Raw genomic sequence first — 72,089 nt, 5'->3', positions numbered from 1 at the left:
TATTTAGAACACTGCCTAGACTATAGTAGCACTTAATGTTTATTTGTTGAATGAATAAGTGTTACTACCCCCAATGAGTTGTGGTGTTAGAAAAAACAATTAAGAGCAATGTTACTTGTATTGGTTTCTGGTTTTTTTTTCATTCCCATCAAAAATTGGACTTAGTAAAGTGTAGATTTTCAGAATTTTTTTCACCAATTGAATAGACTCATTAAATATTCCTTATAATTTTGAGCTATCTGTGGGCATGCACAGTTTAAATGTTTTCTCAATTAAGCCTTTTTTTTCCTGTTACTAAAGTATATGAGCATTCTCTGAGAGAATTAGACTCCTTTATCAAATAAATGTGGGAATTGCTCTATAGCTGGAAGCATTAACTTACGTGTGTTGTTTTTCCTATTTTTCTCCCTTCCTCTGTTTCTTCAAAAAAATACTCAACTTTGTAAACACTTTACTAGCTTGGGTGAGGGGTAGGGCATGTTGTAGGACATAAAATAGAATTGGTCTACAAATCCTTACGTGTTTTTCCAGAAAGTGAAAGGAGGCTGGAGAGAGAGGAAGAGTGCGGTGGGATGCAGACAAACGTTTAACAACCAGACCTCCACTGAGGGAGAGGCAGGAAACCCTGACTTGTGGCATTTGTTAACTCCCATAGTGTAAATACTTGCAGCATGGTGCAAACAACTTAACCAATACCAACTTCCAACATAACCAATACCAAGCTATCAAGATGAAGTCTGAGTGTTTGCAAAGGTCCTGAATATTTAACGATTCACTCTGGAGAAATGGTCTGATTCCAGGGTACAACTGAGAGTAGGTATTCCATTCTTCTCATCCTCACCTGTTTCCCTCTAGCCCAGTTAAGAGAGGGATTTGTCTAAACTGGGCAAAAGAAATCGAAAGTGAGTAGAAAGACCTGAGAAATCATTCTTGGCATATCTAGATAGAAAGAACCCTAGGCAGCTTTATGAAATATTCTTGGGTCTCAACTGGGCCTTGCAAGCATTCCCTAAGGAGCAAGAGAGAAGAGCGATTTACAATTCAATATCAACTGGTGTGTATGAGTGACCCGGGCCTAGGGCTCTGGATTTGCATCATGCACTATCCCTCTGTCCCCATCCCCCAACACCCCATCCCCATAGGACTTAACATTGCCTGATATTCCAAAACCATACCCCAGCTCCAGGGAGTAGGGGCGAATTCCAGAAAAAACTGAGGGTATGTTTCCCCTTTATTTAAATTGTTGGATTGCAAGGAAACTTCGTGTCATACCTTAAGTTGTTTTCTAGAGAATTCTTTTTGTAATGTGAGTTATCCCATTATAGTTACATGTTTTATTATATGTTTCACAATCATTATATTACAGACTGAGGTAGCTTTGCAGGAATGAAGTATGCTTACTTCTTTTATGTGAGCATTTCACAATCTTAAAATGACATTTTTTAAAAATAGCACCATTTTGAAAGAATATAACCACTCCTATGTTCATTTCTATGTTATTTACAATCACCAAGCTATGGAAGCAGCTTAAGTCCATCAGTAGATGAGTAGATAAAACAATTGTGGGACATTTACACAATGGAATACTACTTGGCCATAAATAAGAAGAGAATTTTACCCTTTGCATCAGTATGGATGGACTTGGAGAAAATTACACTAAGTGAAATAAACCAGTCAGAGAAAGACAAATACCATATGGTTTCACTCATATGTGGAATCTAATGAACAAGCTGAGCTAACAAGGAAAATGGGGACAGATTCACAGATGCAGAGCAGGAGGACAGCTGGAGCGGGGAGACTGGCTGTGGAGAGATTAAGCAAAAAGGAGTAAGGACTCATGGACATGGACGACAGTGTGGTGATTTCTGGGAGAAGTGGGTAAAAGGGGCTAAATGGTAATGGAAAAATACAATAAAGATCAAATTAAAAGTAGCACCATTTAGTATCTTAAACAATTGGTTTTCCATTGAACAAAGTTTGTTTTGAATATGTATATGTGTAGAAATATGAATAATATAAAATAGGGATTGTAATGTTGACACTATTTCAAAATTTTCTTTTTCATTTCACATACTATGACTACATCCTTTTGACTTTTTTGATGAATGTGGTTTTTTTGGCTTCAAACATTTTCGTGATGTTCTCTCTCTCTGTCCCCCCTCTAAAAATCAATAAATAAAAATTAAAATAATTAAAACATTTCTGGGAATAATTTGGAGGCAAACGGAAGAATTAAGGACATGATGAATACTCTCTTTCCATGAATCATCTCACAGATTTGGAAATGGCCCCTCAGCTACCCCAATAGGACATCAAAACAATAACTCAACAAGTGCTCAGCTAAACAGAAGAAGCTGCTTCTTACTGGAAAAGCCCCAAGAAAGAAGTTTCTAATTAGTAGATTAGGATTTACTGGTAGATTTTAAAGATTTTCTTAAAAATGTCTCTAAGCTAGCCACATCTTCTATTTCCTCCTGTTTGTTGAGGTTTCAGAAAAGAGGGAGCATGGCTGGCCATGATCTCCCCCTCACCAACACCGGCCTGTCAGTGCTCTGTGCGCTTGCACTCTCTCATACACACACCTTTTCTTGTCTTTGTGGAAAGAATCATATCATTTGAACTTTGTATTATAAAGGATGGCTCTGGCTGGCGTAGCTCTGTGGATTGAGCGCTGGCCTGCAAACCAAAGGGTTTCTGGTTCAATTCCCAAGCAGGCACATGCCTGGGTTGCAGGCCAGGTCCCCGGTAGGAGGCGGGTGAGAGGCAACCACACATTGATGTTTTTCTCCCTCTCTTTCTCCCTCCCTTCCCCTCTCTCTAAAAATAAATAAATAAAATCTTTTTAAAAAGCTGCCAGTCATATCAACTCCTTCAGTCTATCAACTTAAAAACTCTGTTAACTTTTCTACAATCGTACCAACAACTATAGATTAAGAAAGTCTCTGTCATCTACTGTTGTTATTTACCTCATTCAATACACCTTAAACTCAAATTACCCAATAATGTTATAAAAATAAAGCAGCACAAGTAATAAATATCTTAAAAGGAAACTGGCTTCTCTATCTTTGGAATTTCCTCTATATTCCAATTTAAACTATATGCCAGGGTATATTTTTAAGGCATCTTGACAGAGTAAAAAAATAATTTTCGTTTTATCTAAATGCAGGTAAAGAAAAATTTAGTTGGGGTGGGAGTTTTATGGTAACAGAAGGAAAGACAATCTAAGGCTATGCATATGAATTAGTGCCTTTTAAAGCTCTCTGCATGCCCCTGACTTAGCCTGTGTAGTTCTTGCTTCATCACAGCTCAGTGGCTACTGCCAGTCACATCAACTTCTACAGTCTATCAACTTAAAAAAAAAACTCTATCAACTTTTCTACAATTCCTTGCTGACACTCTGGTGACTCTGATAACTATTCCTTTCACCTGATGAGATTTGTACTGCTGGTTTAATAAAAAAATAGAGGAAAAAAATGTTTATTACTTTCTTTCCTTTTTTTAAATTTTATTTTAATCATTGTTCAAGTATAGTTTTCTGTCCTTTACTCCCATCCCAGTCCACCCACCCATCCCTCCCCACCTCCCTTCCATTTCCACCCTTCTTAGTTTTTGCCCATGTGTCCTTTATACTTGTTCCTGTAAACCCTTCCCATTCTCCCCTGAATTCCCCTGAAATTCCCTCCCCTCTCCCCTCTGGTCACGGTCACTGACTGTGACCAGAGAAAAAAGTGTTTAAAGTAGGCATTCAAACTGAGGGCATCGTAGAGGGTTATTCCAAATTTTTCAGGGTTTGTGATTATCAGTAATGTAAAATCACCTCAAGAGGAATGGGATCACCTCCATCTCAGTCTGCATTGAAATAATTGTATTACATCCTGAGAGTCAGGACCCGTGAGAAAGTTGATATTTTATTAAATCCAGAGGTGTTAAACCACTTTAACATGACCAGGTAAAAATAAATTTCATCTAGGGGGTTATACATTCAACCCATAAGGTGCAAAAAACATGTCTTACTTGCTTTTCTTTATAAAGTGCTAAACATAGTGCCAAACACTCGCTGGCACTCTATTTATAGCTGAGTAAATTGTAGACATAGGTTTACTTTTTAAATATGATTATAAAATCATAGTTTTGAGAACAATATAGCAAAGACAAACAAATAAACAAGCAAAACCAACTAAAGATAGAACTAATTCATCTTCTTGGGTTTACTTGAAGGCAAAAGATTTATGAAGTTTTCCAAAGAGAATAAATTCCAGAATCTTCCTTAGTCACTGCTGAGCTGTGATGAATTGAGAACTACAGGGCCTAAGTCAGGGGCGTGCAGAGAGCTTTAAAAAGCACTAATTCATGTGGATAGCCTTAGATGTGTCTCTTTCCTTCTGTTACCATAAAACTCCTACCCCAATTAAAATTTTCTTTACCTGCATTTTGATAAAAATGAAAATTATTATTATTTTTTTTACTTTGTCAAGACGCCTTGAAAATATACCCTGGAATACAGCTTAAAATGAATAGTTTTCTCCTCTTTTAAATTTTTCTTAACTATCATGGATTCTGTGATATTCAGTTACTCCTTCATTTATTCTTCCATCTAGTCATTCACTTACTTACTCATTTACAGACAAACATTTATTAATAACCCTTCATGTGCCAGGCAGGGCCCTGAAACAGGCATGGGAAAATACAAAGAGACCACAATACCTGGTGTCAAGCACAGTGATATATATGTCAATATACTGTGAGGATACAGAAAAAAGAAACAATAATGAATCATAGGGTGCATAGGACTTAAGACCTGGACAAGGAATTAGAGGCCATCGAGTCCAATTCCCATGTTTTATAGATCTGGAAACCAAAGCCCAGGAATGCTAAACACCATGCACCTCGTTAGTGTAGTCTTGGTGTCCATGCCAATCATTAATCACGTACTTAATTAATTTTAAAAACAATACCCACAGGCAGTTAATATTATCCCACTTTACAAATAATGAAACTAAATTCAGGAAGATGAAATAATGCATCCAAATATACTTCTAGTCAATGGCAGATCTCTGGTTTAAACCTATCCCTGAATATAACACTGAGCTCAGAAACATCACTGTGTTATTAGCACTGGAGTAATGTCTCTTCACATCTAGTCCAGTGATTTTTCTATGTGGGATTTTTTCTGTATATTCCATAATATAGATGATCTAAATTTAATGTAAATTTATGCCCCTCAAATATGAACATAGCAGTGATTCACATTATACCCTGTAAGCCAAATTTAAAAAAGCTCCAATATTCCTTGTCAGAATTATTCTAAAACTAGTGCAATGGTTTACAAATTCAAATTTCTAGTAGTTATTTAAGGTTGGGTATAATTTTCTTTGAAAACAAAATACCCACGGACATGTGAGGATTTTCAAATATGTTAACTTCCTCCCCCGGTTTTTGGGTGTGCTATTTCTGTTCTAGATAATGGTGGAAGAAAAATTTCTCATTTCTCCGTGTTGGACAAGCTGTTCTCAGGAGCAGCTGGCTTGGTTTTACCTTATGAACATTGTGGATCTTGTAACTGAGCAACTCTCTTCCAGGAAGCTTTGAATGTGATGTCCACCTCTGCCAGCCCTACAAGATGGCACAACATGTCTTCTCAAGGGTGAGCCTACCCCTGGCCGTATTTTATTTATGAAATGATTTCCCCATCATTAACAGCATTCCTTTGGTGATATATGAATTTGACTGAGCAGCCATGAGTTCCCAAGAGAATCAAATACGTATGAATAAAACATATCTTACTTTTTCCTGAACTGCACTTTGTAGATTTACAAGCTTTTTAAAAATGTTCATATAAAAGGAAACTGTCACAGTGACTTGTCACATAAGCAAGTTGTTTAATTCCTGGAAGGCAAACCTATAAATCTTTTTGTGCTGATTCAATCAACATAGAAATTGGAATAGACTCGTGGGTGGTTCGCTGATAGAAAGACCATGTTCTTTCAAAAATAGAGGCTATATTGCATAGTAGGTAAGAGTGTGAACTCAGTGTAAAGCTGACCTGCATTTCATTCCTGGCTATACCACTGATTAACCATGACACTCCAGGAGAGTTCTTCATTATTCTTAATTCTCATTTTTTAAAATCAGCCAAATAGGCTAACAGTAGTTCCTACTTTATGTGGTTGCTGAGAGAATTAAGTGAATTAATGCATTTAAGATGCTTAACCTGTGGTGAATTTAAGTACAAGTTAGTATTACTGCTATCACTTCTATGATATACCAGTCTAGTAAATACCATGGCATTTATGAGGAAAGTTATTGGCTGTACCACATACGCTGTTTGGGATGGAAACCAGGATCATATCATTGTCAGCACAAGATTTCTTAGGGGCAAAATGAGGGCAGAGAATAGTAGTACAACTGTCAAAGGTGATACAAAACATGCTGTATTTATTTCACAATTTTGTCTATCTCACACACTATGTTTGATAATATATACACAGTCATGTTTCTAGGTAATTCTATATCAATGTCAATGATGCTAAAAATTATTTTCTTAAAAAAAAAGATTTGACCATTAGTGATATAATGACAGATGTTCCAGTTGGGACAGCTTCAGGCACAAGTGCAAATGACTTATGAATAGTGAGTAAAAGACCTGAGTGGGTAGCTGCTTAAATAAAAGAGAAAAGGTTTATTTTTCTTACATCACATGATGCCCAGAGGTAGGCAGCTCCAGCGATGGTTGAAGAGCCCAGGTGCTTTAGACCCGGGCTCCTACACTCACTTGTCCAAGTTGGGAAGCAGGAGACAACACAGGGAGAGAGCTCTTGCTCTTTCCTCTCCCTTGTCTTTCCCGAAAGCAACAAACTCACCCTCTATATCTCAGTGGCCAACGCCATGGGTGTGAGCCATCTTCCCTGAGACCAAGGCACTCTGCCTGACACCTGCACACACTTCATCCTGCTGCCCTGTGAAGAGGACAGATGTTCCCCCTGAATCCAGCCTTGATATAAGCCATTTGCTTAAGAAATGGAAATTGGACTTCCGGCCAAGATGGAGGCATAGGTGGATGCACCGTACCTCCACTCACAACCAAGATAGGGACAACAATTTAGAAACAGAATAACATCCAGAAATGACAGAAAATTGATCTGAATGGAAGTCAGACAACCAAGAAGTTGAATTAGAACCGTGCATCCAGACTGGTAGGAGGGGTGGAGATGAGTAGCCAGGTGTGGGTCCTGGAGCGGCACGGAGATCAGAGAGCAGTGGGACTGGCATGTAAGACATCCGAGGGTGAGTAAGGCATCTGGGGTGCATAGGACTGCAGCGAGTGGACCCTGAGTGCACAAGCAGGAGCTGGCAGACCCCAGCCCAGGAGTGGCAACCGGCAACTGGCAGACCCAGTGAGGTGGCGATAGTAAAGCAAGGCAGGGTGCGCAACCCAGGATCACAGCACTGGGAAATAGAGCCTCGGGACACTGACTGAGGACATCTGTGAGAATTGAGGCACACGGAAAGACACCCATCCTCACGGCGGAGGTCCTTGGAGGGTCCCATGGTGTGCACAAGCCCACCCACATGGGAATTGGCACCAGAGGGGTCCAGTTTGATTGGGGGAAGCAGCAGAGGGGACTGAGGTCCCACAGAGAATGCAGCAACCACCATTGTTCCCTCTTGACCTCGCCCCCACATACAGCGTCACAACCCAGCAACAGGGGTGCCCTGCCCTAGTGAACATCTAAAGCTCCACCCCTTACTGTAACAGGTGCAACCAGACCAAAAAAAAAAAAAAGGCTCAAACAGAAGAACAAATCAAAGCTCCAGAACTCATCCTTTTAAGCGACCAAAAGATAGCTAACCTATCAGAAGCATAGTTCAAAACACTGGTGATCAGAATGCTCACAGAATTGGTTGATTTTGGGCACAAATTACATGAAAAATGCAGGTTATCATAAAAAAGATGAAGGAAGATGCATGGAGAACCAATGGTGATGGGAAGGAAACTGAGACTCAAAACAATAGAGTGGACCAGAAGGAAGAAAAAAACAACCAAACAGGAAAGAATGGAGAAATAAGAATTCAAAAAAATAAGGAGAAGCTTAGGAACCTCCAGGACATCTTTAAACATTCCAACATCCGAATTACAGGGGTACCAGAAGGAGAAGAGGAAGTCAGAAATTGAAAACTTATTTGAGCAAATAATAAAGGAGAACTTCCCCATACTGGCAAAGGAAGTAGACTTCCAGGAAGTCCAGGAAGCTCAGAGAGTCCCAAAGAAGTTGGACCCAAGGAGGAACACACCAAAGCACATCATAATTACATTAGCCAAGGTAAAAATGAAGGAGAGAACCCTAGAAGCAGCAAGAGATAAGGGGACAGTAACCTACAAAGGAATTCCCATCAGACTGTCAGCTGATTTCTCAAAAGAGACCTTACAGGCAAGAAGGGGCTGGAAAGAAGTATTCCAAGCCATGAAAGGCAAGGACCTACATCCAAGATTGCTCTATCCAGCAAAGCTTTCATTTAGAATGGAAGGGCAGATAAAGTGCTTCTCAGAGCCCTGGCTTGTGTAGCTCAGTGGATTGAGTGCGGGCTGGGAACCAAAGTGTCCCAGGTTCGATTCCCAGCCAGGGTACATTCCTGGGTTGCAGGCCATAACCCCCAGCAACCGCACATTGATGTTCCCTCCCTAAAAATAAATAAATAAAATCTTTAAAAAAATAAATAAAAAATAAAGTGCTTCTTAGATAAGGTCAAGTTAAAGGAGTTCATCATCACCAAGCCCTTGTTTTATGAAATGTTAAAGGGACTTATCTAAGAAAAGAAGATTAAAAATCATGTATAGTAAAATGACAGCAAACTCACAATTATTAACAACCACACCTAAAGCAAAACCAAAAGAAACTAAGCAAACAACTAGAACAGGAACAGAACCACAGAAAGGGAGATCACATGGAGGGTTAGCCACAGGGGAGTGGGAGGAGGAGAGAGGGGGAAAAGGTACAAAGAATAAGTAGCATAGATTGTAGGTAGAAAATGGATAGGGGGAGGGCAAGAATAGTATGGGAAATGTAGAAGCTAAAGAACTTATGACACACGGACATGAACTAAAGCGGGGGGGAGTGGGTGGGAGAGGGTGTACTGGGTGGAGGGGAGTGAAGGGGGGAAATGGGACAACTGTAATAGCATAATCAATAAAATATATTAAAAAAAAAGAAATGGAAATTGGATTTTTTGAGTAGGGTCTTTGTGTATGTAATTCCTTCTGTCAATGTATAGCTAGTGCGAGCCCATAACTGCAGGGATTAAAAAATGGATTCCCACATACTCCCTGATTTATAATTAGACTGACTTATGTTATTTTATATAATCTTTATTAAGTAATAGCTTTCTTTAGGTCCAGAGTTCCCTGACCCCGAACTATAGGACTACCTAATGAGTTAGTAAAGGGAACTCCAGCCAGGGAAGGTGAGAAGAAGAGAAAGCTGGTGCAAGTGGGGGTTGCTCTGAACAGTAAAACCATTTGTTTTTATTTCAAGAATAAAGTCCTGTGCTTTGTTAGCCAATAATTAAAGTTTCCTTACAAGGTCATCTATGAAACAAAACTTTTGGAAATATGCAAACTTCTAACATGTAAGGTTATCTCATGTGGAATGTAACTTATAATTCCAAAACATTGCATGCTAATTGGTTGTTGTGGGTAACAGTATTCAAATTGTTGTTTATAATTTTCAAAGTTATATGAAGTTTTCAGCTTTTTTTGCATAAGAACCTCAAAAACTTTATATATGTGTTTTTTCCATGTGATCAAAAGAACATTTAATGTTAGAACATTAAATCAATGACAAACGAAAACAATACATAAAAGAAACTTTTGTTTTAATAATGTGAAACAACTGGAAAGTTAGTCTGTGACCATATACAGGCAAGCCTAAGACCACATGCGTGCCCCCGTCCCTCAGGACTGATGGCTCTCAGATAAAGGAAAGGGCAGGGCAAGGAAGGTTTTGCCTGGGAAAACTATAGTGAGGTGCTTCTTCGGCTTTGATGAGTAAATATGGACTTTAAATAGGAAACAACATTGGAATGTTTTAGAAACATAGAATATAATCAGTGCATGTTTTCTCATTGAAAACTATAAGTTTGAATACACTGTGAGTAGTTGAATGTCCTCTTCACCTGCTTATGCATCAAACTCAGTTCAGTCCTATGGCCTCCAGAATGCTTTCTCTGACCACCAGTGTTTGACTTCACACCCACTCTTTGGGCTTCCTAGGCTCTCTCTATATTCTTCGGTCTTATAGTTTACCAGATTAAATATATATCACAGTGCCTGCTTGTATGCCCATGCAGTCCACTATTTTTAAAGCTATAGCCTGTGTTTTATTCATCTGTGCTGATTCCAGTCCACTGGCTTGAAGGGCTTTGAATACCACAGAGATAATTTGGGCTTACTTTGAGAGTCCAAAGGAGTCTTGTAAATTCTTGAACTAAAAAGCAATACAGGAGTATTTCTGGAATATTAGATTTTGAGCAGTGGGAAGTCTGAATTAGGAAGATAAGGTAGTAGAAATAGGAACATAAAGAAATTGATACAATACACAAACAATAACACTTCATATATACATAATTATTTTGTGCAAGATGCTTTCTTTATGACTTCTTGGAAATCTAAGCATTTAGTTCTAAGTACATTAACACTGTGAACAGATATTACTAGCTTCTTTTAAGGGTGTGGGAACTTGGAGAGGACAGTGACTTGGCTAACATCATATAGAGAAAAGAGACAGGAATTAAACTCTCTTCAAGTCTGAGTTCAGGATTATTTGTGTTCTTAAGTGAGGAGGTGATGAAAGCTTTATCTAAGTGCTGGCAGTAATAGAGAGAGAACATAAATCACCTGCCAAACCATGAGATTGATAAACCTGCAAAATTAAATTACAGGTTGCAGATGGAGTGGAACGAAAAGGGAGAAGTCAAAGAGACTGCCCAGAGTGCAGCCCTGGGAGCAGTGTTCCCGCTTAGCAAACCTGTTCCATAAAAAATAAAGTGAGTTTGTCAGATGGTGTGCAGGCAAAGCTTTCCTAGGCATGAGTAGCAGTTTGTGATAAAGACACTGAAAGTTTGTCTGTGTCACCTGCTATAAATCTACAGGATCAGAGTCAAACATAATGATACCCATCATGCATTTCAAACAAACTCGTTTTTAAGTAGTTTTCTCCTCTGTAACAGACTTTTAAAATGGCCTCAGCAACTGTTTTTGATCCTAACTTTTGTGTCTAGGACAGAATTGCCAATATGTTTTCCTAAAGGGTAAGATGAAAAGCTTTCTTCTAAGGTTCCCCTGGACTGTCTTTAAGGTCACACAGTGTTTATTCTTCTATGCTAATTTCAGTTCTTTGAGTCCAAGCACATCTAATGCCAGGAAGATTGTTTCAGTTTAACTTAAGAGCCAGAAAAGAATTATAAATATTTGACTCAAACTGCACTTTTGAAAATGAGTTTTTGAGCAGTGGTGAGCAGGGATCAGGAAGGGAAAATGATAAAGGTAGAAATAAAAGAGGCTTTATATGAATGGGAGAGTTCGGTATCTGAGGTCAATGATGTAATAGTTTTTGAAACCAAATTGCTTCAATAAAGTTCAAGATATGTTGTTAAAAATGTGATGTCACAGACTTCCGGTAAGATGGAGGTATAGGTGAATGCACCTTACTTCCACGCACAACCAAGATTAGAACAACAACAATTTAGAGGCAGAATAACACCCAGAACTGATAGAGAATTTATCTGAATGGAAGTCGGACAGCCAAGAAGTTGAAGTAGACCCGTTCATCCAGACCTGTAGGAGGGGCGGAGACCGGCAGCCAGGCTCGGGTCGTGGCGCACGGAGAATGGGGAGAACTTGGCGCATAAGGCAACCGGGAGCTCGTAAGGCATCTGGGGTGCACAAGATCGCAGCAGGTGGACCCTGAGTATGCAAGCAGCAGCTGGCGGACCCAGTGAGTCAGCGATTGTGGACCAGGGCAGAGTGCACAACCCAGGATCTCAGAGAAGGGACTGAGGTCCCAGGAGAACAGAGCTATCGCCATTGTTCCCTCCCGTCCCCACCCCCACATACAACGCCACAATCTAGCAACTGGGGTGCCCAGCCCTGGTGAACACCTAAGGCTCCGCCCCTCACTGTAACAGGTGTGACCAGAACAAAAAAAAAAGAGAGAGAGAAAGAGAGAGAGATGTCTCAAACAGAAGAACAGATCAATGCCCCAGGACTCATCCTTTTGAGCAACCAAGAGATAGCCGATCTATCATATGCACAGTTCAAAACACTGGTGATCAGAATGCTCACAGAATTGGTTGATTTTGGGCACAAATTACATGAAAAATGCAGGTTATCATAAAAAAGATGAAGGAAGATGCATGGAGAACCAATAGTGATGGGAAGGAAACTGGGACTCAAAACAATAGAGTGGACCAGAAGGAAGAAAAAAACAACCAAACAGGAAAGAATGGAGAAATAAGAATTCAAAAAAATAAGGAGAACCTTAGGAACCTCCAGGACATCTTTAAACATTCCAACATCCGAATTATAGGGCTATCAGAGGGGGAAGAGGAAAAGCAACAGATTGAACATGTATTTGAACAAATAATAAAGGAGAACTTCCCCATTCTGGCAAAGGAAATAGACTTCCAGGAAATCCAGGAAGCTCAGAAAGCCCCAAAGAACTTGGACCCAAGAAGAAATACACCGAGGCACATCATAATTATATTAGCCAAGGTAAAAATGAAGGAGAGAACCCTAGAAGCAGCAAGAGATAAGGGGACAGTAACCTACAAAGGAATTCCTATTAGACTGTCAGCTGATTTCTCAAAAGAGACCTTACAGGCAAGAAGGGGCTGGAAAGAAGTATTCTAAGTCATGAAAAACAAGGACCTATACCCAAGATTGCTCTATCCAGCAAAGCTTTCATTTAGAATGGAAGGGCAGATAAAGTGCTTCTCAGATAAGGTCAAGTTAAAGGAGTTCATCATCACCAAGCCCTTGTTTTATGAAATGTTAAAGGGACTTATCTAAGAAAAGAAGATAAAGAAAAAACATGTATTGTAAAAGGACAGCAAACTCACAATTATTAACAACCACACCTAAAGCAAAACCAAAAGAAACTAAGCAAACAACTAGAACAGGAACAGAACCACAGAAAGGGAGATCACATGGAGGGTTAGCCACAGGGGAGTGGGAGGAGGAGAGAGGGGGAAAAGGTACAGAGAATAAGTAGCATAGATTGTAGGTTGAAAATGGATAGGGGGAGGGTAAGAATAGTATGGGAAATGTAGAAGCTAAAGAACTTATAAGTATGACACATGGACATGACTAAAATGGGGGATGTGGGTGGGAGAGGGTGTACTGGGTGGAGGGGAGTGAAGGGGGAAATGCAACAACTGTAATAGCATAATCAATAAAATATATTTAAAAAAGAAAGACAAAATAATAATTCATATCCATATCAATAATAATAAAAATAATAATAAAAATAAAATAAAAATCTGATGCAAAGGAAAGAACAGAAATCTAGTTTCAGTGCTTAGATCCAACCCAGGGGAGAGAGCTATTTCCTCTGTGTTGACCTTGTCAAATCTTAGGCGTGATAAAATGCAGATGCCCTGAGAGAGTGGGGCTCATCTTCACACTCCTTTTACAGAGTCTCATCTGGAACGCATTTGGTGTGTGAAAGAGAACAAGTCAGAAATACAGTTGGTTTGGGGAATTAAATTGCATTAATTGTGTATTTCCTCCCGGGGTTCTCTCTGGTCCAACATCTGCTCTTCTTTGCCGCTGCCCCTGAGGTGGTCTCCTGCCCCAGCATTGCTGCAACAGCTGGTGGTAGTTTCCACTACACTTGCAAAATTGTCCTCAGTGGACATGTTGGGTCAGGGCTGAATAGAGGGAATGAAGTGTTTGACCAGATGTTTATCTCTTGTCCATTTATAATTATTTATAATTGTATCACTGATGTCTTCATCTTCATTCTGCGTTAAACGAAAAGATTGGAGGTGGAGTTCAGCTAGAGGTTAAGAATATTGCTACATTATTAACATTTTCTACCCTATCTCTATGATATGTAACCCCCACCATTTCATGCCAAAAGTAGGGATTGGAGTTAGTTTGGTTGTCAAGAAAATGAATAGGACTTGATAAAATTCAATCTATATGCCTACTACAAGTCAAATAGTTGGTCTAGGAAATTATCTGCCATGTAATTGATTTCATGCCCATTTTTTGTGTTTCCTAGGCTTCCTCTATATTCTTCTCTCTTATAATTTACCATATTACATGGATATCCCTGTTCCTGCTTGTATGTCCATGAATTATACTATTTCTAGGGCCAGATTCAATGTTATCTATATTAATTCCAATTTACTTAATTGAACGCTTTGTGTGCCATTGAAAAACACTGGTTTACATATACTTTACATAGGTCTCAAAGGATATGACTCAGCTCTTCCTGGCCATCACTTTATCCTCTTTTCTATTCTCTGCTTGTCTCCTCAATTCTTGCTTAATGCTGATGCCTTCGTATTACTCACAGAACTCAACTTGGTATCTATCCTAGTCTATCTACTCCATGGTCTCATGCCCCTGCCCTTTTTCTCTATGTTCATTGCAGCATTGTTTACAATTGCCAAGGTATAGAAGCAGCCCAAGTGTCCATCAGTAGATGAGTGGATAAAACAACTATGGGGTATTTACACAATGGACTACTACTTGGCTGAATAAAATTTTACCCTCTGTGATAGCATGGATGAACCTGGAGATTATTATGCTAAGTGAAATAAGCCAGTCAGAGAAAGACAAATACCATGTGATTTCACTCATAAGTGGAATCTAACAAACTGAACTAGGAAGCAAAATAGAGACAGACCCACAGATGGAGAGCTGGATGACAGCAATGGGAGCGGTTAGGGGTTGGAGGGATGGAGCAAACAGGAAAAAGGACTCATGGACATGGACAACAGTGTGGTGATTATTGGTGGGGGGAGCAGAGTGTGCAGGGATAAATGATAATGGGAAAAATGCAATAAAAAAAACCTAGCTCATGCATTTAAGTGCCCATTCCATGAAGCTGGCAGTGCTTAATAAATGGGGACTCTGAAGAGCTTCAGTTCTCAGGGGTCTTGTGGCCTGGTACAGTTGTTTTTAACTCTTGTTGTATATTTGAATTTGTATATTTGAAAAAATGCTGGGAAGCATTTTTTAAGGTACCAATTCCCAGATGCCTCTTCTGAGACTAATATCATTTTGGTCAGGGTGGATTATATTACCTTTTATAAGTCCCCTGGGTGATCTAAATGTGAACACAGTGGTTGAGAATCACTGGTCTAGTGGGAGGACACATTTGTAAATTTAAAAATATCTCAAAACCACATTATAAAAATTCAAAATCAGTGTAAGCTAGATACAGATCAGATACAGTGGCATAGGACTAAGAGAAATAGCTGAGATGGAGGGGGTCTGACTCCCTGTGGGGTATGACCCCAATCACAGTGTTGGTGGGGACACATCCAATTTGTGTTTGGTCTGGAATGAGACTGAGAAATGGCCAAGGAGTCAGGTATGGCAGCTGAGGTTCGGGGGTTACGGAATATTATTTTGGAAGTTACTGAATGTCAAATGAGCTCTACAAAATTGTATTTAGATGTAATTTTTTTAGGGGGAAAAGTCCCTGTTATTCAAAGGAAAATTTCAAGTAAAATTTAAAAACATTGTATAAAAATATCTGCAATGTTGTATCCAAATACCCTCAGATTTAAAAAATTCAACTCCATTTTGAATTATTTCATACATTGCCTTCATATACACCCAAATTAGAAAATACAAAAATCAAAAAAAGAGAGAAAATACAAAAATCATAAAAATTATATTCTCAGTCTGCAGTCATGTTAAAATAAGTAGAAAGATAAAGGCTCTTTTGCCAATACAACTGTTTTTAATCAAGAAAATTAGATCTTAGTTTTAGATGAGGTCTGACTCATGTGCTCTTAATTTCATGGTTATAATCAAAATACCTTTTAGTAAAAAGCTGTCATTCAGATTACAGTTCAGCTTTATAGCCCATCAAATTTGAGAAGATGGGAATAGATAAACCCAAACAGCTAAGTACAGTTTTAGAGATGAATTTTAACAGAATATGTTTATTTTTTTAATTCTTAAAATTTGAAGAAAATCTCATACAAAAAGAGAATTTTATAGACTGCCTGCTGTTGACTGAATGCTTGTCCCCCCAAAATTCATGTGCTGAAACCTAATTCCCAATGTGATTATATTTGGAGAGTGGAAACTTTAAAAAGTGACTGATCAAGTCATGAGAATGGAACCCTCATGAATAGGATTGGTGCTCTTTAGAAAGAGGCCTGCACAGCTAAAGAAAACAACATTAAAATGAAAAGGGAACTGACTGCATGGGAAAATACATTTGCAAATGATACCTTGGACAAGGGTTTGTTCTCCAAAATATATAAAGAACTCACGTGACTCCACTTCAGAAAGAAACAATTCAATTAAAAAATGGACAACAGACCTAAACAGACACTTCTCCGTGGAGGACATACAGAGGGCCCGGAGACTTATGAAAGGATGCTCAGCATCACTAGCCATCAGAGAGATGCAAATTAAAACCACAGTGAGATACCACTTCACAGTGGTCAGAATGTCCATCATAAACAAATCAACAAATAAGTGCTGGTGAGGCTGTGGAGAAAAGGGAACTCTGGTACACTGTTGGTTGGTGGCAGGCTGGTGTAGCCACTGTGGAAAGCAGTATGGAATTTCCTCAGAAAACTAAAGATGGAAATGCCTTTTGACCCAGCAATTCCATTGCTGGGAAACACCAATTCAAAAGAACCTATGCACCCCAATGTTCATAGGAGCATGATTTACAATGGCCAAGTGCTGGAAACAGCCCAGGTGCCCAGCAGCAAATGAGTGGATCAAAAACTATGGTACATTTACACAACGGAATACTATGCAGCAGAAAGAAAGAAGGAGCTCCTACCCTTCATGACACCATGGGTGGATCTGGAGAGGATTATGCTAAGTGAAATAAGCTAGGAGGTAAAAATGGATAACATATGATCTCACTTATAAGTGGAACCTAATCAACAAAACAAACAAGCAAGCAAAATAGAACCAGAGATGCAGAAATAAAGAACAAACTGACAGTGACCAGAGGGGTGGGGTAAGGGAGATAATGGAGGAAGAAAGGGGAAGGGTCAAGTCAAGGAACATGTATAAAGGACCAATGGACAAGGACAACAGAGGGGTAGGGGGTGAGGATTGAATGTGGGAGAGGGGGTTGGGCAGGCAGGGGAGAGCAGTGGGGGGGAAAATGGGGACAACTGTGATTGAACAACAATAAAAAATTTTTTAAAGGGAAAAAATTTAACCCATATGTACTATTTAAATAAATGTAGACATTTAGAAAATCTTAATATTATTTCATAACTAATAAAATTATCATTTCCCTAAATGACAAATATAAATGATAACGATATTAAGATTTATTAATGTTTTTTAAAAAATGCTGCACTCTTTACATAAATGAATAAATAAGTAAGTAAGTAAGTAAGTAAATAAATAAATAAAATGAGAAGAGGCCCCATGCCCTGGCTGGTATGGGTCAGCAGATTGAGAGCCAGCTGAACCAAAGGGTCACTGGTTCCATTCTCAGGGTCACTGGTTCCATTCCCACATGTCTGGGTTGTGGGCTAGGTCCCCAGTGAGGGGCATGAGAGAGGCAACCACACATTAATGTTTCTCTCCCTCTATTTCCTCCTCCATGCTCTCTCTCTAAAATTAAATAAATAAAATCTTTAAAAAAAAAGAGGCCCCAAAAGAGACCACTCACTCCATCCACCATGTAAGGTTACAGGAGGAAGACAGCAGTTTATGAACCAGGAAATGGGTTATCACCACACACTGAATCTGCTGGTGCCTTGATCTAGAATTAAGAAAAAAATATTTCTGGTTTTTATAAGCCACCCAGTCTATGGAATTTTGTTAAAGGAACTCAAATAGACTAAAACACTACCTAAAAGTAAAATTTCTTTTCCATTTTGAGAAATAGCTATTTCTCCAAACACCCACGTGAATTGTATCTTTTAATATATGCCAGGTGAGGTCACACACAAAAAAAGTATTGGCTTTGCAATCAGTTCCAAGGCCAACAGAATCTTGTCAGATGTAGTTGCTGACTAAAGAGGTAGCATGGAAGCTGTTTTTATCTTTATCTGGACTGCCTGTTCTTCTCCACTTCCTTTGCAACTTAAATATAGCCTGATGGGACATTTTAAATGTCTGCAAATCTGTATATTTTTAAATGTTATATTTGTTCTGAGTAGACCCATGGGCCATATACATGATGTTCCCTATCTGTTTCTTATAAATAATCTTTGGTTTTACCTCTGTTTTCTGAGAGGGCATATTTCAGGGCTATATAGGAAAATTCCAGACATGAAAATTGATTGGAGGCTATAATATATTTAAATAATCTTATGCCTTACTTTTGCTTTTTATTTTCTCTTAAGCATGCTAAGACAAATTTTAAAGCTACTGTGGTTAAATCTATTCATCTTTTATTTTGTAGTTTTTCCCATTATAATTTTAGGCTCAGGGTACTCTCCTCACTCCAGAATTTAGGTAGGGCCTCAAATTTGTTTTCTACCTTTAAATTTTTCAGTCTTTCCACATTTAATATGTAAGCATAGAATGAAATGAGAAAATAAATTGATTTTTTGTTCTGAATTACTAAACAATTGTTTCAGTACCATTTATTAGATTAATAGTTCTCTCCTGTATTGACTTGTCAGAACTTTATCATATGAAATTCATATGAAATGTAAAATAAAACCCATTCTATTTCATCATCAATTTTTCTATTTATGTCTGTGCCATGGCCTTGAAATATGTGTTGGTATGTGAAAGGGCTGGTATTTCTTCTAAAGATCTTATTCATTTTTGCTTAATTACTCTTTAGATAAACTTATTTTATGTGTTTGTTAATTCTCAAATTATAGTGATATAGAAAATAAAATTATTGAGATAAAAATAGGAAAAACTGAAATTCTATGTTCTTCCTCACCCTCACTTTTCCACTTCCTCTGGTCCCTAGGTGTAACCCATGTTAACATTTTGGTGTGCTCAGTTCAACTCTCAAGCATTAGGTAAGGCTCAGCTATATCAGTAACTTTTTGGTTGTTGAAATCATATTAAAGCTTTGCATTAAGAAAAATCAACATCTTCTATTCAGCCTTCCTATTAAAAAACATATTATATCCATTTACTTAAGCCTCATTTTGTAGATCTCATTAAAACTTAATTTTATATACATATATAGGTTCTAACATTTTGCATTGTTTATTTCTAGACAATTAATATTGTCTAGACAAGGAATTGCTTTCTTCAATACCCAGTTGACCCTTGAACAACATGAGATTGAACTGCATGAGTCCACTTAAGCAGATTTTTTACAATAAATTTACACTTGGCTCTCCATATCCTGCATTCTGCATCCACAACTGGGAATCTGCAGATGGGGAGGGTGAAATTGGTGCATTATTCTACGTCATATGTAAGGGACGTGAGCATCTGTGTTGGGTGGGGAGGGGCAGGAAAGGAGGTGCCCTAGAACCAGCACCTAAGGACTGTACCTAGCAACTATAGTTAAGCTTTAGGGGAGTCAAAAAGTTATACATGCATTTCTGACTGCATGGGAGTCAGGGCCCCAAACCCCTGGGTGGTTCAAAGGTCAGCTGTGTGACTGTATTGTCTTCCTTATCACTGGTGATATAAACAAATGTTCCTTGTTTTTGTCTTTTATTCATTTTAATAGCTTTGCAACATGTAATATTCTGGGGGGTTATACTACATAATTACATAATGAGAAAAATAGGATAATTCCATATCCTCTACATTTGTTTCTACTTAGGTTTTTATTGCTTGTTTGAAAACTTTTAGAACAACATAAAGTAGCAATGGTAATAACAGAAATTTTTATTGGTTCTGATGATAACCAGACTGTCTCCAGCTGCAACATTTAGTATGAAACTGAAAATCTTTGAGAGGCAGAATTAGCTACAAGTCTCAGCAGCCTTATCGCTGAGTTCAAATCCTGCTGTGATCTTCCCAGAGGAATAAACTTATGCAAATTTCTTCTGCTTTTTAAGCCTAACTCTCCTAATGTCTAAGATGGGGGTAATAGTAGTTTCTACCTCATACAGGTTTTATAGGGATTAAATAAATATTTTTAAGCACTTACAGGGATTTTGACATCAGAGTATGCATTGAGTCTGGAATTGGTGCTTTTTCATTAGTACATTTTAAACACATTCAGTATGCACTCATAGTTAAAAAACAATAGCAATGTGTTGGTTTAAAAACATTCAACTACTGAAGTGTAGTATTCAGGGTTTTTCTTTTCTCTCTCTCTCTTTTTTTCCCATGATGAAGTCTATTAAATTAGTTCAATATTTTCTACTTCACCATTTACCAAGGAATATTGTTTATTATTTAGAGTCTGTATAAATTAGTAACACTGGTATTTCTGCAGATGTAAGCTGCTAGAAATGAAGTGTGGGTTTTTAGTAGTTCTAACTGCTATAAAGCCATGGTGCTTAAGCTGACTCCACTGCCTTTTTACCATTTATCCAAAAACTGGCTCCTTACTTTTTTTTTTTTAAGGAATTGGAAGTTTAAGGTGTCCCCTTTGGTAGTCTCTACCATACATACGGCTCTGCCTCATTAGCATGATATGATTGGATGTGTGCAGCACACAGCTCCAGGAAGACAAGACAACTAAATATTGGAGAGTATCAGCCTCCAGCTTCACAGGTACTCTCTTTTCTGTAGGTAGTGTTCTCATTCCCTTGAGGGTCTCACCCAATCCCTAGACTTCAGTCCCACCTGTATACTAATTGCTTCCCAATTGTTGTCTCCAGTCCTGACTACAAGCTTGCTCTCCAGAGTCATGTGTCTAACTGCCTATTTATATTTGATATTCTCATTCCTGAAGTTAACCAGAATGTTTCAACATCTGGTATGGTATCTGTTGACTTGAAATAGAGTCTTGGTTGAGAGGCAGACTAGCAAAGAGTCTCAGGTGTTTCATTTAGATATTTAATAAATCTCTCAATCTTAATATGTCCAAAACTGAACTCATGATCTCTAAACCCACCACCTCCTTGTTTTCTCCATCAGAGTAAATGGCAACTCTGTTTATTCACTTGCTTAGGTAAAAAACCTGGGTCATTCATGACTCATCTCTTCCACTCAAATCCTCATCCAATCCATTAGCAAACTAATCAATTTTATATTTAAAGCTTCTCTGGGATCCCACCACTTGGCTCTACCCACCCAGTACCATTCCTTCCTGAGCCATCATTGCCTGTTACCTGTCTTTTTTGCAAAAGTCTCCTAACTGCTCTCTCTACTGCAGTCTTTGTCTCTATGGGGTCTATTCCCAACACAACTGCCAGAATCATCTTGTAAGACACACATCAGAATTTTTTGTTCTTTTGACACAAATCTCCATGGGCCTTCCATTTTATTTTTGTAAAAACATTTTATTGTATTTTCTCCATTAACATTAGACCCCTTATACCCTCCCTCCCCCCACAATCACTACATAGTTGTCCATGCCCATGAGTCCTTTTCTTTTTTTGCTCAATCCCTACAACCCCTAACTTCCCCTCCCCACTAGCTGTCATCCTGTTCTCCATCTATAAGCCTGTCTCTATTTTACTTCTTAGTTCAGTTTGTTCATTAAATTCCACTTATGAGTGAAATAATATGGTATTTGTCTTTTCTGACTGGCTTATTTAATTTAGCACAATGTTCTGCAGGTCCATCCACACTGTCACAAAAGGCAAATTTTCTTTCTTTTAGGGTTGAGTTGTATTCCATTGCATAAATGTCCCATAGTTGTTTTATCCACTCATCTACTGATGGACACTTGAGCTGCTTCTGTATCTTGATGATTGTAAATAACACTGCAATGAACATATGGATGCTTATGTTCTTTTGAGTTAGTGTTTTAGGTTTCTTTGGATATATGGGGCCTGTCCAGAAGGTATCCAGCCATGTAATGTGAAAAATAGAGTCATTTATTAAAGAAGCTATAAGATACAAGAAACATTGTACATAGAACAATAGCACCTCAGTCCCCTTCAAAGTAGGCACCTTGGGACCTTACACAGTTCTCCCAATCGCCATCTGTTGCCATGTTCTATTTTCCTGAATCTCATTGATAGTCTGAAACCTCTTCCCTTTCAAAGGTGATTTTAGTTTTGGGAAAAGCCAGAAGTCACAGGGTGCCAAATTGGGTTGTAGGGGGCTGAATTACCTGGGTGATTTGATGTTTTGCCAAAAAACTCTGCATAAGACATGATCCATGAGTAGGCGCATTGTTGTGATGAGGCTGCCAATCACCCATTGCCCATGGCTGCGGCCTTCTGAATCATCTGGATAGTTTCCATGGAGGAATGTTTAAGCTTAAGGCAAAATTTGATACAGATTCACTGCTGTACTCATTCATTTTGAATAGTATGGCCACACAGTACACATGCTCACTCAACAGCATCTACCACCCCCACTGACTAGTACAGTGAAGTTGTTATTGTTCAAGCATGCGCAATCCAATCCACTCTCCTTGGCTGCCAGGTTACATCAATGTTGCGCAAACCATGCTTGTTATATTAACAATGTCTGGACTTGTTCTGGACAGACCTTGTATTCCCATAAGTGGGATCACTGAATCAAAAGGCAGACCCATTTTTAATTTTTTGAGATATCTCTATACTACTTTTCACAGTGGCTGCACCAGTCTGCATTCCCACCAACAGTGTACAGTGTACAAGGGTTCCCCCTTTTCCACTTTCTTTCCAGCACTTCTTGTTTGTTGATTTATTGATGATGGCCATTCTGGTAGGTGTGAATGATATCTCATTGTGGTTTTAATTTGCATTTCTCTGATAAAGAGCAATGAAACCATAAAAATCCTAGAAGAAAACATAAGCAGTAAAATCTCAGACATTGCTCTTAACAATATTTTATTTTATATATCTTCCTAGGCAAGGGAAACAGAAGGAAAAATAAACACATTGGACTACATCAAACTAAAAAGCTTCTGCACAGCAAAAGAAGCCATCAACAAAATAAAAAAACAGCCCACAGAATGGGAGAACATATTTGCTGATACATCTGATAAGGGGTAAATATCCAAAAATTTATAAAGAACTTACAAAACTCAACACTAAAACAACAAACAATCTAATTAAAAATGGGCAAATGACCTGAATAGACACATCTCCAAAGGGTACATACAAATGGGCAATAAACATATACAAATGTGTTCTCAATGGCCTTCCATTATAAATTGAATAAAACCCTAAATCCTCTTAGGTCCAGCAGACCTCCTGCCTCCACACCGCACCCCTGCCTTTGACACCACCACGTACTGCTGTGGAGTCACTCATTCTACTCCAGCCTCCTGCACCTCACTGACCACCATTCTCCTGTCTTGATGTTTTTGCACTTACCGTTTTTTTCTGCTTGCAGCATTCATTCCTTTGATGTCCACGAGACTCCCTCAGTGTTCTCAGTTCTCCCTGAAAGGTTACTTTACATAACCTTTCATCCAGGGGCTTTCTCCCATCATGCCATATAAACAGGTCCCTTTTCTTTGCTTTAATTGCTCCCTATTTATTATCTCTGTATCATTTTCCTTCAGATCAATTATTTTCACTTAACACATTTTTGTTTGTTTGCATGCCTGTCTTGTTTACTAATTCCCTAGTGCCTAGAAAACTCAACAGCATCTAGTAGGTCAGTATTTAATATGTTTCTCAAGTGAACACTGTTGTTATATGCTGAAAAATGTATTGTATTGTAATGTATTTTAAATGAACGATTTAAGGATCTGAAAAGGCATGGAAACTTATATGTGTGATGTGTCTCCTGGATGGGAGCCCTGTGCTAGCAAGTGTATATAGAGCTTCTGAGAATGGGTGAATTTATTATGTAGAATTTAGTTTTTATTTAGAGATTTAACTGTTCAAGAATTGGGTTAGTACATAGAATGATTATAGAAATGTTCTCAAAAACAAAAAGTTGGTAAAGTCCGCTAAGACCTTAAATACTTTTAATAGAGGGGAGAGCCATCCATTTGATTCATGAGGAAAATAATTAACATGTTAATACTTCATTAGAGAAGAGACATATACTGAGGTGTGATTGAGAGTATAATTGTTGAACACATTTTTGTGGGAGAGAGGGGAATGATACAGAACCAATGAACAAAATAAACTAATGACCAAAATAGAACCAGAGGCATAGAATCATAGACTAGACTGAGTGCAGTAAGAGGGGAGGAGGGAGATGGGGACCATTTGAAAGAAAGTGAGAGGACTGGTCAAGGAACATGTATGAAGGACCCATGGACACAGACAATGAGGTAGGGGCAGGCTGGGTGCAGGCTGGGGGCAAGTAGGGGCAGGCCGGGTGGAGAGGTGCAAAGGGGGAATAATTGGAACAACTGTGACAGCATAAATAGGAAAATATAAAAAAATAAAATCAATTAAAAAATTAAAAATTTAAAAGCAAAAAACTGTTAGTAAATAAAATACTTAAATAATCTTTTAATGTGAAAAAATAAATTACAAAAGAAAACTGGGGACTGCAATAGCAGATGCCTCATTCCAAACAGCACAGCCTCACTGGTAAGGGGAAATAAAAGTCACACAGGCCTGGTTTTAAATTCTTGTTCTGAATTTGGTGCCCCTATGATCTTTGGCAAACTGCTCTGAATTTCTATTTCTAAATTTAAATAATAAGCTTTTCCTAAGTATTAAGGTTAAAACTGTAAGGGTAATACTGCTTATCAGATTTAGAAAATGGGCAATAAATAGTAGCTATTTTTTCTTTTTCTCTAGGGCTGGGTTCCATTTTGTAAAGGTGTTAGACTCTTGTTAAAGAATGAGTGCTGCATATCAATAATTAGCTAAAAACATTTAAAGTTTTATTATCAATGAGATCCTTAATGTTTTACTTTCCTGGATGAGCCCTGTGACTTCCCGTGTGTTCTGCATGTTTTGCTGGACAAACACTGACGTTATTCAAGTCTGTGCTTTCAGCACCTGTTGTAAGTCTTTTTGAAGCTCATTATTTATACTTCTGGATCCAGTCTGAGGTTTGGGTGGTCTTCTTTTCCCTGCCAGAGTGATTTGGGCTCCCCCAGTCCTGGGGATCACAAGGAGGTGCTTGGAGGGGGGTCGTAGGGTCTCAGGTCGTCCTCGTGTCAGACAGGAAGCCTGTGTGCTGTGTGGGTTATGGAGCCCAGAAGTGGGGTTGTCCAGTTGCTGGCCCGTGAGCATCTGCCTTCTTCCTTCCCCAGTGAAGTTCTTCTACATAAGTACCATCTTCTTTTAAGTTCTGAGTTTGTAATCTTGCTTTCTAATCCTAATGATGTAACACTGATTATTGAAATAACTGAAATATTGATATGACTATATTTGAAAGTTTGGAGAGAAAAGGTGAAAGGGATTGTACTGAATCTCATAACAGGAAGTCAAAAATGATTTAGGTAAATCAACAAACTTAAGACTAGTATATTATTTAAAAAGTATGGTGATACTTAACCTCTGGAAAACAATAATTTTTTTCATCTTAGTACCATTTAATTTTTTAGATTATATGTATATATTACATTGTTAAAATAGGAAAATATAAAATTAAAAAGAGTAAACAATATAGACATTGTAAAGATAAAGATATACAGTTATCAGATAGAAAATTTTCAATAGATCAATGATGCTACTATGAGATGACTATGTCCAGGTGCTATGGGAATGTAGCTTAATCTTCCTGCCTGCAGGGAAAGAAACTATTATGAGAGAGACACTCAAGTGTCTGTGTTAGAAACAGGAGGTTTAAGGGGTGGGTTTATGGGATAGATGTGGTCATAGGGAAGTTGGGTAGGGAAAAGCTTCTGTACTGGAGGGCAGTGTTCCCCTTGTTTCAGCAAAAACATAGGTTCTCTTCCTAAAATAACTTTTAATTTAGCCTTTGAGTTCCCAGGTCCATTCTCTTTTTCTGTACTCTGCGTCTGGAATCTGGTAACTACAAAGGGAAGTTCTGAGGACAACATTCTGGTGCAAGAAACAGAGCAAGGAACCTCAGAGAGCACTCTCAGGAATTGACCAGCTTGGACAATTTGATTTTATCTTGCCATTTCAGAGGCTACCTATACCAGATATGGGACCAATCTGGGATGAAACCCTGAAAATGGTTAGGTGGTGCTTTTCATCACCATATAGGAAAAAAGCTCCAAGATCATCTAAGACCTTTCTCCCCAAAGTCTGGTGTACGGGATCGGGATCGGCAGTGTCATCACTAGGGAGGCTGTTGGAAACCCTTAATCTCATCATCAGCCCTAGTGAATCACAATCTGCTGAATCAGATCATTTCCTTTGAATAAAACCCCTGGGTTGTTTGTAAATTAAAGCTTGAGAAGCACTGGTCTGAGGAACTAGGATTCAGAGGCCTTCAGGTGGGCTGAAGAGAACTGTGTGAGTGAGTACTGAAAGGCCAAGCTGAAAGTTTTCTCCAGGTACAAGTGGGCTGAAGCCCCACTGGGTAGCAGAAGCTAACAGGTACAAGGCAGGGCTATATTACAGGGCTAGATCAGCCAGCATAATGTGGTGACATCAGTGTCTAATGCCACTTACTGGGAAGGAGAAAGAATTTTCAGATTAAGACATGAAATATTCTAGTTTGAAGACTTACCTTTAGCTCCAGCATCCTGCCTTCCACTCAAACCAAAGTTGAACAGGCAAATTGGAAAGGCGTGCACAAGTCGGCTAGAAATAGGGACCATTTTTAAGGTAAAAAAAAGGTACAGCTGAGGAGAAATTATTTCTCCCCTCTTCCTAAAATGCTCAGAGAAATATTTTCTGCATTTGAATAAGAGAGAAAAATAACTCCTATGAAAGCCTAAAATATTCAGAAAGAATAGGAAAATTCAGGAACCCTAACCATAGGTGTCCCTTCATCTCTCATTTAGAATGGAACTATTGAGCTGGGCACGCACTTCTCATTTCTACAGAGAAGTTTATTAGTCAAAAGATTAGAAATTTTAAAGATAAACTGTGGTAGCTCTTTATTCTGATGAAGTATGAATCATATTAGCATTTTATTTTCCAAAGATCCTGAACTTTCTGTATTTCTTCGAATGTGAGTGCAGGTCTTGAAAATCAGACTTATACTCCATAACACAAACAGAAAAAGCAGTGAATGATTCTGGAACAAATTAACTCTGACACTCTTAGCCTGTGTTTAACACCAAAACAATAACTTATTCGTCCACTCAAAACAATCATTCTCAACACTATTTACATAATGACCCATTGACATTATAGTGAAGATTTCTATATATTTTAAAGATTACTTTTTAAAGGAAAGTTTATATATTTGTTTAAGAAAATGACTAGCTTTGCTTAGGTAAGCCATTTAAAAAAATTTCTTGGAGGCTGATTTTTATAGTCACCTAAACTGTAGCCATCTTATTGAAGTTCTTCGGGATCTTTAGCAGATCGGTTGTAAATTAGAATAAAAATAGAGGGGAAAAATACATTTTTGTGTATTTACAAAAACTTCCAAATGGCAAACTTTCCCCTTCTGTCTCTGTCATTACGGTCCCTGTTTCCATCCCAAGCTGCTTAATCATTTATCTCCACTGTTTTGGATCAGGGGTTGGGCAGATTATTTGGATGCCATAGTAAATGGTGTTTTTACAAAATGCAACAGTTGAAGGATGACTACCAGTTGCAATACTTCAAACATGTTCATATTTTGTAGTTGTTGTTTTTTTGTGAAAGATTGAAGTTAGGTAAGAATCTTACCTGAGTTCTTTGTTGTCTCCAAATAGTCTTCAGGTCCTTTGGCTTTTCTGAAGGCGCTCCATATGATCACCCATAAGTGGAACCTTATCAACAAAACACACAAGCAAGCAAAACATAAGCAAAGACATTGAAATAAAGAACAAACCAGCAGTAACCAGAATGGAGGGGGAGAGGGATAATGGGGGACAATAGGGGAAGGGCCATCAAGGAACATGTATAAAGGACACATGAACAAAGCCAAAGGGGATAGGATGGAGGGTGGGGCAGAGGGGAGTGGGGGAGGGGATGGAGACACCTGTACTTGAACAACAATAAAAATAATAATAATAAAAAAACACTAGAAAAAAATGTTCTCACTGTTTATAGGGTGCTCTGCTTTCAAGAGCTCTGTAGGACTAAGTGTTTTTGGTGTGTTCTGGGCCCTGGATTTCTCACTGACAAGCTACAGGCTTGAGGGGTGAAACACATCATTCAAATCAGAATGTGAAAGGGGGCTGCTCTTTTGAAAAATTTTGTGCTGTTGCCTAAAAATTGAGCCACAGCTGGAAAGTGAAGCCTGATAAATGGAGGGTGCTTTTAAACTGGTATGAGGGGGAGGGAAAGGAGGAAGAGGAGAGGGGTATAAAAGTTTCCAGTGGAGATTTTGACAAATGTCTGGGCGCAAGTGCAAGGCTAATTGTGGTTGGAGTTTTTCCTTCATGTTTCCATGTTTGCAAATATCTTAGAGTTGTTGATGGGTCCGTTTTATATGATATTGTTTTACAATAAAGTAATAGGTAAGCTGGAGCAAAGATCTGGACCAGGCAGGGCATTAAGGACACTGTGGTTATTAAAATATAACACTCAAAACTATAGACAATAAAAAAGTAAGTGGTTTCTGGGAGTTGGGGAAAAGGAGAGTGGAACATACGATTTTTAGGCAGTGAAAATACTGTGTCTGATACTATAATGGTAGATACATGCCATTATACATTTGTCCAAAGCCATAGATTGAACAACATCAAGAGTGAGCCTAATGTAAAATATGCACTTGTGGTGATTATAATGCATCAATGTAGGTCCATAAATTATAACAAATGTATAACTCTGATAGGAAGAGAGGGTATATGGGAAATCTCTGCACCTTCCACTTAGTGTTTCTGTGAACCTAAAACAGCTCTAAAAAAAGCATATGGGGTATCTGCATCTATATCTCTGTATCTATCCCAGTAGCTTTTGCTTTTGCTTATGCGTGACTGCTATGGAAAGGAATGTTACAGAATTTCCTCTAAGAGTGTTGTGGGAAAACGTCTGGTAGAGCATTGTGAGATGGTCTTGCACAATCACTGTGCACTTAGGGGAACACAGTGCAATCCAACATGGAGAAACATCAGTTGTGTGCAAGTTACACAAGTGCATTAAAAGGGAAGACTATGAATTTTTTAGGCACCCTACATATGTTTTACAACTAGTTTAAAAGAAATGAAGAAAAAAAGAGGTGAAAAATTAAAAACCTCAATGCAGTTTGAATTCTTTGATAGAGGAAAAACGTGACTTTTAGTGTGAGAGTGGCTCTTAGAAAACACCTTTAGAGACAATGAGCTGTTTTGAAAAGCATAGTCTAAGTGAAAGTGTTTTTGATAAATAAAATCTAAATTGTTCTACAAAACAAAGTGGAAGAAATTTTAATTTCTGACAGTAGGGAAAACAAGGGTTTTGGGCCTGGGTAGTGAGAGGATGATTGAGCAAGAGAGCAGCCAGCAAGAAGGTCCTAAAAGGAAGGACAATTAGAGACTAATCCCCATTAGAAGGGACGACCTTGAACCTTTAGGGGAGCACATATGATTCACGTTCTCTTCTGAGGCATAATCTAAGCCCCCACCAGCCCCCCAACCTTCAGGGGAACCCTATCATATGGGGCAGCCATGTGTCCAGGATTGCTGGAAGAAAAGTGTCAGGGGAATGAGTGAAGAAAAAGCAATCACGAGAAGTGAACTAATGGCTGTGGATTCGGAGTTGAACAGAGGCAGGAATTCATGACCTTCAGGATTCCTCTTCAGTCTCAGGCAAGACACAGACTTTGACTCGTTTTGCCAACTGCTGCTAGTCATTTGTCTCTATCTAATACATAAATGTCATACGTGTAGCATCTACATTAATTTCATTAAGTAAGCATATATTATAGACTGCTAGCTACTACAATATGAAGATTCAAAGATGAAGAGGAAATACTTTCTATTTTTTAGATACATGATTGTTGTGGAGAAGACAGAGCAATAAATCATCATTGCAACCATTCTGATATATGTCATAGTGAAGGTATTTAGAGGGCTTTTGAAGTGAAGCAAGGAAGAAATTATTAACTCTAGAGATTATGGAGGATTAAAGATAGAAAATGAATAAATTCTGCACTAGCGCATTTATCTGAGTCTTCTGGTATACAATGGAACTATTAGTTCAATTTTACCTGATTGATAGGACCTTTTAAAAATATGTTTTGGTAGGAATCCTGTTTATTCTGAAGCATTTATAAACCTTTCAAAATAACATGAGTTTTAAAATAACAGTATTTTAAAATAGAAACTTTAAATTCCCTTTCTTCCATTCTGGGCATTCACTGTTTTCTCAAGTGTAAGCCAAAACCAAAACAAGCCTTTTAGTCCATGCCATTAGAGTTTAACTTATAAAATAAAAAAATAAATTGGAAGTTAAAGTGATTTGAATTTATTGGCCCACAGGGTAAAGAATTCCAATTTTAAAGACTGTGAAATGGGAAGAGGCTTGCTCCACCAGCCCCGAAATCAGTCCCACCACTTCTAGAGGCACATAGATGGAGTGACATTTTCGGGCTAGGATGGCACACAGGACCTCAGCTAACCCATTACTTTGGTTGTGTTAATACAGACCAAAATAGAATTAGTTAGATTTCATTTTGGTAATTTATTGAAGAGCCAGTTATGAAGTGTCTTCTGTTCTTGAGATAGAGTATAAATGTGAACTGCTGTGTGCTCAAGTAGAGAGCTGTCAATGGCATCCAGTGGTAAAACATTTCTTTGTTTTTCAAAATCAGCATAATTAAACTGAAATATATTTCCATATTAAAGTAGATGGCAGAAAAATTCTTTCAAGCAATTTGTTTGAGATTTGTTTTTATTTATGGAATCATGCCAATGTGCAGTAAAATTAAGAAATCAATTCACCAGTAATTTAAGTATAATACCACAAGCCACTTTTTCTGTAAAGGACCAAATATTAGGTACAATCACAAAACATTTCAACATCCACCAAAACAAGAATCATATAATTTCCCCAAGAAAACACATTGAAATTATTCTGTATATAACATATTAAGCTTGGGGATACAGAACATTTGAAAAACAATTCTAAAAATGGAATATTAAATATACAATATTAATTATTAATATATTTGCTATAGTAATGAGCTAATACATTATAGAATGTGTCATAAACCCTGTGATATAAATACAACTATCTTCATGTGTGGGAATGTTAATTATTTTATTCAATAATAATTATCAGTTATGTTGATATTACCATCACATTTATCCTCAGATTTTTTAACGACCCTGGGACACAAAATTATTTAATTTACTCTATGATGTTTGGTTTTATTTAGAATATAAATCAATGTAAAAATATGATGTGATATTATATTTTATAATATAAAAAAGTAATGGCATTTAATTTTTAGTTATATATTTTTAATACTGACATACTATAGGTCAAATATATTTTTTATTCATAATAATTTCCTATGCCCAACATTGAATTAGAATAACATTATTTAAATGCATATGTATGCAATGGAATCACACAATTTGTGTGACTCAACTCATCTAGGCTGCCTTGAGGACAATAACTCATAGATAGTTCTTCAATTTGCTCAAATGATCTGAGGTCAAATTGTAATGAGAATTTTCCTCTAATCTGTATTGCCCTTCATTACTGATGATTGCAACTGTTGCCAATGATACTGATGCTGCATGCACTAAAAGGGTAATAGGGAAGGAGAGAAGGGAAGGAGGAAAGTGGCTGCTTTTGCCCCTCTGGCCTAGCATCCCAGATGGCCCTGCCCTGGGCTGACTCTAAGTAGAGCTGTTGCCTCCAGTATGAAAATCCAAAAGGACTCAGTTTATGTGGACCCGAAGGAGGTTATTCACTGATATTTGGGGTGAAGGACTAGGCTCAATGTCTCCCTATATAGTTCCTAATTATGATTTGGTGGTAGAAAAAACTCTGAAGCTATAATTTAAAGCACCTGGTGTCCAATTACATTATGAAAATGTAGGTTTTAGGATCTAAAAAATAAAACTTTAAGATAATTGGATGGCTCTACTTGTGTAATAACAAATCAAAGTTGTGTTTTTTTAAATCATTAATGGTTGGTCCATTCCAGGAAATACAATAAATTTAGGAGGGTACTACATGTTACTAGGACTACTCAATATTTTTTTCTCTTCAAAAATCACACCCTTCTCTCAATTATGGCTGAAGACTGCTTGGATGATGATAGAAATTCTGCATGTAAGACAAGTATATAATTAACCATGGAATTTCACTAATTATCTTCACAGTTATGTTCTAAATGGTATTTTAGTATAAAAGCTGGGTAGTCTTACACCTTAAAAATACATGTCCAAAGATGAACATATTATGTACTTTAAAATGTTTTTTTCATCATCAATTAAGAATTATCAAATGCCCAACACACAATACCACCAATTTCTCCTTATAGGTCATTATTTATCAATCACTTTCCCATACCCACATAGACACTTAATATTGTATACTTGCAGACCTTGCCACAAATAACTGTGCAAAATAAGGTGGTACAACACACTCATTCTTAACTGCAAGCTTTCATTTGACATTGTACCTCAGGTCTTCTCTTTGGTCAAGAAAGGGAAATCTCTTCCCAAAACAGTCTTTTTCCTTAAAACCCACTATTTCCTTTCTTCCAAAATAGGCAAAACTACTTCAATTTGGAATATTGTTTCAGGACACATGAATATCATTTATGGGCATAAAATTCAGCAACTATAAAAGTTAAGCTTCTCAGCCTAAACCACAGAGAATAAGACCACATACTTGCTTAGTGCAAAACTATCACTAGATTGCCTGGTGTCTCCCCAGACCTTTTTCCCCTGTCTTGCCTTCTCATGCATTTAAAAGGAGAAAACACAGCTGGGCGGGTTGGTGTGCACCTTATTTGATAGGTGTTCCTGGAAGTAAAATCCAAACTGCATTGCTTTACATTTTGACAAGCTACAAGAACCATGAGGTTATTATTTTAGAAAAAGATAGATTTAGAAAAAAAGTGGGCTCATCTTTGTTCCAACTCAAAAAGCTTTAGTTTTTTAACGCAGTTGTCAAAAGGGCAGACAGTGTTACAGAGGGCAGGGTTACTGAGATGCTGCTGTGCCTCTGATAACAAAGAATTGATCAACTTAATTGATGGCTCATATTGGACAGTGCCCTTTAAGAAATATATTTGTTATTTTTGAAAAGCAGAATTCTAACACCTCAGGGCTTAATCTCTATAAAACATTGGCAAGCTTTTTTTAGGTATATCAATCCAGGGAGTAAAAGATCGGAGAATTTGGAAAGGCCAGAGAATGAAGAGGAGTGAAGCTGATGGTTCCAGGTTCTCACAGCGCTCTCCGGTCTTCAGTTTCTTATCCATGGAGTTCATTCCAAGAACCAACAATACTATTAAAATAGCTGTCACTTCCTTTAAGAGATGCAAAATACACATGATGTATCCTCCAATCTAAGAAGGAAAAGGAGCCAGACAAAACAGGTTGAAAAAACCCAGTCCCATTAATAAAAAATGCAGTAACAGCATCCAAATGATGTTGTAATTTACCTCTGTCTAGAAATGAAAGAAATGGATGCTCTTGGCTGGCTTTGGGTCACCTGCAGTCAAAGGGGAGCAAGTTCTATCTTTAACTTGCAAAACTGAAGTTAGGCAGAAGTCAGCCTTAGTGGTCACTGGCAGTAGTTTCCAATGAATCAGCGAAGCTATATTTAAATTTTAGGATCTTGTACCCCAGACATGAAACCAACAAATTCTGGTTAATGAAAAGTAAACAGAAAAGGGCTGAGCAATTCAGAAGGCCCCAAGACTATAACAAAAGCAACTATCATTTGTATAGCACTTGGAAGTTTATTTATGAAGGTCTTTCACACACTTGGTTTCATATAGTCCTCACAATAATCGCAGGAGGTAAGCATCATCAACTCCGTTGTACAGCCAAGGAAATAGAACTTTTTTGTATGTTTAAGTGATGTGCCTAAAGTCATGCATTTAGTAATGAAGGAAGCCAGATGAGGTTCAGAGCAGTTCTCTCTCCATGTCCATGACATCGAGGTCAGAACCCTGCCCCTCAGCTACTGACACTGTTGGATAGGTGGGAGACCAGAAGGGAAGCCCAAGCTATTTTTAATTAAATGTGAGGGGACATAGTATATCCTGAGCCACTTTTTAGCAGACTCTCTTATCTATGAATCTGGATTCCCTCAACATAAAGCAATGATCACGTTAATATCCAGCATACTCTTTTGTTAAAGGGTACCGTCCAATGGCACAGTGTTGTAATTCCACAATAGTCAAAACATATTTACGACGTTCCAGAGACAGTGTGCATAGCACCTTGGACACTCTGCTTCTACTCTTCTCATAAAACCTAGGATTCCTGATACAAATCTGACTTTAAACCAACCTTGCAGTGGGAGAAAAAAGAAAATATCAGTGAATTGACACTTTTTTTTTCTAGGCTGCAGCATCTAAGTCCACTGGCTTTTCATAACTGATAAAACATCAGGACCCTAAAGGAGGGAACTGCCAGTTCTGAAGTTCCTGTTTTGAAATCTAGGTGATTTATAGCTTCTAACAGAACTTTCCTCTTTCCACTCTGAGCCAGACACCACCTGTTCATATAGGCCTCTAGCACTCATGCCTCTCCAAGGCACCATCCCGCGTCTAGGCCACAGTTGAGGCAGCATTTTCTGATGTGTAAATTGATTGTATTGGATGAGAACAATTTCTTTCAAGTCTCTTCTAATTCCTTTCAAACACTAAGGCTGACTGAGGATGAGCTCACTTTGTTCAGCAATAAGGCCCCTACATTATATGACTTTTAAACCAATCAAAACTTAGTTATGTCAGAAATAAAAAGAAAAGAAAAGAAACCAACAACAAAATATAAAGTCAGGATGGTTATGATTTTTCCTTTAGAAACTTCTCATATTTATTTCTGGGAATTAGACCTGAAAATTTCAGTGTAATATTTTTTATTACCACTCTGTATAAAACAATTCATAGCTTTTGGTCATAGCAATGTGAAGATGCAAATAGAAAAGAAACAGAATCTTGTACCCACGAATTGATTTATGCTTATCTCATGTAGTTCATTTGTTCTCATGACTGCTAGCTGGATTCAGCCAATGGGCCCCAAAGTCTGTTACAAGAGTCAGCTGCATGATTGAGGGGCTCATGTTGAAATAGGAATGAATCTGATGAACTTGGAAGATTTAGGCGAGTCCTTCCACGTACTCATACTGTTTGTGGGGCTTCGGTTGTTAGTGTAAGAAGTCTGTCTTCTGCTCATACTGTCAGAGTCTTCTTTGTTGAATGCTTGCTTCATGTTTTGGCAGCACGGGAAGCTTCGGATGAAGTCTTGTAGGAGATGGCCACTAAAAAACATGTATATCCAGGGGTTGCAGCAACTATTCAAGGAAGCCAGTAATGCAGTGATGGTGAAGGTCGGATTTTCTGACTCTAAGGAAAACATAAGAGGAGATTATTCAAATAGTTAAATGCAAATAACTGAGCACGGTAAAAATTTATGGGTTAACAAAGAAAATGAAGTCTTTTGTTAATCATTTAGGGAAAGAGGTGGTGCATGGAAATTGCTTGGTTATAAAACATTTTCATAGGCAAAATGCCTTGAAATTCACTCAAATATTTTAAAAAACCATTAAAATATTTAAATAGAATAAGTGGAACTTTTAAGGGGTTAAGAATATTAAGTAATTTATTTAAAAAATTTCTGCGTCTTTTAAACTAGCACCAGCATGTGCTAAGGGACACAGCACTTACAGAATGGCTGCAATTTCAGCGACATTTCAAGTCTATACCCACATGCACCAAATTGTATTCATCCCAATAACTCAGGCAAAAGTATGACATCGTGGACCATGTTTAGTAGTTTCAAGGTTTTCAATATTAAAACATAATCTTGTAATAACATAACTGTATAGTTGAAATAGGTCCCTGAAGGATACAATATTTAGTTGTTTTTCTTTGGTTAGTTAGAAAATTCTTTTGATTTTAAAAGAAAACCATCTTTGTGGTTTCAACAATCAAATTATATTATTATTAAGAACAGCTGAATTAGAAAATTCTGATAGGCTTTTGAAATATTTTATGTTACTTTGCACTGGTAAACTCCATACATATTATAAACTTTCACAGTGGAACAACAGATAATATGCCTTTTCTGAAGATAACAATAATCAGCAAGGACTGACTTTCCCTTGATTATAAAATGTAAGTACAGTCTTCTCACTCATGCTATGCCAGAATACATTCATCATTCTATACTTTTAAAGGTGGTTGTAATCCATGACTAAGCCTATTTAAATAAAATGGAAAACATCAACACACCTACACATGAGTGAAGAAGTTTTTAGTACCATGTCTAAATCTCAGTAATTATTAAACTGAATTTTTATTTGGTTGGCAATAATGAAGAGGCTGCTACGACCAAACAAGACAGAAAATGGGAAACCAAAAATATAGCATTTATGTTGTATTTTTCATCTGTAATGTTATAGTCACAAAAATATTTTCATTTGTTTGAATTAAATTCACTCTCATATGTTTTATCTGCACATATAACTTCCAAAATATTTCACATATACTTCACACCCAATCCCAAATAACAAGACAGGTCTTCCCAGATACCCATTTTCCAAGTACAGCTGTTGTTGGTAACATCCTATATGCTATAATTCTTTTGAAAGTTTTTTTCTTACTAAAAGGAATTTTTTTCAAGATACAATATTAAACAATTCCCTTTGGTGTAAATTCTTGTGAAGTTAATTTCTTTAGTCTGTAAAGGAATTAAAATCAAACAAGCTGGTAGGTGTAGAGAACACTCTCGGTGAACTACTGTACTGCAAGGGTTGCACACAGAGGTGTATGGATATGTGTGAAGACATTGCTGAAAGACTAATTAATTTGTCTCACAATTTTAGAGTTTTTAAAAATAATTCCTCTGTGAAATATCAGAAAAAAGAGCGTTAAAGTAACTTTTAGAAAAAAAAACTTAAATAAGAAAAGGAAAACTAGCTAAATGCCAAATTAGAATTATTGACTTCTTAAAGAATTCTTTCTTCAGAAAAAGTCTGTCCATTTTACCCTTGCCCTTGGGGCATTTCGACAAAGTTTTTGTATTAACTGTGGTATTTTTTCACAAACTAGCAAAAGCAGTTGTGACAGTAAAATTAATCCCTTGAATCCAATAGATTGCAAAGCGGGTAATTAACACAGAGGTTAGTGATCGGCAGGAAGTCATTTTGTTTTTGTAGTTGTGTGGCTGCTCACTTTAGGGCGCAGTTTCTGCATTTGTGGTCTTCAGATCACTGCAAGCTACACATGCAGATTGCTGGGGCCCATTCCAGAGCTATTGAATCAAAACGTCTGGGGCAGGGACCCCAGGAATTTGCTTTTTTGATAATCTCAGGCAAGGTGTAATTCTCGGGCGCACAGAAGTTTAAGAAGGACTGTCCTAGAGGATGTGATAAGAAGAACCCCCACCCCTGCTCCCGCGGCTCCATCCCTGCACCTTCCTCTATGGCCCCGACACCTACCGACCCATCTGAGGTTCTCATCCCAGACAGACCACATCTGGACGACGAAGAAGGGTGCCCAGCAAACGATGTAAACCGTCACGATCACGAAAGTCATCTTCACCGTACGGATCTTGGCGCGGGAAATGGACTTCACGCTGCTGACGCAGGGCTCGAGCAGGAGCCCGTTGTGGAAGGCGCCGCCGGGGCCCTCCGCACCCTTGCCTCCGCGCAGCGCAGTCTTGCCGCGGAAGTTGCGCCAGATGTGGTGGCAGATTAAGCCGTAGCAGGTGCTGAGAATGACCACCGGCCCCACGAAGATGCCGCTCGTCATCCAGGTCACATAGGCGCGGGAACCCCAGGGCTGGATGAAATTGGCCCAGCAGTCGTAGGCCTCGGTGACGTTGTCCACCTGGACCATGGAGAAGACGAAGTACTGCGGCGTGCTCAGCACGAAGCTCAGCACCCAGGCGGCAGCGATCATGAGGCGCGCGCGGCGCGCGGGCTGCTGCAGGGTCTTCAGCGGGTGGCACACCGCGATGTAGCGGTCGGCGGTCATGACCACTAGCATGTACGCCGACACGAACATGACGAACACCTGCAGGTGCTTCACGACGCGGCACAGCCCATCGGATCCCCGGAAACGGTAGGTGATTTCCCAGCACAGCTGCGGCAGCACCTGGAAGAAAGCGACGGCCAGGTCCGCCAGGCTGAGGTGGCGAATGAAGAGGTGCATGCGGGACGTCTTGCGGGGCGTGCGGTGCAGCGCCAGCAACACAGTACTGTTCCCCAGCACACTCACCACGAAAGTCACGGCTAGCACGGCGATCTCCAGCTTGGCTAGCTCCTCGTCGCGCTCGTCTCTCGGCGGACCTCCGCCTTCCCCGAGCGCCTCCGTTTCCCCACTGCTGTTGGCCTCGCCGGTGGTCAGCGGCCACAACAGGCTGGAGTTGCTGGCGGACCCAGCAGCGGGGCGTCTGGCTAAAGGCATGCTGTCCGTGCGGCGCCCCTTCGACTTCTGCCAAGGCTCGCTCCCTTCCCTCCTCCGAGTGTGCGGGCTCCTTCCCTCGCGTCCTCCCCTTCCCGCACTTGCAGCCAGTCGGCTCAGCTATCCCTCCCGCTGGCGTCTCCCCGCGCGGCGTCCCACCCACCAACTGAGCCGCTCTCCGTCCGCCGCCCGCAGCTTTTCCTGCTCAGCCCTTTGTCTACTGGGACGAAGCTGGGGAGGTGCGTTCCGAGCCTCTAAAAAGCACTGGGCTCCAGACTCAACTCTTGAGGCGAGGTTTGTTTCCCCAGAAAGTGCTCCCTCTCGCCCCTCCGGCTGGAGACTGCTCGGTGCCTACTCTCCCCACCTCCCCACCCGCTCCCCGGCTGGTTGTTTATTTTCCCTTCCTCACGTCGGTGACTTGTCCTCTTTACATCACTACTGCTGGGGCGGGGCGGGGAGACTCGCCTATTCCTCCGAGCGATGGGCGGGATCCTGGCGCTTTCCCGCTCCTCTCTTCCAGAAGTCTTGGAGAACAGGACGTGTGATGCCCTTTGTGGGCTTGCCACGGTTTCCTTGAGCCTCCCTCAAGGGCCACCTTAATCCGGCGTTTGACTTCAACAGATGCATTCAATACTTTACCTAGAAACCCCGAGTTCACCGCCGGGCGGACGAGCTCCTGCGCCCAAATTTGGCGCAGGACTTCCCCTCCTCCAGCCCGGGTTTCTCCCGCCGCAGCGAGCCCGAATAATTTTCTTCCCAGGGGAGTTGGCTACGGGAATTCCATCTCTCCCAGCCCCGCTACTCCCCCTCCTCCTTTGCAGGGCAACAACTGGGTGACCCAGAGCGCACGTTCTCCCCTGCAACTTCTTCGCCCGCGCTGCTACCCCGCCCACGTTCGCTCTCAGCAAGGACGCACCCCCTTTCCCACTGCAGCCTCGTGGCCGTGGCCGCCGTGCGTGTATCTGCATCGAGGGGGAAGGACCTCTCAGTTTCTTCGGGGTCGGGGGTGGGAGTGAAGGAAGGCGAACGGAGTTTTCTCTAAGTTAAATCCTTGGGGTTTTCTCCGGGGAAAAGCCTGATTCTCACAGAGGCGGTAGGCGGGAATTGGGCCATAATAGTCCGTGGGGACGTCTCCTCGAGTGGACAGAAAGCAGCTGCCGGAAAACGGCCACCCAGGCAACGCTGGCCAGGGCACCGGAACGGAAAACCTGCCAGGCCCCTGCACTGGAAGGGGTCCGGGCGGTGGTGGGGGGGGGGGGGGGGGTGAGACGGAGTCAGCCGTGGCAGGAAGGAGGCGCTACGAAGGAGGAGTTCTAGAAAAGAACACCTACCTGTTCTGAATTAGTCTGGACAGCGGGAGCTCAGCTGAGGGCCCAAGCAAGACAGAACTACTCTGTGAGCTCTGCGTTTCAACTTTAGTGAAGATATGCTTTGAAGGACAGCAAGGGGGAGCTGTTTTCAGGCTATTTCACGAAAGAAGAAAAAAAAATGAAGAAGCACTATAAGGTTACCTGTACCTAGGAACACGAACATGACTTTTTTTTCATTGTTATTCAAGTATAGATTTCTGCCTTTTACCCCCATCCCAGCCCACCTCCCAGCCCTCCCCACCTCCCTCCCGTTTCCACTCCCCCTTGTTATTGTCCACGTGTCCTTTATACTTGTTCCTGCGAGCCCTTGCCCTTTTCCCCTGAAATTCTCTCCCCTCTCCCCTCTGCTCACTGTCAGACTGTTCTCTATTTCAGTGTCTTTGATTATATTTTTGCTTGTTTGTTTTGTTAATTAGCGAACATGACTTTTTGATCAGAATGTTTGTGTATTGTGGCTGTGGGATAAATTCGATAGTCTCACCAAAATATCTGTAAAATATAGAAAAGGAAACCACAGATTTTCTGAGGTGCATTTCTCAGTGAAAATTCCCTTTTGCTTCCCAGTTTGTTCATGCAGAGTCCCAAGGTTGTGATATTAAGGTTGCTGGACTTGACCTTTGGGGTCCTGCTTCACTGTGGCTGTATAAGCCTCGGTTGATACATCTTAAGAATGGGAATAAAAGTACCTGCTTGACTTACTGTAAGGTTATCATCAGGATCAAGCAAGACAACGTTCTGTGAGGGGAAATGCTTTCAAAACTACAAGCTATCTTGCCTTGGAGAAAATTCATGTTCTCCAAGATATTTAAGAAGAAAAAGATTTTTAAAGTTCAGAGATGTCAATAAGTAATGACCACCTGTCTGGAAAAATCCTTCAAGCAATAACATAGTGGTCACTGACTCAGAGAGGTGACCTTCTTTCAAATTACAAATTACACTATTACTACTTCTTATGAGAAATAACAACCGACTTTAGTGTCCCTGGGTATTGCAGAAGTGGTCCGTTGACCAGAACCCAGCAATTTTATTGCTCTTGGCCCTACCCCTTTGAGAGTTTAGATTTTTTAAGGAGAGGGAACCTGCAGTACAGTGTCACAGATATTCCTTTGGATATTCTTATTCCAGAAACATGGTGGTGGCCTCTTAGGAAACCATTCATCTGTGTTGAGCTCTCTGATCCAATAATCAACTATATCAGATTTATAAAGGTAACTCATTAGGTTATATCAGTGGGCACATTTGGAAGATATTATTTAGTGAACAACAGTACTAATTAATTAGCCATATGTATTGTATGTGTATTTGGCACAGAGATATTATATATAATATAATTCCTATATTATATATACAAGATATATAATATATTATATTATAATATATAATTTCCTGTTGAAATATATATGTATATTTCAACAAAAATGTTCAATGCAGATTCCAGATTCTACTCCCTCTTTAAATCTACATAGCTTTAAAAATGTGTCTGTTTTAATTTTAATGGTTCTATATTCAAAGGAAATTAGGACCATTGAAATACAGACTCAGAATTCAGGTACCTCACTGGAACTGCTATGAAAATTACTCTGTGGAGGTAAAGAAATTGTGGTCCTAAAATATGAAAGGAACATAGTATTTTCTGTGGCATCTTGTGCTTTTACTTAGAGCAATTTGCATTTGTTCTGTACTTCTTGTATTAAGACTTACTGCTTTCTCCCTCTTATTCACAGTGGATTTCAGTTAACATACTTTTGGGGTGTGTGTGAAGTGATGAAAAGAAAAATATGCAAGTTGTGCATACACATCGTGGAGTCATCTTTCTCCTTCATTTGCCAGTCTTTCTCCCAGTTTGCAATTCCAGATACTTTAAGAAGTATTACAATTAATGGAAGCTCCTACCTCCTTCACTTACTAGCTGTGTGACATTGTTTTAATCTCTGAGCCTTAAATTCTTCTTCAGCTGTAAGACCTTGGTGATAAAACAATGCAGTTCCTGTGTTATTTACATATTTGGTTGTTTAAGTTTCTGGCATTTTGTAGGATTCAAAATGTTAATTCTGCCTTTAAAAAAATATGTAAATATCCTCCACATTACCTTTTCTTTGCCAACAAGGTTTTTCGTTTCAATTAAACCAGCATATCTTCAGCTCCTTTCTGTGCAATAGAAGATATTGATGGCATTCTGTACAAGAAAAGAACTCCATGGTCCAATACATTGGAGGAAGTGCTGTTTACACATCCCATTCTCTCTTGGAGATTTATATGTAAAAAAACCTCTGAGAAACCTGCTCAGCTTTGTTTATCTGTTTCCCAAAGCTATTTGACCATGGAAAACATTCATCCTTTTACTTTTCCCAATGCAAAGGTGACAGACATGTCATAGGACAAGGGACATAGTTTGAAGGACACTGAGTAAAGTACTTGGAGTTCCAGAGCGCTTGGCAGCCACCACTGGACTTAGTCAAGAAGTTGAGGGTGTGAGTCAAGAATAACCTACTCTCCCAGGGGCAGGGATTCCCAATATAAATGGGTTATGTTTAGTTTATCATACTACTTTATATCCTTCTTTATAACTGCTATTCAATGTGTCTCACTTCCTTTTCTTAAACTGTCAGTTTTCTTCCTGTTAGTGAGAAATTGGAGGAAATTGGGTATCTGCAGGAGCATTCATTTTACTCCTATAGCCCACAACGACTCCTCCTTCAAATGTTAGTGAATGATGCTGCAGTTAGAGGGCTACTGTCTGGTATTCATACCACTGCTTCTAGCAAATCAACAATATCAGTGGCACCTCACTAGGTCTTTAGCTGGATACAAAGAAGTATGTAAGGATCACTAACATTTATTAAACACTTTGTCTGTGCCAGGCACTGTCACAAGTGCTTTATGAGTGTTTCTTCATTCAGTCCTCCCAGTGACCCTATGAGGGCCATTTCATTGTACATTTGAGGGAGCAGAGGCACAGGGAGGACAAATAACCAGCCTCAGGTAACACAGCTAGCTAGTCAGTAGTAGCAGAGCTGGGATTTAAACAGAAGCAGTTGACTCCTGCAGACTTTACAGTCTTGACCATTACACTGTGCTGCCACCTGTGAGCCTCGTGCTCCTAGGGTCTTACTGATGCAGACGGGGCACTGGCTTGGCTATTGAACATTTCACTCATGCCTGATATTTCTCCTTCAGGACTAGGAGAGTCTATAGGATCTGCACTGGTTATTCTATATCTCTGGTTTCCTCTTTAGTAAACCAAGTACAGGGCAATAATAGTAATAGTAGTAGTAGTAGTAATAGTGGTAATTACAATAGATACGATTAATATTTATTAACACTGATTAAGCTCATAATGCATGAGCTGAGTTTTAATTCATTATTTCATTGAATATTTAAAATAATATCTAAAACTGTACATAGGAATGCACATATTGTTATCCCACTTTATAGATGAATAAACAAAGGTTAGTGAGGGTAAAGAACTAAACCAAAGTCAGACGACTCCCAGCAGCTGAGCTGAGTCTCACATGGTCCACTTGAAGTGAAAGCTTGGGCTCTAACCTCTGTGCCCTACTGCCTTCTTTATACATCACAAGTACTTAACACAGACTGCAGAAAGAATTAACAAATGTTTTAATACAAACTGAGATTTAAAAAATATTTTTAGCTTCTTTTATTTTTCTTGGGGTTTGACAAAGATTAGTTTTGAAAAAATACATTTTATTTCTATTTTTCATCCATTCCTCCTACCGCTCAGCCTGCCACCTCACACACACTTACCAGATGCTTCGACGTTTTCTGCAAGTTCTCTTCTCACCAGCAGGGGGACTGGGGTAAATATGGAATATGTTGCATTTTATTTTCCATTAGTATTTTTATGGTGATAGTGACATGCTTAATGGTTAATTTATCCCTGGATAAAGCAATAAAGCAGACATGCTGCCTGAGAAAAGGTTGAATTCATTGAACTGTCACTTCAATGTATATATGGGAATCTCGATGGTTTACTTTGTCGAAATATTTTAAGGATATGGATGTAAAATGGAATCAACTGGAAATATCTGGATCTTTACCTCAGTGCTCCTGAATAGACTTTTATCTGATTACATGGTAGGTCAATAGAATGAAATAGCTATGAAGACATCATGGCTCCAGTTTCCTGAGAACCTGCAATCAAATGGACATGTGATGCTCTTCATTCGTTCTGACATGAAATATAGTGTTAAAAACAATGAATATGTAACCGATGTTCATGGAAATCTTTTAGCATTTTCCAGAATCTCTGTTTAACTTTGTATTTGAAAAGCCGGTCCATCTTCTTGAGAATTTAGCTATTCTTTCAGTGAGGCTCTCCCACTGCCAGGCGGCGCTTTGGAAAGCTGCTTTACACAAGGAAATTCATGTGCATTTATTTTTTCATGATGGAATGATAACTGAGCGCATGCAGCCACAGAAGACCTGAGGAGAAATAAAAATCTGGAACATATTTTTAACATTACTTTTACTGTGATTATGAGTAAGGAGATGAAAAAAAGAGAAGCTATATGCACTCAGTTATAGTAGCTATATTTTCCTGCTTAGAGTAATATTCTTTTATTTAAAAAATTGGAAACAGAAAAATATGAAGAAAATGAAAACTATTTCATAGTACACCGAGCATTCACAGATGATCACAGTTATGATTTGCTGTGCCTCTCCAGTTCTTTCTTGACGTGTGTATCTTATAGAAAACCGAAAATTAGACCATGTTATATCTTATAATCTGATTTTTCAAATTTGCATCATACTGTGAGCTTTTCTCCATGCCATTAAATAGTCTCCTGTATGATCAATGTCATGGTGCCATAGTTCCCCATCACACTGATGTGTCTATATTTATATTTATTTATTTTATATATTCCCCCTTTTTCCCTAAAACTTGGCCTCCTAGGTTTCTCACTGCCCTCCCCCCACCCCCTTACACACAAGGCTACTAACAGATACCATTTCACTCACCCACCACCAATGTTTATTTCCTAAGATTAAATTTCTAGAAGTAGGATTACTGTGCATAAGGTTATATACAATTTTAATTTTATTGTAAAATCCCAATATATTAGTCTAATTACACAGTATATAGTTATTACAGTTTGTTTAATCAGCAGTGCACGTAAGTACTGATTTTCCACAGCTTGATGGACATGGAATCTGTTCTCTAAAAATAAAATCCTTTTTTAAAGATTTTATTTATTCATTTTTAGAGAGGGGGGAGGGAAGGAGAAAGAGAAGGAGAGAAACATCAATGTGTGGTTGCCTCTGATGTGCCCCCTACCAGGGACCTGGCCTGCAATCCAGGCATGCGCCCTGACTGTCAATAGAACTGGAGACCCTTTGGTTTACAGCCCACACTCAATCTACTAAGCTACATCAGCTAGGGCTAAAAATAAAATCTTTATATACACAAATATTAAATCATTATGCTGTATACCTAAGAGTAATACGATGTTATCTGTCAGTATACCTTTTAAAAAAGAAGTTTACTGCATCAAAAAGAAAGTCTTCAGATTTGACAAATAAATAAATACTTATTTTAATGTGTATAGACTATATTAATAATGAAGCTAAATATTTTCATATAAATCTAATTATATTTTTTCTTGTGCAAATTAGCTACTCACATTTTTGGTCCATTACTGTAATGTTTCTAATTTGTTTTTTTTTAATTTGTTAGATGTCTATATATTTGTGCTATATTTTTGAGTTTATCTTTGGCCTTATTTAATTTGCTTTTAAATTTTATTTATTTTTATTTAGTTTCTAGTGAGATTCAATATCTTTTCAAATGTTTCTAACTTTCTGTGTTTCTTTTTTCCATGTATTATTTACCTATGTCATTTGATTAATTTCCTATTTGGTTGTACCTCTTTTTGTTCTTGATTAAAAATAATTATATACAGAAATATATATGAGTACACATATTCCCATATTCATAAAATACATAAATTTTTAGTTTTCTCAGGTTAAAATTATGAAATATTTTCTTCAATGATATGCTAAAAAAATCCTCCCCCAAATTAAAATTGTAGTTGCTACAAAAAAAAAATTTATTTTAGATTACATATACAGCATTTTTTACTTCTAGATCTTCATTTGGAATTTATTTTGGTGTAAGGAGTGATTTAGGGATTCTACTGTCCTATTGCAATAGCTAGCCAGTAATTCTAACACCATTTACTGAATAAACAACTCTTATGTACCACAAGAGCCTCCAACCCATTAACCTGCCAACTTTTGCTGTCCATCAGTGAGTTTTGTCCTTAACAATACAAATTAATTTGGTCCAATAGAAATGTGGTTGATTTCTGCCCTACAGTACAGATAATACCAAATGCTGTGCTTTATGATCCTATAAGAAATAGTCTTGTATTTGTTAGCAAATTCAATTCAGCAGTCCTGGCTGCCTATGTATTATGCTTCTTCAAATTCACCCCTGAATGGATTTTAACATCTTCCTGGTACTCTTTTTAATTAATATGTTAAGTAAAATTTTAGCACATCTTTATTTTACATTTTCATGAACTGTGTGATTTTCCTTTTAAAAATTTTGCATTAGCAGCCCTAGATGGTCTTGGGAATATGACTCTGTCTTTGCTACATCCCATGCTGAGGTCCATAGCTTTTCTAGCTGGTCTTCTGTTCACCTGGGACAGGCAAGGCAGGTGACAGCTCCATGGTAGCAATCTGGCAGGAACGCTCAATGTTTCCCATTGCTTTGGTCCCTCTTCTCTCTTGCCAACACTGCTCATCCTTGTAGACTTACTCAGATCCACCATCTGTCCCCAGCTTGACTATTCACCCTACACTTTAGAGTGCCCTGCCCTTCTTGAAGACTGACTGCCCGGCCTCCTTCATAAGTCCTCTGTTATTTCTTTCCCCCTTGGGCATGCAAGAACTTTGTTTTATCTCCTCTATGTCCTATGGAGGCAGACATGGTGGGCTACGTCATTCTCTCTGCTTAAACAAACTGAAATATCATATATACGCTATTGATTAAACCCTGGGCATGACTAGTGACACTCTATAAAGCCTTCTCCTTGCAGAATTCCAAGCTGGAAATGGGATACAGTCCTCTTCTACTTTTGGGTTTCCAAATATACCTAGGAGTTTCTATTTCTTCCTTCCTGGAGTCTCGGAGTTAAAATGTAGTGGGCGAAAAGGAGGTTCCCACACTAAGATCTAACTTTTTAAATCTTTTCTCTGAACCTTCTCTATACTCCTCACCGCTTACAATAAACGGCTTCTATTAGGAAGGAAGCTCATCTACAGTCTTACAGTGCAGAGTCCTCCTCCACTCTGTGATCTGGGGCACGATAAGCTCGATTCCCTACACCAGCAAAGGTTTTCTCTTGAATGCAAACCCAGGTTTTAAAATACCTAAAAATTTCTTTTTTTTTTCAAGATCCTGGCATTTGCAAATTAAACATTCTTTGGATTTTGTACTTTTTATCTGCTCTGGACTTAGCTCCATTTTAAAGTTCAAAGCTAAACAATGACCATTCAATTTCAGGATAGATTTGTACCTCCTCTCTCGTTTCCTCCCCTAAGTCCCTTTCACATGCACTCATAGAGCAATGATGATGCTTTCTCCTCTCTGAGAAATGCCAGTGGATAACTTGGAGAAACCAGAATTACTGAGAATAAAAAATATATTGTTGGTATTTTCAAGTACTTCGGCATGAATCATTGCTTTTCAAGATACAAGATAGTATCGTGCACTTTCTTATTGTTGTTCTAAATGCATCTCAAAAGCATCTTTTTGAACTTCACATGAGGAGTTGCACAAAAGCTCTGTTACGATGTGTCAGATAAGAAAATGAACCATTAAACCTTCCATCTGGTCCCCCAGACTTCTTTGTGTTTTGATCCAGATGTCTGAGAGTATTAATGTTCTTATTGAAAAAAATAAATTGAACTCTTTCAGAGGATAGAATTTGAAAATAATCCTGTCTTAAGATACAGAAATAATGAGCAGTATAAATTCTTAGAAATGATGTGACAGTCTCCAAGTGTTTCTTGTTAAGAACTACAGGATTTCCCTTTTAGAAGAGGTCTAGATGTTTTAATGCATTTTATGGGATAACATATGACAATAGTTGCCAGTTTCTCCACCCCGCAGAGCACCAAGAGACCTGGCACTTACCTAGCAATTCCTCCAGGACAGTGATCTCCATGTAAATGAAAAAGGAGAAGGCATAGCAGAATTTCTGGGAAACTGTAGAAAGAGAGACAGGGCTATGGGATCTTGTGCATTTGGAAAATGATTCTAAAATATTTTTGGAATTCCTCCCACACACACCCAGTAAAGGAGGAGTCCACTCTCCTAAGATTTGTAATTTCAAGGAACTGTTTTAAATCCTTCATCTTGTGTATATTGTGCTAAGGAAAACATTAAACGTGGCAGGCTTAAAAGCAAATCTAATATAAAGGAAAAAAAATCCCTATGTTCCCCTTTTCCCCTAACATTTGACTATTTTAACAGAGTTTTTTTCTGAAGCATTTAAATAAGCATCCAACATTATGAGAGTGCTTTATTTTGGGAGGTTTTTAATAAATCTTAAGTACAGAATATTACTAATCTATTGCTCTTTATTTTGTTTCCCTTTATCCTCCTCATCTCAATTTCACGCCCCCTCCCACCCCCATAGCTAGTGTCTTGTGGAGGTACCATTCTGACCTAAGACTCTTTTTTAATAAAACATATTTTGATTCCTTTGTAAAGCAGGGAAGTCCCTTCAGAGGCCAGAAAAGTAATATTTATTTGCAGTATAGAACAGTGAGAAGTGAGGGAAATTGTATTTAGATGACTAAACCCATGTCTCCCTTAAGAACATTGAGGCTGAAATTTTTAAAAAGCCACACTGTTCTGCTCAAATGAAGTAAGAATACAAAGGCATAAATCCCCCTCCCACACCCCCATTGTAGCATCCACTCAAGGAAGAAATCCTAATGCTTCTGAATTTTTGCCATTGCCAGAACAGCTCTTACTTCTTTCATATCCCTCTCTCCTGGTGCTTTTGCTGATATTTCTTAAAATTCAACAGTATGCTTATTTGGTTATAACCATCCCCTGAGTTTTGTATTGTGAATATTTTGGCTGGATTCTTCTGTGTATGCTGGTGCAGTAGTTTGTTTGCTCCATGCAAATTTTCTTATATCACTCTATATTCCATCTCTTTATTAGTCAAACACTGGAGAGTCTCCTTTCTTATTGTAATATGAGTCTAAAATTTTTCTTGCCCATCTTTGTTTCTTTATTTTTTGTCTCTTTTTAAAAATTATTTTATTGTTGTTCAGTTACAGTTGTCTGCATTTTGCCCCACCACTCTCCCCCGCCCCAGCCAAACCCACTTCCTTCCCTCCATCTTCGTTTCATAAATGTTTGGCCAGTGTTGTCTGTGAATGTCAGTCCCCTTTGACTGTAGCAGCCAGTGAGCTTTCAGCTAATCGCTAATGATTCCCCAGTGAGTGAGTTGATTTGCTGCTGCAGGATTCCAACAAAACATTGTCATGACTCAATGTCCACTTCCAGTGCTGCTCACTCCTTCCTGTGCCTTCCAACCTAGTGGTCTCGTTAGAGTGCTGCCCTACGTAGGGAAGTAATTTGAAGTGGTTGTTACGAAGGAAGGAGAAGACTTCACTTTGAATTAGCTATTGAAACTTAAAAAATACCATTTTCTTTTGGAATTTTTCCATATGGAATTATTTCACTTACAGTGTTGTTTGCTGGATGACTGGCTGTCTTCAGTTCTATTGGCCTCCTTGAATCAATGGAAGACTTTCTTTTTTTTAAGAAACTGAATTTTAGCTTATTCTGAATAAACCATCCTTTTTAGAGCTACTAGATATCTAACAAGATTTGAATTGTTCTGTAACTTCTCTCTTGACATTACCAACCAGGTAACAAATTATACCTGACCTTTCATTCAGAGAGATCTTGTTTGAATCCTGTTTTTGGCTAAATGATTTTTAAATAAAACTTAAGCCTCTTTTTAAAATAGGGATGCTAATGACAATTTTGTAATAATTTTAGAAAGACCTAGTGCTATACCAGCTACAGGAAAGTGTTTTCAGTACACAAATGCGTCCCCCAAAATTCCTGTTTTAAGTTGGGGTGCTCTCTCTTCCCATCACCATTGTCTGGTGTCTGTATCAGTCAGGATAGGCCAGGTTCTAAAGCCGCAAACAACTCCAAATGTTAGGGGCTTGAAGCAATCAAGATTTGCTAGTGTTTATCATGGTTAGTGGGGCTTTACTCCCTGTGTTCTTCATTCAGGGACCCAGCTGAAGGGCGCTCTGTCATCTGCAAGGTCTCCAGCCACTGCTTCAGAGGGAGGGAAAGATGGAAAATCAGGCAGAAGGCCTTAAGCAATTTTGCCCAGAAATGACAACTGTCACTTTTGCTGATATCTTATTGACAATGGCTAAGTCAGGGAAGTGAAAGATTTCTGTGTGCCCAGACCAGGGAAGAGAGAACCACATGTATTGTGGACCAGCATCAATGTCTATTGTCAGTGTTCCTTGTTCTCCCTCCTGAGTTCAAAACTGAGATCGCTTGTTACTGGTACTCTTTCTTCCACTACTGATGCTATGGATGTTTTGATTTGTAAATGACATAAAATGGAGCCAGAGTACATAACTCTGCTTTTTATGTTCTTTCTTGAAATTATTTGAGAGGTTGCAAGGTGGATAGTTGGCATTGTCTGATACCCTTCTAGATATTTGGGTTGCTTGCTCACAACAAATGCTTCTTTCAGAGGGAAAGGGCCTGGAGAATAAGAAAATCAAAATAGTGCCATTAAAAATATCTATTTCTTCATAATCACAAAAATAGGCAAATATTTCAGTGTGTGTAACTGGTGACTTACATGGTTCATTCTGTGCAAGGGATTATTTTCTTTGTTGTTTTTTTTTGTTCCTTTTTATTTAAGCATGGTTGGTATATAATCTTATATTGGTTATATTAGTGTCAGGTGTACAAAGTAGTGATTCCACATTTTTATACCTTACAATGTGATCACCCCACTAGTTCTAGTAATGATCTATCATTGTGCAAACATCACAATATTATTGACTATATTCCCCTTCCTCTTTCTACCCATCTCCTCACCCCTACCCTTTTGGTAACTATCCCTTTGGTCTCTGTTTCTATGAGTTTGTTTTTGTTCTGTTTGTCTTTAGATTCCACATATAATACCATATGGTATAATACCATAGCATTGGTCTTTCTCTGCCTGTACTTATTTCGCTTAGCATAATACCCTGTACATCCATCCATATTGTTCCAAATGGCAAGATTTCTTTTTTATTGCTGTGTAATATTCCATGGTATATATGTACTACATCTTCTTTATCTACTCATGTATGGATAGATGCCTAGGTTGCTTCCATAGCTTGGCTATTGTAAATAATGCTGCAATGAACAGAAGGGTACATATATCTTTTCTTTGAATAAATACCCAGAAGTGGAATTGCTGGATTATACAGTACATCTATTTTTAGGAGTTTTTTTGAGGAATCTCCATACTGTTTTCCACAGTGGCTGCATCAGTTTGCACTCCCACCAACAATGCACAAGGATTCCCTTTCTTCACATCCTCACTAACACAATTTATTTTTTGACCTTTTGATAATAGCCATTTTGACAGGCATGAGGTTGCATCTCATTGTGGTTTTGACTGCATTTCCCTGATGATTAGTGATGGAGCATTTTTTCATATGTCTGTTGGCCATCCATATATCTTCTTTGGAGAAATGTCTTTTGATGCCTTCTGACCATTTTTCAATTATATTATTTATTTATTTTTTGTGTTTGAGCGGTATGTGTTTCTTATGTATATTGGATATCAATCTCTTCTTGAATATATCATTTGCAAACATATTCTTCCATTCAGTAGATTGTCTCCATTTTGTAAAAGGTTTCCTTCACTGTGCATAAGCTTTTTAGTTTTATGAAGTCTCATTTGTTTATTTTTGCTTTTGTATCCCTTGTTCAGGGGTTGTATCCAAAAAAATATTACTCAGACTGATGATATACAATGGTCACAATGAATCAACCACTTAAAAAGTTATTAAGAAGGTTAAAAGACAATAGTAGCAAAATTAAATATAACTATAATAAATAAGAGATAAACAAAACAAAAAGATATAAAGCATGACACCAAAAACAAAGAGTGGAGAGAGAAGCAAAGTATAGTGTTTTTAGAATGTGAATGATCTTAAATGCCTAGCAGTTTAAAATAGATCACTATAAATACAGATTAATATATAGGAACAACATTGTAACCATAAACCAAAACTACACACAAAAAATACACACACACAAAAGCAATCCAATAGAAACACTAAAGAAAACCAACAACTTGCCCTGGCCAGTGTGAATCAGTTGGTTGGAACATCATTTTGTACACCAGATGGTTGGGGCATCAATTCCTGGTCAGGGCAGATGACTGGGTCACAGGTTTGGTCCCTGGTTGGGGCATGCATGGGAGGCAATCAATCAATGTTTTCCTCTTACATTGATATTTCTCTCTCTCTGTCCCTTCCTCTCTCTCTGTAAAATCAATGCACATTAAAAAAAAGAGAGAAATAAAACCAACAAATCAAAAAGAAATGGATCTGCCTTTTGACCCAGTGATCCCACATCTGGGAATACATCTGAAGGGACCCAAAACAACTAGTTGGAAAGAACATACTGTAAACACCCCTATGTTCATTGCAGTATTATTAACAATCACCAAAATACAGAAGCAGCCCAAGTGTTCATCAGTAGGTGAGTGAACAAAACAACTATGGGGTATTTCACAATGGACTACTACTCAGCCATAAAAAAGAAGACAATTTTATCCTTTGCAACAGTATGGGTGGACCTGGAGAACAGTGCTAAGTGAAATAAGCCAGACAGAGAAAGACAAATACCATATGATTTCACTCATATGTGGAATCTAATAAACAAAGTGAACTAACAAAGAAAATGGGGACAGACTTGTAGATGGAGATCAGGATGACAGCTGGGATGGGGAGGTTGGAGGGAGGAGGGAATGAGCAAAAAAGAAAAAGGACTCATGGACATGGACAACCATGTGATTGCTGGGTGGAGGGGGATGAAAGGGGACTAAATGGTAATGGAAAGAATATAATAAAGATTAAATTAAAAATAAATAAAATATTTTTAAAAAGAAAGAGATCAGGAGAAAAAGAAAGGAACAAAAATTAACAACAAAAACAACCAAAAAACAGTTACAGAATGGCAATAAGCACAAATCTATCAATAATTGCTCTAAATTCAAGTGGACTAAATGCTTCTATCAAAAGTCATAGGATGGCAGAATAGATTTTAAAAATGATCTACCTACATGCAAGTGCTCCTTATAAGACAATCACTTCAGATCAAAAGACACACACAGACCAAAAGTAAAGTGACAGGAAAATGATATTCCATACACACAGAAATGAGAAGAAAGTTGGAACAGCACTACTCATATCAGACAAAATAGACTTCAAAACGAATCATGTAAAAAGAGAAAAAGAAGAACATCACATAAATTCAAAGGGTTGTATCCAAGAAGAGGATATAACCCTTCATGATAATATAATTATTATGAGGATATAATATGATAATTACATACTCCACATAGGAGCACCCAAGTATATAAAGCAAATGTTAATAGACATAAGCACAGAAATTAACAGTAATACTATAATGGTTGAGGACTTTAATATTCCAGTTACTCCAGTGGGTAGATCATCCAGACAGTAAACTAATGAGGAAATAATGGTTTGAAATGCCATATTAGATCAGTTTGACTTGATAGACATATATAGCACATTGCATCCCAAACTGCAGGTTACACATTTTCTCAAGTGCACATGGAACATTTCCACAGACTGGGCCACAACACAAGCATAAATACATTTTAAAAGATTGAAATTATATGAGGCATATTTTCTGACAACGATGGGATGAAACTAGAAATCTGTAAAAAAAAACTGGGAAAAAACTGGGAAAAAACTGTAAAAAACACAAATATGAGAAGATTAAACAACATACTTCCAAATACCAGTGCCTCAAAGAGGAAATCAAAAAGGAAATAAAAAACTACTCTGAGACAAATGAAATGAAAGCACAACCTTACATATTTTATGGGATGCTTGCCCTGGCTGGTGTGGCTCAATGGATTGAGCACTGGCCTGCGATCCAAAGGATCGCCAGTTAGATTCCCAGTCATGGCCCATGCCTGAGTTGCAGGCTAGGTCGCCAGTAGGGGCCATATAAGAGGCAAGTACACATTGATGTTTCCCTTCCTCTCTTTCTCCCACCCTTCCCCTCTGTCTATAAAAATAAATAAATAAATAAATAAATAAATAAATAAATAAATAAATAAATAAAATCTTTTTAAAAATTGTATGGGATGCACCAGAAACAGTTATCAGAGGAAAGTTTATATCTATAGAGGCCAACCTCAAGAAGAAGAAAAAGTCCCAAGTAAAAAATCTAAATTTACACCTAACAAAACTAGAAAAAAAGGAACAAACAAAACCCAAATTAAGTAGAAGGAAAGAAACAATAAAAATCAGAGCAGAAATAAGTAAAATGAAAAATAGAAAATAGTAGGAAGGGTTAGTGAAACTAACAGCTGGTTCTTTGAAAGGGTAAGTAAAATTGACAAGTCTCTAATAAGACTCACTGAGCAGAAAAGAGAGAGAACACAAATTTTAAAAAATCAGAAATAAGATATTCTCTCAACTTCCAGTCAAGAAAGAGACATAGGTAGACATGGTTGGCCTCCTCATACCACCACAAAAAAAATTACAGCTAAATGTCAAAACAAATAACACTTAGAACTGTCAGAAAATTGAGCTATATGGAATTCTGTCAACAAAGTGTTTAAAGAAGCCACATTCATCCACACAGAAGAGGAGCAGAGACACAGACCAGGTGGAGATATGAGGAGACAAGGAGAGGCAGTGCCAGCAGTGGAATGGGCAGTGGAATGGGCATGGATGGTCCCACATTCACAAGTGGTGGATAAAAATTGGGAGGTATACCTTGGGAGTGAGTGACCCCAGCCCCAGGCCAGACAGCACAGTCTGAGGTTCCAGTGCCAGGAAGATGAATCCCATAACTTCTGGCTGTAAAAACCAATGCAGGTTGGGGTGGTGGAAGAAGCTGCTGGATTTGGGGGAAATTTTGTTTAAAGGGACTGAGTGGTCTTAAAATGTATGCAAACCCAACCACTGTAGGATTCAATACCAGGGCAATAGCTGGAAGGGCTCCAGTAACATATGGGGAGTGGGCAAAGTGACTGGAAACAGGTCAAGCACCAGGCAAAACCCCAGGAGCCAAGCGGCAGCATGATTCCTGCTCCAAGGCCCCTTGCCAGTCCCCACAGAGCCACGAAGTGGTGAATCGGGTTACTCTACCTTGGTGATTACCTAAGCCTGTGCCCCACACAATGGACTCTGTGTAAAAGGTGCCTCTTACAGGGAGTCAAAGCAACTCTACCTAATACACAGAAACAAACACAGGGAGGCTGCCAAATTGAGGAGACAAAGAAATATGGCCCAAATGAAAGAACAGAACAAATACCCAGAAAAAGAACTGACTGAAATGGAGTTAGCCAACCTATCAGATGCAGAATTCAAAACATTGGTAATCAAAATGCTCAAAGAACCCACTGAGTATGACAACAACATAAAGGAAAGATTACACTGACTGAAAAAAAGAAAAACCTACAGGGAACCAACAGTAAAGGGAAGGAAGCTGGAATTCAAATCAACAATTTGGAACAGAAGGAAGAAATAAATATTCAGCCAGTAAGAAAGAAGAACTAAGAATTTTAAAAAAAAACAAGGACGGTATAAGAAGACCTTGGAACATCTCCAAACATGCCAACATGTGTATCACAGGGATGCCAGAAGGAGAAGAGGAACAGCAAGAAATTAAAAACTTATTTGAAAAAATAATGAAAGAAAACTTCCCTAATTTGGTGAAGAAAACAGACATACAAGTTCAGGAAGCACAGAGTCCCAAACAAGTTGCACCCAAAGAGGACCACATCAAAACATGTCATAACTAAAATGTCAAAGGTTAAAACTAAAGAGAGAATCTTAAAAGCAGCAGGATAAAAGCAGAGAGTTACCTACAAATGAGTCCCCATAAGACTGTCAGCTGATTTCTCAGCAGAAACTTTGCAGGCAAGAAGGGACTGGCAATAAATATTCGAAGTGATGAAAAGCAAGGACCTCCAACGTGGTTTGCTGTATCCAGCAAAGCTATCATTTAGAATGGAAGGTCAGATAAAGTGCTTCCCAGACAAGGTAAAGCTAAAGGAATTCATCATCACCAAGCCATTATTAGATGAATGTTAAAGGGATTTATTTAAGAAAAAACAAGAAGATCAAAACTATGAACACTAAAAATGCAACAAATTTACAACTATGAACAACTGAATCTAAAAAAACAGAAAACAAAAACAAACTAAGCAAATAAGAATAAGAATAAGAATCATAGAACAAGAATAGAATCATAGATATGGAGATCATTTGGAAGATTATCAGCTGGGAGGGGGAAGGAGAAAATGGGGGAAAAGGTACAGGTATTAAAAAGCATAACTGGTAGGTACAAAATAAACAGGGGGATGTTAAGAATAGTATAGGAAATGGAGAAGCCAAAGAACTTATATGCACCAGCCATGGACATGAACTAAGGTAGGGATTGCTGGAGGGAAGGGGGGTACTGATAAGAGCAGGGCAAAGGGGGGAAATTGGGACAACTGTAATAACATAATAAAATATACTTTTAAAAAAGAATTGAAAGTGGAGAGATTACATCCAACATCACGAAAATGTGAAGGATCATTAAAGAAAACTATGAATAATTATATGTCAGCAAATTTGACAATAAAAGAAATGAATAAATTTTTAGTAACAACTTTCCAAGACTAAACCAGGAAGAAACAGAGAATCTGCATGGGATTATTTTCAAAAAAGCTCAGACCATCAGTCAAAATTGGTTAAAAAGAAATTCTAATTTTGCTGTACCTTAAAGAAAAATTAAGAAGTCTAATTTAAACTCTGTAAGAACCTTTCCCCTTCTCCCAAATTGTTACATTCTCAGCTACTCTTGAATTTTCCTTTTATCAGACCCCCATACTTTGCCATGAAACCTTTCTTCTCTTTCTCTTTTCTATATTCATTATCATATGTGCATCATCTTAACCTCTATGGACATATGCTTTTTTAGTTTCATTTCTGCTTTGCTCCTAATTCAAAATCTCCACAACAACAACAAAAAGACTCTTGAAACTAAGAAATAATTTGGGGTAGAATAGATTATGTCTTATGATAACACAAAAACTCTGACATCTCAGTGGCTTTCCACAAAAATGTACATCTCACTCTTGCAAAGTCCACTGCACATTGGGTGCTTTCCTCCAAGTAGTGACATGGAGGTCCAGGCTTCTTCTATCAAGGGGGCTCTGGAATCTTCCACCTCCAGACTCATTCTGAAGTGGATAGTAGGTTAGGAAGGCAGGATATAATAAGTCAAGAATTTCAAAAAATTTTAGGGGCCTGATCTGGAAGTGGCATACATGACTTTTAACCACATTACAGAATTAATCCCACAATCTTAACATAATTATAAGGAAGGCTGGGAAATGTGGTCCTTTTTTTGTGCCAAGGAAGGGAAACAAGATAGAGAGGATCTAGCAAGTCTAGTTCACAAAAGCAAGCGAGTCTTTCTTTCTTCCAAAGGAATTAGCAACAATTAATGACTACCACATTCCCTTTCACTTACTATATTTTATAATTCTGTGACATTACATATGTTTTTTTTGGAGTCCTATAAAAATAAATCATCAGTGAGGTTTTGTGTTTTAGATGAGTAAGTGTAAACAGGGTTTATACAGAGTCTAAATCTCATGAAGTCTCATCCAATTCAATAATGGAATTTTTTAGAGGTCCTATTGTGTTAGTAAGTGCTTGTCTGTCCAAGGGCAGAAACTCAACATTAACTTGCTTCAGCAAAAAACTGAGAGATGCAGAGGCATGAAGCCTCATGCAAGGCTGGATCCAAGGGCTATACAATGTTACCAGAACTCCATCTCCCTCTTGATTTTTTTAAGACTATCTTGATGTTTCAGTCAAAATGGTCTTTGAAGGCCAAGATTCATGTCCTTGTATCTTGGCAACATCATTGAAAAGAGAGTATATTTCTTACTACACCTAACAGAAACTTCTCAGGGAGAGTTTTGTTCAGGCTGGATTATATACCCATCCTTAGACCAATCACAGTAGACAGTAGAATGGAGTTCTGTGATTGGCTTTGCCTGGTTACATATCTGGCCCTGTGGGCATGGAAATGGATGAAAACAGCCTTATGTGAACTACGTGAAATGGATCCTCTTAGTAGATAATAGTCCTGTTTCCAGAAAACAGGGAGCAGATACTAAGATGGCAAACAAAACAGGTGTTCATATCACAAATTAAAACCTACCTGTTCATCTCAGAGTTACCACAGATGGCTGAATTTTATCCAGACGACCTTTGAATAAATGAAGAGAGGAAAGAGGCACTAACTTCACTTCCTTTTCAAAATAATTCATGGTGATGCTTACTATGTTAATTAAATTCGATGAAAGAAATTCCAACTTTATGAATATTTTGTCTTACTAACAGCCAATAAATGTTTCTGGAAATTACCCACACCTCTATTGAATGTTGAATATTCTACTGTTGAATGTTTATTTGAAGTTTCAGCAATTTGTGAGTGAGAATTATACAACTAGTCTTCAGTAAGCCACATCACATCCAATTCATATCTGGTATGCATTACACCTTAGCTATGCTGGTCTTGATAGAGGATTATGAATATATCCTGTCACCTTCAACTGACGATGAGTATATTTCAAAAACAGAAAGTTAAAGAGGAAAAATTGAGCCTAGAATCCTCTAGCCAAGTGGTTCTTTTTTAAAAAGATTTTATTTATTTATTTTTAGAGAGGGAAGGGAGGGAGAAAGAGAGAGAGAGAAACATCAATGTGTGGTTGCTGAGGGTCGTGGCCTGCAACCCAGGCATGTACCCTGACTGGGAATCAAACCTGTGACACTTTGCCAAGTGGTTCTTAATCACTTGCAGGGAATGAAAAATGCTCAAAGAAGTTGATTAAACCAAAAGTTCTTTGCTTGAAAAAAATGTATCTGCACCAAGTTTTGTTTTTGCAATTTCAGAGAATTCTGGATCTCTGATGTTCTTCCATGAAGAACCAGGAATTCCAGCTTATATAACATTAAGACACAGGAAAGACTGATGCATGGGGAGTAGTCTGGGACAATGGAGAAGCAGCAGCTCTTGGTCTTACCTGCTTCAAAGAAGTTCTAGAAAAGTTTTACAGGTTAGCCCAGAAAATTTATTTAACCTGAATATGACTGTTCATTTGGGCATAAGCTCCAAATGTGTCCAGAAGCTCATATGTTCGAGATAAACCAAGTTGACAGTTTTAACACAGAAGCCTAATTTTATAGGAAGATGGTAAACTCATGTGTCAGATTATTTTACTTTCATTGAGAAGAGAGGTTCCTTTTTCTTGAATCAAGCAAACTCCATGACTGTTTTGACCAAAAAACAAGCAAACAAAAAACCTAGAAGTGATTCTCTTAAGTTTCAGGCCCTTGACCTAAAGAGACTGGCAATCTCCCCTTCCTCTTTCTTGGAACACGGTTGAAGGCCAGATGCTCTGTAAGAGATCTGACTACACTGAGACCACCATACTGTGAGCTGAAGAGACCCTAGGGGGTGAGATCCACGTAGAGAGGAAGATGGGCTGAGGAGCACCAAGGCGCCAAACCTGTGAGGGGAGAGACCACCTTGTACGTGGGATCACTTAGCTCCTGCAGACCTGACCACACCACATGGATCGGGGACAAGCTACTGATGAGCCTTTCCAGTATTCCTAGCCCAGAAGATTGTGAGCAAAATAAAATTGTTGTTTAAAGCAATTCATTTTATGCAATAATAACTAACCAAAACAACCCAAATCAAGGAATGCCTGTGAAGGAGTTGATGTGTATTCATAGTTTATTTTGGTATAAATCTGAAGAGGAAATTTCACATTGATCACTGAACATTTTGGTTTTGCATAATAAAAGCACAGGCCCAAGCATCTTAACTCTGGTTATGTCATTAGTCTCATTAGTGCTTCCTCTCTAAAAATGGTTTCAGTTGCATCATTCCCGCCTAAAGAATGTCACACTTCCTGCTATGTTGTCATTTGTTTAGTCGATTCATCAACTTTTATTTAGGGCCCCCTGTGCTTGACACTAGGGGGTTGTTTAAAAAAGTATAAAGTCCTGTTTTCAAAAAATTTCTCTGCTGATTAAGAGAAACAAGGCATATACACTAAATGCAATTAGAGAATATACTTTGCAAGACAAGCAACTTTGAAAATGTATGGAATGGGTAATAAGCACTTTGTAAATATAAAGTAAAGACAGTGAGTGACATAGTAATAATGAAAATGGTAATTATGCTTTCTATGAATTCTAAGTAAAGGCCTGAGATGAGGAACAAGTGTGAGAGGAGAGTTGAGAGATGTAGTATTGTTGCAGGCAAAGAGAGCTTTCTAGTTAGAATTCTGAACAAGAAATAATGACTTTGTGGGATAGTTTTATACTTATTTAGAAATAAAATTGATTGTGTTTCTTTTAGTTATAGCTCTTCTAAAACACTTTCTTTTTGGCATAAAAATATAGCTAATTTAGCTTAATGGTTGAAAAAAGTGGAAAAAAAACTTATCCAAATTTTATGTTTAAAATGGTTGTTTTGAAATCATAACAACAGTTATTCCCCTCTTGAAATTTCTAAAACCTTGGCAGCTGTTTTGTATCCATCAGCCTTAGCATGTTCCATTTAAGTTTAACTGACTTGGGGGAGTCTAGGATATTCTAAGTGAATACTTCCCTTTCAGCTCCCAGTTTTTCACTTCCTTTTACTATTCATTGACTCAACAAATGTTTAATGAGCACCCATTCAATGCTGGCCTTTTATATGGACTCCACTGGTTGTGCTTCTGCATGTCAACTCTAATAAATTATTTAAAGAGGTATTTATGGATTAAGGATACTCATGAAATACAGGATCTCTGAATTTTTTCTAAATACATTATTGCTTTTTCTTAGTACACTGGTCTTTCTTAGTGCACTGGTCATGGCTCAGGACAATATCCACAGACGAAGGGATTCTTTGAGAGGATAGAAAGATCCTTCTTAGGAAATTTGAACCATAAATTAACAGAAAATTTACCTAAAAGGCTGAGTTAATCCAACAAAATAAAAAAGTTTACCAACACATTTATATTGATATTGGAGGAACAGTAGGGACTTTAAGCTGCTTAATGCCTGGCCTGTAGTTTCTAGCATGGGAACTCATATAAAGCAAGCCTATAATAGGTGTTTGCTGACTCTTAAATAAAAAAGCTCAAAATGAATTTCTAGATCTAGAAGGCAACCAATTACTTTTGTCCAGGCTGATTCTTTCCTAACTACTGAGACAAATATTTTGAGAAACTTTAGTGTTGCTTTTTCACATCACGTTTTTGGAGGCAATGTTAGGCAATCCATTCTGACACAAGGTAAAGAATATTTCTTCACATAGCAGCCCTCATTATCCCAGACTGAACTGCTGAATGGATTATCTGTAAATTAAAAACAATTCACCAGACATCCTTATGTAATATTTAAAACACCTTATACAAGAGAGTAATTTCATAGATATGAAAATTAAGTAGTTAAAGAGATTAATATTTTTGTTCTATACTAAAATATACGCATTTATTATGACCATGTGTGTTTACTTGCCATGGAGAGTAAAATATATTGCATGCTAATGCAGTTTTCTGATGATGATCTACATCCAACAGCAGGTTTAAACACTACTCAGTTTCTTACCTCACTGGGATTTTTGCACCTTCTTATAAACTTCCCTACCATGAATTGTTATGACATGGTTTTATTATCTAAGTGACTTTGGTAAACAGCTGTCTTTTGAAGTTTGCACTTGTTTACTTTTACCTTGCGTGTCTCAACCTTATCTGATTCCTTAAACTCCAAAAAGCAGTGTTGCCAGGAGTGGTGCTCAGTCTGTAACAGTTGAAACCAATTTGGAATTTCTAAAGCTCCTATCCATACAGCACACTAAAGGTTAAGATAGGGCATATCTGGGGTGCCACAGGGCAAGAGATTCTCAACCCTGGCTGCACATCGGAACCACCTGGGAAGTCTTTGAATCTACAGATGATCGTAATGTGTAGCTGGGGTTGAGAACCACACTCAGAATGGATCTGCTCCAAGTAGAAATCTGCAGACAGGAGTCACTGAGCTGCAAAGGAAGACAAATCCTTTCCTCTTCCTTCCTTCAGGTACATCTTCCTCATTCTATTTCCCTACTCTGCCCCACCAGGTCTTTTTTTTTTTTTTTTTGATAGAGAGCACTATCCTGATGTGTACCTTTGTGTGGGTATGTTTTCTGCGGGGGCAGAGGAAAGAAGAATGGTAAAGAATGTGGGTAGAGAGGGTGTTGGGGTGAGATAATATTATGATGAACGAGACTTAAGACTTCATATTTCTACCTGAAACTGGGGGATTATTTCAAGGTGAGAAGTTAAGCATGTAAATCTGAAGAACCTAGGAAAAAATAGGGAGACAAAAGAATCATTAATAAAATTCTACAAGTTTGAAAGCTAAAAACTAAACAAACAGAAAAAAAACATAATAATGTAGAACTTTGAGTTAAAGAAGAAATCATTAGAGAAATAATGAAATATTTAGAATCAGATAACAAAGTAGTACACAGCAGATTATGTGGGACAGAGACAGAGCAGTGCTTAGAATGAAAGCTTTTAATAAAGCATTCTTTGAAAGGATGAATAAGATTAATAAATTTCTTATAAGGCCATTCTGTTATAAAAGGAACATACAATGTAAATAAAACATACACAGTGAAAAGATGAAATGACCATATGAAATGTTGGGAACTGCCCTGCCTGGTTTCAGAGGCTGTAATCCCCCATGACTAAGGCTGAGTGAGGGACCTTGGGACCATAAACTACTAAGGAGACAAAGCTTATCTCCCTGGCCCGGGCGCCACCTTTGTCCCCTTCACCTTGCTTGGCCCCAAGCAGATGACAGGTTAGCCAATGATAAGTAAGATTCCTTAAGGGAGGGATGACCTAAGACAGGCACAGTCACAAAGGGACTCCCAGGGAAGGACTTGGGGGGCTATAGAAACAGGGGGTGATGGACCCTTACCCCTCAGCTTTGACATAGCCTGAGTCCTCATTCTGTCTGGGAGAAGTCTCCTAATCCCTTGGCTGCCTTACTTCCCCTGCCTGACTTAAGCCTGAAACAATGACGGAGGACAGTGCAGCCCTGTGCTGGAAAGGGTGGGTTCCCTGGGGCGATCAGGCCTAAGAAAGAATGCATAAAATCCTGTGAAACCTGCTTTGCTAAGAATGCCCTCAATTTTCTGATAAGGGTCCAAGCAGGAAATGAGTTTGTTTCCCAAAGTTTCATAGCTCTTTAGCTAACTGACCCTGACTTAGAATAAGCCCTTGTAGTTCTTTGTATGTTATCTATTGTTTGATCCTTACGCCTGCCAATGATTGATGAGCTTTACCTGTATTCCTGTGAAAACTGAACCCAATAAAAGCACATTGAGGAAAAGGCACCTGGCCCTTCTCCTTTGAGAGATCAGTCATCTTTCCTCCCCAAGATGATCATGTCTTGGTAGACTTATTCTCATCTGTGGTGGCTGGGGGTGCCCTGTGGGCAGAGCCCTCCCACAATGAAACAATATCTAAAATTTAATTCAAGATTATAAATATCTATTTGCACATAAATATTATATCTCATATGAAATATATACATTTATATAAAAACACAAAATTCTAAGTTTTTCAATGATAAATAGAAAATTATTTCCTATTGACTCAATACATTTCTACCATATTTCTGAGGAAGTCAACAAACACATTCTAAAACGTATATGGAAGAATAAATTTTCAGTCCTGGCTGGCATAACTCAGTGGATTGAGTGCGGGCTGGGAACCACAGTGTCCCAGGTTCGATTCCCAACCAGGGTACATGCCTGGGTTGCAGGCCATAACCCCCAGCAACTGCACATTGATGTTTCTCTCTCTCTCTCTCTCTCTCCCCCCTCCCTTCCCTCTCTAAAAATAAATAAATAAAAAAATCTTAAAAAAAAGAATAAATTTTCATGAAAAGTTAATTTTGAAAATAAAGAGCAAAGTGGAAAGGTTTACCCATTAAGGGACTGTACAAAATCATAGAAATAAGAACAATATGACACTAGTTCAGGAACAGACAAGTAAACTAATGAAACAGAATAGGTAACTCATAAATGGTTCCATGTATATTTGGGTATTTGCTATTTGAAAAAGATGGTCCAGCAAAAACAAGGAAGAAGGATGGCTTGTTTAATAAGTGAGGTTGAGAAAGCAGCTCTTTATATGTACAAAATTAAGCTGGGTTCCTCTATCCTGCTGCACATTTTAAAGGTATAATCCAGCTGAATTAATTACTTAAATGTGAAAGGTAAAATTATAAAACTAATAGAAGGAAAATATAATAGAGGATCTATATGACCTAGGGATTATAAGAACACTTCTTCAGCAAGACTCCAAAACCATAAACCATAGCTAAAATAATGGATGCTTTTGATTACATAAAATTAATCATTTCTCATCAGTGCATTCTACTGTAGACAGATTTAATAGATGGAAGAGTGGAAGAATTATTTTCCATTGTGTAAACAATAAGGAACTAGTATCTAGAATAAACAGGGGTTTCCTCCAAATCAAAGGCAAATGTTCAAAAAGCAGATAGAAAAATAAAAAGTAGATATGAAGAAATACTTTGCAAAGGGGATATAGCTAGCTGACATGTACATGAACAAATACTTAAACTCAATAATAATTAGAAAAATGTATATTTTAATATCTATAGGATATCACTTTATTCCAATTTAAATGACAAAAATTAGAACATGGGTAATATAACAAATGTACAAGATGTGGATAGAGTTTATTTTTGTGTGTGGTGTAAGTTGGTGATCTAGTTTTATTTTTTTTGCATGTATATGCACCCCTATGTTTATATCAGCATTGTTTACAATAGCCAAGGTTTGGAAGGAGCCTAAGTGCCCATCAGTAGATGAGTATATTAAAAAGCTGTGGTACATTTACACAATGGAATACTACACAGCAGTGAAAAAGAAGAAACCCTTACATTTTGCAACAGCATGGATGGACCTAGAGAAAATTATGCTAAGGGAAATAAGCCAGTCAATGAAAGAAAAATACCATGTGTCTCACTTACATGTGGAATCTAATGAATACAAAAAACTAATGAACAAAATAGTAACAGAGGTTTAATTATATAAAGCAGACTGACAGCTGCTGGAAAGGAGGAGGGGCAAATGGGATGAAAGATGGTGAAGGTACTAACTAAAGAGCATTTATGTGCAATGCATGGACATGGACAACAATATGGGGATTAACTTGGGGAAAGGAGAGAGTGGGGCTGGGCGGAGGTAGGGAAAGGGAGAAAAAGTGGGAACAACTGTAACAGCATAAACAATAAAAAGAAAAAAAGGTATGGATGGGTAGGAACTCTTATGACCTGCTGGTAGAAGTATAAATGGTTACAACTATTCTGGAAAGAAGTATTAGAGAAACAAAATATGTCTATGTCCTGTAGCCCAGTAATTAACCTTCTAAAGTGTATGTCAGAGAAACTCTTGCACAGGACCATATAGGGTAGATAGAAAAATATATGTCTTCATGATGTTCATGGTGGTAGGTATAGGAAGCTGCCTAGTCGTCACTCACGGCAACGTGGATAAATAGAATGTGGTAGATGCATACTATGGGATATTACATAATAGTCAAAGAGAAGCTCCAGAGGCACAAACAGCCAAATTGGTCTTTAAAACAGTGTTGAATTAACATAGGAAGAAATGTAAAAGATTTATAGTTCAACAATATGTGCACATTTAAACATGCACTCAACAACAAACCATCTACTAGGATACATACATATTTGAGAACATATATCAAACACATCAGAGTGCCAGGAAGTGAATGGAAGTGGGTATTTGAGAACAAATGTGAGAATTATATTAAAATGAAACAGGAGTCTTGTTTAAACTGATAATACTATTGTGCTACGAACAATGGTGTGTGTGTGAGTGAACAGTATGTAATTCAACTCTCTAGGCCTGAGGTGCAAAAACTGAGTTCAGAAAGAGAGAAATGTACACACATTTACTAACGAATGCCTTCACTGTTCTATAAATACCAGTTATGAGTACACATGGTTCTCTCTGTCTCTGTCTCTTGTCTGAGTGAAGTGATTATGTCTTCACATACTATAGCCAACTGGATATTGAAAGGTTTCAAAAACTGATTTTGCTCTTCAAAGATGTGACACACTCTTTCAGTACTGAGAGCCAAAGCCACATGCTGTAAAGCAGCTTCACCAAATCTCAGTGCTGATTGTTATTAGGTGCAGCTGCGAATAAAGTGGTATTTTTTATTTTTGAGCCCCGCTATTCAGACTATTAAGAACAGAGAACAGACTTGAAGCCCAGTTTTGTCCACTACTACTTTGTGTCTTTGACAAGTAACTTACCCCTTCTACTTAATCTATTGGGAAGAATTGGAGATATGATTGTTAATGTATTCTTGGGCTCTCAGCCAAACACCTTAACAATCTCACCTTGACAATGAATCTATAGTATGCTGGGCATACTGGGCATGCCCAGATACTGGGCATTATGAACTTTACCTACTTATCATTTTAAGTCATCAACAAAACCTTGCCCCAGAACTTAAATGAGAGTTTTGTCCAAGGTTCTTGGTATCAAGCAACAGAAATGAACCCTGGCTATATTAATCAGAAAAAGAATTTACTGGAAGTGTGTGAAAAAGGTTGGAAACCCAGGTTCTGAAAATGAGCAGGTGACATTGGAGGCTGGGTGGCAGGGACCACAAAGAGCAGCCTGGTCAGATGTTGTCTTGAGCCCTAGCTTCCACAAGTATGGGGAAGAGCAAGTATCATTAGCCTTTAATTTTTGTAGCACAAATTGGCCAACACCAAGAGTCATGCAATGAAAACTTTTTCGTGAATAGGAGTTTGGAAGTGGGCCAGCCACTAAACCAATAAAACTCTAATGCACCAAGCATAGAAAGGGTAAGTCATTTGATAAAGACACAAAATAGCAGGTGACAGAAGTAACTTTCAAGTCTGTTTTTTTTCTAGTATAATGTGTTTCTATCAAGAAATGAATCAGAAACACTGAAGAGTTCCTCAAAATCCAAATATGTTAGAATAAAAGAATGGTTTCTCGTCTTCTCCCTCAATTTCCTGCCTCCTCACTTCTCTCTCCTCTTAGATCCCATAACCCTTGTACTTACCTCTATAGTATCACTTTGCATTCGACAACTAATTCTTGTTTATGCATCTCTCATTCCTATTAGATTGCCAATTAACTATCATGTATTTGTGCAGTATACAACTGGACACATATTGGGAATTCAATGAAATTGTGTTGAACAAACCAGTTCATAAGTAATGAAAAGAAAAATGACTGTAGAAAACGACCTTGACTTAAAGATCGGGCAGCAAAGCATTAGTCCTTAAACAGAGGGTGTGAAGGAATGACCTCAATAAGACCTGAAACTAAAGAATTTTAAAAATCTAGTGTTTTTGCTTGAATTTAACTAAGGAAACAATTTGTCCTTTGCTCTCTGTTTGGGTAAATAGAATGGCTAACAAGGACAGCTGTAAGGCATTTTAAATGATACTGCAAAAGATCCTATCACTGAGTTGTTGTGAAAATATGACTAGGTGACCAGACAAGACCTAAGTAAAGTGGGCTAGAAGACAAAAATCCACAAAACGTGCAAATGTTTTTTTCAACAGTCAATCCACTCAGACTCTCTGTACAAAGTAATTATTATCAAGGGTATCATACAACCTTCAGTTATTTGAAAAGTTGCCAAACCCTGAAATTTAAATATGTTCAAAGAAACTGCCATGCTTTAATGCATTAAATGTCAATAATACTTGGATGAAAACTTAAATGCTTAAGGAAAAGCCAGACTTTTTCCTGTAAGTTGTCTTTTCACTAGGTGAAAAAGAATTTGGTTTCAGAATAATATGAAAGAAAAATTTAACTCAAACCCAGTAGGATAAGATGTGTTGGATTTAGGATTACTCCTTTAAAAAGAAATGTGGTGGCATAGGACAAGGAACGTGCCCCTGTTGTGAACACATCAAACATACACTTATATTTAAAGCAATTCCTCCTGAGAGACAACCAAGGGCAACTGAACAGCTTCCACATAGCAAACAAGAGAGAAAAACCACAAAGAGAAGGCTGGAGAACTGTGGGAGCTCTCTGGAATCTGAGGAAATGCTCTGGGATTAAATGTGCTGCTGGACACCATTCTTTATATGTTCCTTCTCCATCAAGAGAGTGTGAGTGGGAGCCCTACCCAGGTGCTCTGGCAGATCTGCAAGGCTGCTGCATCCTCTTCCCTGCAGCGGCGCCTGAAGCTCCCTCCAGCAGGACCAATGGGGAGCTGAGTTGTGTGTACATAATCAGACCAATATGCCAAAAAGGGAAATAAAACTGGACCAAAATAACATACAAAAATAAACTCAAAATGATTAAAGACTTGAATTAAGACCTGAAATTATAAAATTCTTAGAAGAAAACATAGGCAGCATATTCTTTGACATTGGTCTTAGCAATATAGTTTTGATATATTTCCTCAGGCAAAGGAAACAAAAGAAAAAATAAACAAATGGGACTACATCAAATGAAAACGTTTCTGCACAGCAAAGTAAACCATCAACAAAATGAAAAGACAACCTACTGAATAAAAGAAGATACTTGCAAATGATATATCTGATAAACAGTTAATATTCAAAATACATAGAGAACTCATACAACTTAACATCAAACAATCTGATTAAAAATTGGGCAGAAGGCCTGAATATATATACTCCAAAGAAGACATACAGATGGCCATCAAACATATGAAAAAATTGTCCCATCACTAATTATCAGGGAAATGTAAATCAAAACCATAATGAGATACAACCTCACACCTGTCAGAATGGTTGTTATCAAAAAGTCAAAAAATAACAAATTTTGAAAAGGATGTGAAGAAAAGGGACCCCTTGTACATTGTTGGTGGGATTGCAAATTGGTGTAGACCTTATGAAAAGCAGCATGGAGATTCCTTGAAAAATTGAAAATATAAATTCCACTTGACCAGCAATTCCACTTCTTGGTATTTATCCAAAGGAAAGAAAACACTCATTCAAAAAGGTGTTCAATGCATACCTATGTACATTGCATCATTATTTACAATAGACAGGATATGGAAACAACCAAGGTGTCCATCAATAGACAAATTGATAAAGAAGATGTGGTATATGAGGCCTGTCCAGAAAAAGTCCAGCCATTATTAATGCAATGAAAATGGTTTGCACAACATTGTTTGTAACCTGGCAGCCAAGGAAAGTGGACTGGAATGGATGTGTGTGAACAATGATGACTTCACTGTACTAGTCAGTGGGGATGGTAGATGCCATTGAGAGAGTGTGTGTATCGTGTGGCTGCCATATTCAAAATGACTGAAGGAGTAGAATAATAAACCTACATCAAATTTTGCATTAAATTTGAACATCCCTCCCTGAAAATTATTCAGATGATTCAGAAGGCCATAGCCATGGGCAACTGGCGACTGGCAGCTTCATAAGGACAACACACCCACTCATGCATTGTGTCTCATGCAGTTTTTTGGTGAAACGTCAAATCACCCAGGTGACTCAGATCCCCTATAGCCCAGATTTGACACCCTGTGACTTCTGGATTTTCCCAAAACTAAAAACACCTTTGAAAGGGAAGAAATTTCAGCCATCATGAAATTCAAGAAAAAACAATGGGGCAGCTGATGGGGATTGGGAGAACTGTGTGAGGTCCCAAGGTGCCTACTTTGAAGGGGACAGAGGCGTCATTGTCCTAAGTACAATGTTTCTTGTATCTTGTATCCAAGGGGAAGAAAATGGGACAACTGTAATAGAATAACAAAAAAATGATTTAATAAAAAGAATAATAAAATAAGCATCTCTTTCATAGTTCATGGCTGGATACATTCTGGACAGGCTATATACACACGTACAGGGTGGAGCAAAAGTAGGTTTATAGTTGTGAGTATGTGAAACAGAGTTTATTCTTTTATTATTTATTAATTACTATATTATTTTCGAACAACTGTAAACCTACTTTCCCCCACTCTGTATGTATGTATGCGTGTGTGTATATATATGGTTGACCAAAAAGCCTGTTTAGTTTTTTCCATAGAGTAAAAGACACATTTTTCGTTTTCACCAATAACTATTGAATTGGCAATTTTGAGTATGTCTGCTGTTTCTCGCTGTTGGCTTCTAGTGGGTAGAGGCCAGGGGTGCTAATAAACATCTTCCAATGAATAAGACACCCCCAGAGCAAAGAATTATTTGTTCAAAATATCAAGAGTACCAAGAAACTTCTCAAACCACTTATAACATGTTCAATCTATCACAGCACCTTTTCCATACACTGAGAAAATCTTATTTTTTTTTACATTTCAGTTGTGTTTTTACCTCTCTTGAAATAATAAAGTATAATGTGCCAAAAATGTTGTATATTTTCTTTCATCTTCAATATTAAAATGGCTGCACAAAAATTAAATAATTTTGATGTTTTTTAATTTTTTAAACCTATATTTTAGTAGATTTTATTTATTTATGTTTAGAGAGTGGGGAAAAGAGGGAGATAGAGAGGGAGAGAAACATCAATGTATGGTTGCCTCTCATGCACTGCCTACTGGGGACCTGGCCTACAACCCGGGCATGTGCCCTGACTGGGAATCAAACCAACAACCCTTTGGTTTGCAGGCTGGTGCTCAGTCCACTGAGCCACACCGCCCAGGGCTTGATGAGTTTTTTTAAAGCATGCTCATCTGACAGCTGTCATGATACAATCTAACTAAATTGTTTCAAATGACATTAAAGACAACTAAACACTACTAGAACCATTGTAAGGAAAAAAACTAAATAAGCCTTTTGGGTACACGTGTGTGTGTGTGTGTAAAATAAAATATTACTCAGCAATAAAAATTGAGTGAGATCTTGGTATTTTCAACAACATGATAGTACTGGAAGATATTATGCTAAGTTAAGTAAGTCAGACAAAGACAAATACCATATGATTTCACTTATATGTGGAATCTAAAAAATAGATGAACAACAAAAAAATAAAAACAGACTTACAGAAACAGAGAAGAAACTGATGGTTGCCAGAGGGGCAAGGTTGGGGAATAAGAAGTACTAACTTCCAGTTGTACAAGAAATAAGCCATGGACATGTAGTGTACCAGCACAGGGAATATAGTCAATAATATTGCAATTACTTGGCATCATGGCAGATAGCTACTATACAGTGTGATCATTATGTAGTAAGGTATATAAATGTCAGAAGACTATATTGCACATTTGAAACCAATATACTGTTGTAAGCTAACTATATTTTAATAATAAAAAGGAAAGAAATGTGTTTTTAGAGCATTACAGGATACAAGATACCTGGGGAAAATTCTTTGTTTGTCCAAAGCACTTCTAATAGCAATCATGCACAATGAACATATTAGCAAAATGCTAAACTAAGGCCAGCAACAATAGTCGCAGAGCCATATCACCAAGCATTGTGACATACCAGGAAGGAAGATACTGGTGACAGAGCTCCCTTTCCTCTTAGTCACTTTCATTCAAGCCAGAATGTAACAA

General features: G+C 38.2%; 1 protein-coding gene across 1 annotated transcript; it reads right to left on the bottom strand.

The window, feature by feature from the left end:
- Nucleotides 1-35,212: 35,212 nt before the first annotated feature.
- On the bottom strand, nt 35,213-39,949 carry AVPR1A (arginine vasopressin receptor 1A). The gene is made up of 2 exons (XM_045830151.1): nt 37,813-39,949; nt 35,213-35,716 (listed from the first exon to the last, which is right to left on the bottom strand). Exons 1-2 carry the CDS (start codon nt 38,780-38,782, stop codon nt 35,430-35,432), a joined length of 1,257 nt encoding a protein of 418 aa, XP_045686107.1. The 5' UTR covers nt 38,783-39,949; the 3' UTR covers nt 35,213-35,429.
- Nucleotides 39,950-72,089: the final 32,140 nt, after the last annotated feature.

The sequence above is a fragment of the Phyllostomus hastatus genome, unplaced genomic scaffold (assembly GCF_019186645.2).
Source record: "Phyllostomus hastatus isolate PE091 unplaced genomic scaffold, TTU_PhHast_1.1 phas_scaffold_93, whole genome shotgun sequence".
Lineage (NCBI taxonomy): Eukaryota > Metazoa > Chordata > Mammalia > Chiroptera > Phyllostomidae > Phyllostomus > Phyllostomus hastatus.
This window is presented reverse-complemented; position numbering and strand designations above follow the sequence as displayed.

Excerpts from the sequence above, each read along its gene's own strand:
- AVPR1A (XM_045830151.1), bottom strand. The coding sequence starts at position 38,782 with ATGCCTTTAGCCAGACGCCCCGCTGCTGGGTCCGCCAGCAACTCCAGC. Across the intron at positions 35,717-37,812 it reads TGAGAACCTCAGATGGGTCG|AGTCAGAAAATCCGACCTTC; the intron begins GTAGGTGTCGGG and ends TGTTTTCCTTAG.